General features: G+C 44.3%; 1 protein-coding gene across 1 annotated transcript; it reads right to left on the bottom strand.

Moving 5' to 3' along the window:
* Window positions 1–16,629: 16,629 nt before the first annotated feature.
* On the bottom strand, window positions 16,630–66,493 carry LOC147705852 (vomeronasal type-2 receptor 26-like). The gene is made up of 3 exons (XM_086929570.1): window positions 66,428–66,493; window positions 64,750–64,873; window positions 16,630–17,528 (listed from the first exon to the last, which is right to left on the bottom strand). Exons 1-3 carry the CDS (start codon window positions 66,491–66,493, stop codon window positions 16,630–16,632), a joined length of 1,089 nt encoding a protein of 362 aa, XP_086785696.1.
* Window positions 66,494–72,089: the final 5,596 nt, after the last annotated feature.

Genomic DNA, 72,089 nt, shown 5'->3' with positions numbered 1-72,089 from the left:
GAAATGCCAAGAACGTCCCATGTGAAAGTGAATTTTATCTGGCAATTTTTTTCTTTTCCTTCTCATGAAAAGAAAGTTAAAGCCAGGTTCGTTACCTGCCTCATCTGCAAAAAAAGAACTCTCGAGAGGGACCGAAAAAGAATATAGCTATGGTAATCATACCATGCATCGGCACATGGAGAGGTGGCACCCTCTTAAATATTCTAAAACACAACTTCAAGATTTGGTGGATAACCCCCGACCGGCAATAACATCCACCAATGACTTAGCAATAAGTGAGTCAGAGGCAAGGGAAACGGTCCCAAATCTGCAAAAGAACTTTGGGCAGATGAGATTGACTTGTGTAGCATGTGGAAAATTAATTTCATGCGGAGAGATGAGTATTACTTTAATAAATAGATCATATGAAAATCATCAATGTCCAAAACGTCCTAGAAAGTAATTTTTGTCATTTTTGAGGAAGAGCGATAACCTACAGTGGTACGGGGTCGTTTTCGTTCGTACTAGGGGGGCCAGGTGACATTCCTTCGGGGTGGCTTAGGGGCATTTAAAACAACTTTCCTGATACAGGTAGCATATAAAGTAGAGGCTAAATACCAGGATCTTTATCGATTGCTTTATGCTGTACAAAAATGAAAAATACATACAACAAATCTGGACCATTCATATTTTCAATTTTTCTGCGTACTATACTTTTTAACCCTTAACTAATTGAGCTGCTTCATTTCACCTGCTTTTTAAAAAAAAAAAAAAAAAATCGGAAACAGTGGCCATTTATTCGAAACTTACCAATCTACGCGTTACAACTACGTTTGCTTTTTCAAAAACCTTTAATAAAAATGTTGGTGCCCAAATACGGGCCTACAACCCCGTGGGCCGGCCACGGAGCAGGCTGGAACTGTAAATGGGGGGGGGGGGGGGTATTTCTTTGTGGAAAACATAACATAGAGTCAGTGGTCGTTGATTTCATAGTAAAAAGTGCGGCAAGTGCAACAAAATCATATCGATAATTCATTGTGAGCAAGTACCAAAAGTGTCGACAATTCGAACCTTCAATAATAAATACAGTAATCAATGATGCATTAGAACTTAATATCAATTAATTGTTCGAACGTGTAATCAGTACCCGTCCCATGTCAATTCATTGTTCGAACGTATAATCAATACCCATCCTGGATCAATTCATTGTCCGAACATATAATCAGTCTTATCCCATATCAATTCATGTGCTAAAAACTGCATACATATCTCATGATATCAAGGCTGAGCACTCGGGGCACAACAAGGAGTTGAGAGTTTCATTTGTACCGGCGCCATTTTGGGTGAGGTCAGGAAGGTCCAAGTATATTCAAAATGTCTCCACCAACTCGTGGTTGGACCGGGACCTCTTTCGGCAGTCCAAAAGTTTTCGTTGAAGGGTAGCAGAGGGGACTGCCGACATGAACCATCAGTCAAAGTGGGGTGGGAGGCAACAATCTCTCCTACCGGGTCATACTGGTGTCCCACCGGAACTGATCAAGTTGGTAGTCTTGCAGGATTTTGGTCATTACAAGACTGAGGCCGGCGCCGGCATGAGCGCGCCGACGTCCCGCGGCTACGTCGTGGTCGTTCCGTGGGTGATCATGGCAGTCATTCCCCATCGGGGGTGTCTGCGGGGGTCGGGGGCCCCGTGGCTCTTATAGAATCTTCAAAGTTGAGGAGAACGTTTCTGGACGCAGGACTCATTTTCTAGTTGAACTCAGAAGCGCCGTTGCACCGCAACAGTGGACGAGACCCCCGCTGGGTGAGCGGAGCATCATTGCCTCGCAATAGTGGACGAGACCTTTTGTCGGGTGAGTGCAGCGCCGCTGCATCGCAAGAGTGGAGGAACCCTTGTCGGGTGAGTGGAGCGTTGGGGGTGCAGCTGAGGGGCCCCCACCTGTGGGGGTGGGAGAGGCTTGTTCGCGCCGCCTCTCCCTCCCAGCGCACCCCACGCCAACATCTGGCTTTGATATCCGTGATGTCCGGACCAGGCGATAAGAGGGGGGGGTCGGAGGCAGAGGCAAGACATCCACCCCCCGTGGCCTGCAAGGCGGCAGAAGAAGGGAATCGGGAGACCAGTACATTTCGGGCCATCCACCCCACGGCTGATGGCGGTTAGCTGGGCCCCGCCCTGCACGTGTCGAGGCCTCATCTTCCGGATGGGCGTAACCGTGGCCGTGTTGCACTTCGGGAGTTTCCCGAATGGGGGTAGGTATCTGCTGATTTGTATCTATTTCATGTTACCGTTAATGGGCGTGGCCGGCGGTGGGACAGATATGCTTGGAGCAGTGGGGGGGGTGGCTGAGCCTAGCTACCTCGTGGCTGCCGTAACGTCAAGCTTGGCTTCTTTCACCACTTCCATGTTTCTTATTTCTAGCGAAGTCAAAAACTCATCAGTGGCCTACTGATTTTGTTCGATTTCTTTCCCTTCCTTTTCAAGTGTGTTTCATGCTAAAGTTTCTGTTTAACAGGATACAGTGATTACTTCGTATTTTACATATGTCTTCTTTATTAGGGGTACTCTCCGGTTGAGCCAGATGATGTACCTCTAATAAATGGTCCGGGTGGAACTAGTTTATCAATCAGTGGGGAGTAGATGGGCATGACAGATTACAATGGGGGACAAAGGTCCGCATTACCCACCCTTCACTACTTGCAAAGACTAGACAGAATATTTCTATTCCACGTTATTTGTAAACAGAGAATACCTCGAAAGAACTATTCCTTTAACAATAAATGTCCAGCCAATCAATCAATCAGTGGGTAGAAAAACAGGCATGACGGATTACAACGGAGGACAAAAGACCGCATTACCTATCCTTCACTATCTGCAAAGGGAGACAGAATATTCCTATTCTTCTCTGTTTGTAGACAGGGAATATCTCAAAGAGCAATAATCGATAAAAAATTTGTAGGATTATAACACTTTAATAACTTATAAATATATACATCGCAACAAAAACAGTAAACACCTTAAAACATTTTTTATTAAAACAGAAGCAACAATGACAACTAACAGTAGTGATATCCTGGGCGGGTGATGGAACTGGGATCGTTAATGGAAAAAGATCTACAGAGAAAGCTGTTGGTGAATTATACTTCTCCGGAAATTTAAAACTCACAAATGTTTTATTTGTGTAATCGTTTCAGGTCAAACGGATTGTTGAAAAATGTTCAGAATGGAAGAGTCACCAAAAGGCAAAAAGTACACTCATGTATGAAAATCTTACTATTAATGCTTGACTGAGGCCAAGGAGATCAGAGTGCATGAGTCTCATGCTCGATCGATTGAGCTAGCCGGATCGGGCAACAAAAAGTATAAAATAGTTATGTAAATAGTTATTTAATAAAATGTTTTACCCTGTTACTTTGCTGGTGTGTTGTATATATTTATAATATTTGCATAGGGTTTGTCGTTATTTTGGGTGGGATGGGTGGTGGAGCCGAGCTGTCTTGCAGCCATCATGGTGTGGAGCTCAGTTCATCTCACTAGTTTCGTATTTCTCATGAGGGGTTGTTCTTAATGTTTCTATTTTAGCGAGGTCAAAAAGAGATCCCATTAGTGGCCTACTGATTTTGCTCGATTCCTTTTGTTTTTTAAAACGATTTTTCACTATCTGCAAAGACTAAACAGAGTATTGCGACTCTGTGCTTGTTTGTAAATAGAGAATGAACCAAAGAGAACCAATTCTAAAACAGTAAATGCTTGGATAACAATCAATCAAATAGAGAGAGAAGCAGGCACGACGGATTACAACGGGGGCAAAGGCCTGCGTTAACTACCCTTCACTATCTGCAAAGAGAGAGTACTCCTAAGAGAAAAGAGGGGGGAGGGGGGGCAGCGTTCAAAGCACATCAGCGTGCATAAATACGAAAATGTTTTTACCTATCACGTACTTGACATTTGACAGCTTTTGATATTTGCTATTAAAAAACCATTGAAATTCACTGAAAAAACCATAGGTTATAGACCATATATAGTTAGAAATTAGCATTTACAAAACCTTGAAATTTCACTGAAAAAACCATAGGTTATAGACCATATATAGTTAGGGATTAGCATTTTCAAAACCTTATTTTACTCGCACAAAACCATTGAAATTCGCATATATAGTTAGATGCACTAACTATATATCGCGCACCCGCAATCCACTGCTGGTGATGTCACATATTACATCATTCATGACATGCTCAGTGACATCACTGATGACATCTCAAATGACATCACTGATGACATCACTGATGACATCACTGAAGACATCTCAAATTACATCACTGATGACATCTCATTTGACATCTCATTTGACATTACTGAGCACATCACTGATAACATCATTCATGTGATAATACGATGAACCTCTTCAGACTCTAATATAACCTTAGATACACTCAGTGTAAACAGACACTCACAGACTGTCACTCATCCATGGAGTTAATCACACACCTAGTCAGTCCAGTCATGCAAAGAATCAATCACACCTCCATTTCCTCAACTATACAGTTATACACACCTTACTTATTCAAACATATACTAACACATATTTACTCTCTTATACAATCCCTGATACAAGTTTACAATGATCCATACAGCCACTCACACATTCACTGGCTCTTATGCACAGTTATTTATATATGTCAACTCTCACATGTACTGTGTTTTACATATGTACTTACTTTGACATGTAGCACTGAGATATCCATTCACTCACCAATACACTCATGCACACAGTCAACCGCCCATACAGCTGTTTCCACATGCACTTTTGAACCCATACATCTAGTGAATCAACTGCTCACACATCTATGCACAGAGTCATACACCTCCCAGCCACCCACACACACTCAGTCTCCCATACAAATACTTGGGCAACCAATCAATAACCCATATAGTTACTCATATAGCTACTGATCAACACATGCAGCAGTTTACAGAACAACAGACATAATGATGCACAAATTAAGACAGTTTAGTCACTAACCCAGTCACTCAGTGAGCCACATTTAATCACTCACTCATACAGTCAGTCATGCACCTACTAAATCCTTCATCCAGACACTTATACATCCACTCATTCTTCAATATGTAAGACATATTTTAACTTTACAGAAACATACAGTCACTGGATGTTGTCATCAGTGATGGCATCAGTGATGTCACTGAGCATGTCATGAATGATGTAATATGTGACATCATCAGCAGTGGATTGCGGGTGCGCGATATATAGTTAGTGCATCTAACTATATATGCGAATTTCAATGGTTTTGTGCGAGTAAAATAAGGTTTTGAAAATGCTAATCCCTAACTATATATAGTCTATAACCTATAGTTTTTTCAGTGAATTTTCAAGGTTTTGTAAATGCTAATTCCTAACTATATATGGTCTATAACCTATGGTTTTTTCAGTGAATATATATTTATATATATATATATATATATATATATATATATTCTCGCTCCAAGGTTGTCCACCATTGAGTAGCACGCGAGCAGCAGCTTTATTTATGTGTAGGTGAGGACGGGGATCCGCTTGTAGACGCCGCCGTTACGGAGCGGCGTCTACAAGTGGATCCCCGTCCTCACCTACACATAAATAAAGCTGCTGCTCGCGTGCTACTCAATGGTGGACAACCTTGGAGCGAGAATATATATATATATATATATATATATATATATATATTAACTACTGGCGGTCGCCAGTAGGTAGTTATAGTTAGGACCTAGTTTCCATAGGAAATCCTCAACATTCTATTTGGAATAACTTTGGCCCTGGTGGATGAGTCTTTGCGAATTTCTCAAAGAAGATGGCTCGGTCCGCTGCGCTCCTTCCCTGAAAGTTTGGGGGGGATTGGTCAAGTGGAGGCTGAGATATAAGGGGGTCCCAAAACGTGTTTTCTCCATGTTATTTTCAATAGGACCTTTAGACTCCGCTACAGGTCGAACGGCTGAATGGATTTATAAGAAATTTGCCAAAACTGTAGAGTCTTGTTCGCAGATTACGCTTTTTTTGGAATGGTGTAAATCCGTTCAGTAGTTGTTGAGAAAATTAAAGTTAAAGTCAATTATATATCTATAGGCGCGCACACGTGCGCGCACCCAAGCGGCTGCGCGTGAGCGGAATTTTTTTTTGCTGCGTGACGTCTGTTAACGTTCGATTCGAAGGAAATCAGGAAGTTTTGTGCGCCATTTTGTCACTGCGAGTAAATATATTGTTCATTTCAAAGCGTTGAAACATGGAAAGGGGAGAAGGTACAGATTGTCTGGCTGCGTAGGTTTTCTCGGGGTGTGCAGTAAGGCCCTTGAACGCGAAAAGATATATTTTTTTTCGGGAAAAAAATAACGGGGTGCGCGCACCCGGTCGTGCACACCTATTCACAAGAGTGTGAAAATGGAGATAAATCAGAAGTTTAAGTGCTTAGATATAAGGTGGCTCTGAAAAGAGCCCTTGTGTTAATTGAGTGTTTTCTGCATTTATAAGTAAGTACCGATGCAGAGCCTGATGTTGCAGAGGAAGATTCTGTTTCCCTCATTCGTGAAATGAACACCGTCTCTCCTATAGACGTCTTGCATGTGGTATCGCAAGTTGTTGTGGTAAATAGAACCCATGCTATAATCTCTGAGGAATGCAGAAACAGATTTATTTACATGTCTCCTTGCTTTCTCAAATTGTGCACAATGTTGATTGGACCAATTCCATTTCTGTCTTTGGCATATATTGGAATATACCAAGGCAGATTGAGGAAAAAGTGTCATCAATTGTCGAAAGGTGTCTTTTAGAAGCATTTCCAGACCTACCCCAGTGATTGTGCCTAGATCGTTCCCACCACAGTGCACAATTATAAGGTCTGGTTCTGGGAGATGCATAAAAGTTTTCACCAATGGAATCAATTGGTGACATTTCAATCCTCTTTTGGAAATCCATGTTATGTGTACATTTGGTAAGCTGAGGTTGCAAATTCGTCTGCTTACTGCATATTTTTCACTCCAGTGAATATAACTGTGTCCTATTAGCCAGACCTTCATTTTCAAGGGATTTGTAGTCGTCCTCCGATCGGTTGTGGAAGTGGAATGGTAGTTAGAAGTTGAAATTCTAAATAAAGAAAAAGGAAGAGGCTGGGTGTGGTTTAAAAAATAAAAATGATTGGTTGATTGTAACAAGTGGAGATTGAACAGTACGTTCCATGTTAATGTTTATGTTAAACGAAAAGTACTATTGGGTGTGAAAAAACAAGATATGTAACAGAGCTGTGTATTGGCAGGAGTTTCTGGAGGGAAAATAGTGTTCTTAGTTTGTTGTAGAACGTTAAGACATGAACTTTTGACCTATGCCTTCAGCAAGGTGCAGAATGAGGTGTAACCATGGAAACAGCCGGAGATGGCAGTTGGTGATGGGTTCACTCTTTGATGCCTCTGCATCTGAGTCTGTTCTCTGGTGGCTGGCGGAGAACTGTTTGTTATTGTGGAGATGAAAGGGTGATAAGGAGAGAAATACGACAAAGCGTCTGGCCTGTAGAAGCGTGGGAGCAGTGATTAACTCTGAGTAAAGCGGAACTGTGTCGGTGCTTAGTAACAGTAAAAAAAAAATGTTAACAGTGGTATAACTGTCTTTACGGTGCGCGACCTACTAAGAAAGAGTTCACGGGCCGTAATTGGCTTGGAGGCTCTAGTATCAGTAAGTGAGGTCGAGAAAAGAAAACATTCAGGACTTTATTTATGAAGGCCTTGCGCCACCGGTGCATTACTTTTTCCCATTTTAAAAAATGAAGCCCCGGCGGCGGAAGGTCTTTATAAATAAGGTCTTCAGTGTCTACAGTTAAGGTTATGTGGAACCCATGAATAGTTTTTCAAAATGAAATCATTTCAGTTGAGATTATGGATTAAAAGAGAAACCGTGAATATTTGAAATGTTTATTTAGAAATGTACTGTTTTAAAGGCAAATCATTATGTAATATGAGTACAGAAATTGCAAAAAACACAGTAATTGGTATTGTCAGTAGTACATGGAATACAAACGCTATAGTTGAAGAAAAATGAATATAGTTGGAAAAAAACATTGTACACTCTTATAAGGAAGTATATTATATTTTAATAAATGGAAGAAGGTCTCTGGCCTTTCAGTTTAGGAGCGATATATGAAAATGCAAGTGGTTATACATCATTACTTTATGAATCAGCTGTCAAACAACACAAAATCATAATGTCCATTGTTAGTAAAGCAAATAGGTCTGTTCTTCAAAAGAAAATATGGAAAAGAACGTGAAGAATATAGAAAACCAAAAGGAAATGAGGACGTCAATGGCTTGTATAAGAGTTATTGAAGCATTGTTTAGGCAAAATAGGTAGCTTCTGCTTGTAACAGGAAATCAGTTTTATCATTTGAAAGTATGTCAGCTATCCAATGGAAAAGAGTAAAGCAGTACTGATGATCTGTTATAATCGGAGCCTCTTTTACCATCAGAGTGCAGGTCGGTGGGTTTTCGATGTAGCTCGCTGTTAGGAAAGAGTTAACCGTCCATTGTGTAGGCAAAGTATGCAGCAAGTGCCTCTAACATGAAATCATTGTTATCATCTGAGAACATGTCAGCCATCCAATTGAGAAGAGGAAAGGAGCATTCATGATCTGTCATTATTGGAGCGTCTTTTACCATCATAGGGCAGCTCGGTGGGTTTTCGATGTAGCTCTCTGTTAGGAAATCTTGCGCCGCTGCGAATATATTCCAATGACCCAGAACTCCTTGTATCGCTGCAAAGGCCATAAACCCTCCGTTGTAACAAAGTTGTTCATGATCAAGTAACGGATTCATGAGGTGATTGTAATTCGGTTCAGGAGGTACCAAATTGCAGAGACATAAATCCAGGGCCCACGTGAAATCACAGTTCAGGCAATGAAATACAGGCTGCACACAGGTGAAATACGAATATCGAAATGATAATCGATATGAAGTATTCAAAGTTGAGAGTGGTAAGGTGCCGTAGTACAGAAGCATTCTCTGACGAAATAGTTCTAAGTGGTCTGGCTCGTTTGCGAAGGCAGGAGGGACATCCATTTTGAATTTCCCAAGATGGTAAAGGAAACGGCGCAGCACCGCTGGTTGTATAGCAACTCCACAGAATTAGGTCGCCGGCTATGCAGTGGAGAGGAGCAGAATGACTTGATACATTTTCTAGGAGTCTAGTCACTTATATTTTGCTTAGTGGTTATCAAAAAAGTAGCTTTTTTTGAACTGGAGGATGCGTTAAAAAATAAGGGAGTGATTTGAGGGAGTTGTAAAGCAAGGTCAATTTTTTTTTACATCAATGATGTTTTCTGTGAATGTTAGCTTAGTGAAAGATATGTGTGTGAGCAGATGCAACGTTCAGTTTTAAATGTGACAATGGCGGTCTTGTTCATGTCTTCCGATTCAAGGTCGGTATTCGCTGCCAAATATAAAGATCAAGAAACGCATGTGTGGGGTACATAGTCTGCATTCTTAAAGGAAAGCAAATGAAGGGTTATTTTTACCGCGTTAGCATTGTCGTTTAAAAAGTTATAGTGATTTCTATTATATGTTAAGAAAGTGTCACTGATGAAGACTGAAAATAAATCCTTATAAATGATAGGGACTTGTGTATTTTAGAAAAGGTGTGTAACATTACATGAATTGTGGAAAAAAAAATAATGTAATTGAAAGTGTATGGTTTGAAAATGAAAAGTAGAGGTTTATAGTTCACGTTTTGAAAGCAGTTGTAGAGGGTCAGATGAAAGTGTATGGTTAGAAAATGAAAAGTAGAGGTTTATAGTTCACGTTTTTAAAGCAGTTCTAGAGGGTCAGATGCATGATAGATTTATAAAAAATAGAACATGTTTTTAAATAGTATTATGGAAAAAATATGTGCCTTTATGTACTATTTACATTATCTGCCTGTTGCGTATTCTTTGAGTTTTAGTAATCCTGTGTCTTATAAGTTTTCTAGGGGCGGTTTGAGGTTCATGGTGGGTTTGGGCAGGGAGGGTAGATTGGGGGTTTGTAATAGGGGGTCCGGGTGGGGTGGAGTGCGGAGTTTAGTGAAAAGTGAGGGGGGGCGGGGAGTTACGGTGTTTGGTAATGGAGCAGAGACAGAGGACGCCACATTTGTGTTATGGGGTGCCACGGAAATATGTATTTATTCTCAGAGGTTTATTATATTAAGGATATATATCAACATGGTGGCTCTTGTCGTTTTGTGGTTCTGTGCATGTTTATAATGCTGGCCCTATAGTTTTTGTTTATGGACCTTATTACGACACACAGGGGAGCTACGTTGCACAGTTGGAGATCAGAGACTTAGGAAATAAAACTTTATAATTGTAAGGGCTCTAAGCGATAGAAATCGCCCGTTGTCGGTGTAAAAAATATCACCGCTATTGGTGGTATTTTCTACGGTGTTAGTGCTCGGAGGAGAATAGTAACATATATGTGAAAGCAAATTGTGTAACAGGCTCAGCATTTCACATTATCGCGTGAAAACAAAAGTTGCTTTTACATAGCAATAAGTCTCTTATAATTAAGGGACGGAGTGTATATAGTGCTATTTAGTACTCTGCTATGTGATTGATGTCGAATATTTCATAAGAGGAGGCTTTAAAAGTTTTTCGATAAACTAGTTTTCTAGGAAAGTGGGTGGAGTGTTCCGTGTAAATTGCAGAATAGAAACTAGTAAGAACCAATTGGAAGTGTTGTTTTAAAGTCACATGACTGCACATGCGTGTCTCGACGCCTGTACGCGATAGGTGGGTGCACGCACCCGGTCGCGCACTGAAAGAAAGCGGCGAGAAAATATCAGCTAATATGCTCTTGAAGCTTGTTTTGGTACAAAGAGTAAGTTCTGAAAAGAACTTTTTTTTTTTTTTTTTTTTTTTTTTTGGAAACAAGTGTTATGATGCTTTTGATTTCTTAAAGTTGCTACGACATTTTTCAGTATGTTATACTATCCAAATAAAGTGAAGAAATTTAACTTTTCTTGGAGCATTTATGACTCTCAATTTTGTGTTTAATTAGAGTAAAGCTTTGCTCTCCGTATACAAGAAGTTCTCCACAGTTGTTGCATTTTATGTGCACGTTCGCCAGACATGGTTTCAAGTCCATTTCAGCACTCGATGGAGATACAGGTCGTCCACCGGAAGATGTGCTGATTACTTCTGATGGTAATAGCGTGGCCTCCGTTTTTCTTGTCAAAGGTGGTCGCTCATTTTCTTCAGATTCGGAAGATGAATGCGGAACGGTAGCCATTGTATCGAAGTCTTCGGGAAGATGTTCGACGTTGTTGTCTCTTGAGAGTAGAAAAGAAAGTGATGGAAGTGGGTGGAGTGCTGCGTGTAAATTCCAGAATAGAAACTACCAAGAACCAATTAGAAGTTTCGTTTAGAAGTCACATGACTTCACATGGAAGTGTCATGTCCTGTACGCGATAGGAGGGTGCGCGCACCCGGTCTCGCACTAAAATAAAGCGGCGAAAAAACATCTTATAATATGCTCTTGGAGCATGTTTTGGTGGAAAGAGTTAGTTCTGAAAAGAACTTTTTTTTTTTTTTTGGAAACAAGTGTTTTGATGCTTTTGATTTCTTAAAGTTGCTACGACATTTTTCAGTATGTCATACTATCCAAATAAAGTGAAGAAATTTAACTTTTCTTGGAGCATTTATGACTCTCAATTGTGTGTTTAATTAGAGTAAAGCTTTGCTCTCCGTATACAAGAAGTTCTCCACAGTTCGTGCATTTCATGTGCACGTTCGCCAGATATGGTCTCAAGTCCATCTCAGCACTCGATGGAGATACAGGTCGTCCACCAGAAGATGTGCTGATTACTTCTGATGGTAATAGCGTGGCCTCCGTTTTTCTTGTCAAAGGTGGTCGCTCATTTCCTTCAGATTCGGAAGATGAATGCGGAACGGTAGCCATTGTACCGAAGTCTTCGGGAAGATGTTCGACGTTGTTCTCTCTTGAGAGTAGAAAAGAAAGTGATGGAAGTGGGTGGAGTGCTGCGTGTAAATTCCAGAATAGAAACTACCAAGAACCAATTAGAAGTGTTGTTTAGAAGTCACATGACTTCACATGCAAGTGTCAGGTCGTGTACGTGATAGGAGGGTGCGCGCACCCAGTCGCGCACTGAAAGAAAGCGGCGAGAAAATATCAGCTAATATGCTCTTGAAGCTTGTTTTGGTACAAAGAGTTAGTTCTGAAAAGAACTTTTTTTTTTTTTTTTGGGGAAACAAGTGTTATGATGCTTTTGATTTCTTAAAGTTGCTACTACATTTTTCAGTATGTAATAGTTTGAAAATGAAGTGAAGAAATTTATCTTTTCTTGGGGCATTTGTGACTTTCAATTTTGAGTTTAATAAGAACGAGGCTCTGCTCTCCATACAAAAGAATTTCTCCACACTCGTTGCATTTCATATGCACCTTCGCAAGATATGGTCTCAAGTCCATCTCAGCACTCGATGGAGATATAGGTCGTACACCAGAAGATGTGCTGGCCACCTCTGATGGTAATAGCGTGGCCAGGGCTCTTGTCGATGCTTTTGCATAATGCTCAGGATGCCTTTGTTTAACATGCCGCTGCATGGTGTGTATAGAAAAGGAATATTTTTTATTTGGATTTCCCCTTGAGAGCTCCGAATTGCATATCGTGCAGGTTACTTTTGGCGCATTCACTTTCTTTTGATCTTCAGGATAAGTAAAAAATTGCCAAATGAAAGATTCCTTTTTTCTTCTTAACGGTGGTCGCTCATTTCCTTCAGATTCGGAAGATGAATGCGGAAGGGCAGCCATTTCAGCAAAGTCTTCCGGAAGATGCTCGACGTTGTTGTCTCTTGAGAGTAGAAAAGATTGTGAGGAAAGTGGGTGGAGTGCTTCGTGTAAATTCCAGAACAGAAACTACTAAGAACCAATTGGAAGTCTTGTTTTCAAGTCACATGACTTTACATGCGCTTCTCAGGACGTGTAGGCGGTGACACTATCTAGTTACGAACGTGATTACATACTTAGGAACTAGCATTCAAAAAAACTATGAAATTCACTGAAAAAACCATAGGTTTTACACACGTTATAGTTAGGAAGTAGCATTTGAAAAACCTATGAAATTCACTGAAAAAACCATAGGTTTGACACCAGTTATAGTTAGCTGGAAATTTTACTGACATAAAACCAATGAAATTCCACGTTATAGTTAGTTGGACTCACTATAACTTGCGCGTGTAATGCACTGCTGATGACATTACATATTACATCACTCATGACATGGTCAGTGACATCACTGATGACATCACTGATGACAGACCTCCTTTAAGTGTAATGTAACCCTTAAAACACATATTGGAAAATAGAAATTAACATTTTCAAAAAAATGGAGATACCCATACCAGTTACAACAACCAATTCAGTAATTCCACCATCTATATACACATTCTCTCATTCACCAACAGTTCTATATAGTCACTCATGCATATACTCACTCATCATATGTAGTGATACACCTATATATCCTGTTACACACCGACAATCATCCAAAAGTTACTCACACACATACTCACACATGCAAATAAACTATTGAACATCCATTAATTTGCATATAAAACTATACACACACTACCACGTTACTTCTAAAGAAACTTATACATACTTACTCTCTTAAACAATCACTTATAGAAACACATACTTATTTAAACAGGAACTCTTTCTATCTCTTAGTCTCACATATACTGACTTATATATATCAATACTCACATATACTAAATTAAAACATATCTCGTTACTGATAAAGACACTAGTGAGGCAGGCATTCACTCACTAACACACACATATACACACTCAACCACCCATACAGTCCTGCACATATGGTGTCTTCTAAACACATACAAAGAGAGAGTTAGTCATTCATGCATCTATGTGATTAGTAATACCCCCACAAAACCATACAAACACTCATACTGATACTAAAAAAATATCTAAGAACCCAAATACCTACACATGTAGGTACTCATCAACCCATGCAGCCACTTATTCACAAAGTGAAACACTGATACATATATTTAAATATTTAAACATTACTCGCTAATATATGTATTCACTAAGGTACACTTAATAAGCCAGTTATCCAATCATTTCTTTTTGAAAAAAACATTCATTAAGACAATAATTTAAACATTTATTCTTCCCTCGACCTTTACATATACATATATAAAACATATTTATTTTTTAGAAAGACACACATTCACTGGATGGTGTCATAAGTGATGTCACTGACCATGTCATGAGTGATATAATATGTAATGTCATCAGCAGTGCATTACACGCGCAAGTTATAGTGAGTCCAACTAACTATAACGTGGAATTTCATTGGTTTTATGTCAGTAAAATTTCCAGCTAACTATAACTGGTGTCAAACCTATGTTTTTTTCAGTGAATTTCATAGGTTTTTCAAATGCTACTTCCTAACTATAACTTGTGTGAAACCTATGGTTTTTTCAGTGAATATATATATATATATACATATATATATATATATAGTGTTTGAATTTTTAAAGAACATTTTTTTGTATATCTAGGGACACAAATTCTCCATGGGTCCAACAGATCTCATAGTGAGATCAGATTGGGTAGCAACACATAAACTAAGAAGCATTGGCTATCATCTTGGGACTCAGCCAAGTTCCAGTTAAAAACTGAAACAATATACATAAGGGGTCAGCGTAGGAATGCCCTGACCTCTTAGACCTGGTGGTGGGGTCCCACAAGGATCCTGCCTGGGGCCAAAAACATTTATTTTGATTTTATTACAGTAAATACTCAGAAGATCTGTAAAATTTAAAAAAAACGTTTTTTCCTGTGATTGTTTTGTATGTCCCCAAGGTTGGCTAGTTTCCGGGATGGGGACAATACTTAGATTTGGGCGCAACGGGGCATGCGTGGGCCACTACCCCATTGCCAAAACAAGGTATCCCATCCTCCAGTGTCCCGCCGATAATAAAAGGGGAGGGGAGATGCGCGGCGTCCCTCTTCCTGTAGATTCCAGTCCCCAGGCCAAGCTGTAGCTTAGAAGGGGGAGGGTAGCCATGGCCCATGCAGGTAAGAGCAGTGGGGCAGAGTGGGGGGATTTCGACAGACGATGACGAGGGAAAATTAATTCTTTATTCAATTTTCCCTCATCATCGTTCATCAAAATCCCCCCACCCGTCCACACTGCCCCACCGCTCTTACCTGCATTGGCCATGGCTAGGGAAGGAGCGACCTCACCATGCAGTGCTAATTACCCTACATGTCAGTCATGACATCTTCTATGACATAATTGATAATATCACTGCAAAATTCGCAATAAAATTATTGAAGAGAAAACTGTGCATAGTGGAGTTGTGAGTTATAGTTACCTTAGGGAACAACATATAGTTTCTTGAGATAAGTATAACTATAAGTGTTAAATTTATAAGGTTGTGTGTAAAACCGGTACCTAACTATAACGTCCCTGTAACCTTTGTTTTTTTAATGGATGTCTAAGGTTTTTTAAATTCTATTTCCCTATTTCAACGCCACTGTAACATTTGTTTGTTTCCAGCAAAAATATATGTATTGAGAGAGAGAGAGAGTATGTTAATTAAAATTTATTTACATTACACAAAATACAATTGTAAATTAACGTAAAATAATAATTATCAAGCTTAAACTAAAACAATAAAATGTTACTCACATTAACTCATTAAATTAAATTCAAGGGCAGAGACATGTTAGTTTCCATCCAGCAATAAATAAACAGTTGCAAATATTGAATGGCACAAAAGTGTAAAGTTACTGTTAGGTGCCAGCCTAAATTTGCATTTGAGTGCATTTACTGTGTCAATTTAAGTTTGTGAATAGGCCACTGAGAGGTAGTGAAGAAAGAGTAGGAAATGAAAATGAATTGAAAAGATAGAGAGGAAGAGTAGTGAGAGAAGGAAATCACAGTTAGAAGTACAGAGAGGGTAGGAGATAATAGGAAGGGTAGAACAGTAGCGAGTAATGTAGGGAGAAAGCAGGTACAGTATGAGAGAATTGAGGGGCTGAACACAGTGAGATTCCGAAGGTTGGCGAAATAAGAATTTGTCTAAACATAAATTGTTTTTACGCTATGTACCCAAGTCAGTATTGACCTCAACCTGCTTTCTGTGTATCTGATTGGCATAGCGTATTCAGTCCTGATGACACATAGTAGGAGGCAAACTTGGACACAGTCTAAAAGAGTCAAAATAGTGTAGAACTTCTCATGTGAGAATTTACCAATTAAGGATAGCACCCCTGAGAGTAACACACAATGATACATCTTAAACCCTACATCATTCTATTGTCCCTAAATTCTTCCCATCATAATTTCGTATTGCCCTTTTCATATGGGAACTTAGCATTAGAATATTAAGTATCTTGGGCATAACTACATCAGAAAACAGCAGTCCCCTCTTTGTCCTTTCTCACAAGGATTCAAAGACAGGCTAACATTCTGTGAAAGCCTGAAGAATTGGGGATTTTATAAAATAAGACTTCTTTAAATTCAGTGTCCATGTAAATATTGTTACAACCAAATGTCAATGTGCACATTTTCATACATTTTTGTAAGACCCGAGGGATTATGTTTTGCCTTGTAGATGCTTTCTCGTGTTTATTTCAGGCTTCAGTATAATAATGTAGCACTTTGGAAAAAATATGCAGAAGAGTAATCCAGAACTTGAGGCCAGTATGGCAAAAATCTCTACTGAGACCATAAACTTCCCCTTAGTGCTCAGGTACGCTGGGATGAAGGATGTCCAGACACTGAGGAAGACCATCATGCTGAAGGTGATCAATTGTGTCTCATTAAAGGTGTTGGGCAACTTTCTTGCCTGAAAGGCAACTAGGAAGCTCAGGCAGGCTAATAAACCAAGGAAGCCCAACATGCTGTAGAAGGCAGCATGTGAATTCTCATTACATGCTACAATAATTTTTCCAATGGTTGTTTTCAGGTTCATTTCCAGGAAAGGAGGGTACAAGCCCAACCATGTAACACAAATAATAACTTGAAGCACGGAGCTCACTAGGATAATAAATGTAGGAACTTGGAATCCCAACCACCTCCTGAATTTACTGTCTGGAATTGTGGCTTTAAAGGCAATCACAACAAGGAGTGTTTTAGCAAGGATGCACCCTACACAAAAGGAAAATGTCACTCCAAAGAACATTTGCCGAAAAAGGCAGCTCATCTTGACTGGTCGTCCAATAAATATCAAGGAGCACAGGAAGCAGAGCATGAGTGAGCAGAGGAGCATGTAGCTGAGAGACCGGTTATTAGCTCGGACTATTGGGGTGTCTCTGTGTTTAATGAATATTGTCAGTACCGCAGCAGTGAGAAGAGTCAACAGAATAGCAATGGCTGCTAGGCCTGCTCCAAGGGGCTCATCAAAGGAGAGAAATTCCAGAACCTTTTTGATGCATTCATTTCTCTCTGGGTTTGACCAGTGGTCTTCTGGACACTTATCACAATTGATGGCATCTATAAAAGAGATGAATTGAGGAAAAAAATGTAAGACCTTTCCAACATTTCTCATAAGATATATTTCAGTCATGAAAATATTTCACACTCCATCTCTAACATTCATATTAAACATTTTTAAAAATGTTCCATTCCAAATTCAAATAATTTGCATCAAGACTTTATTAACTAGTATCATGCTTCATCTAAAACAATCACAGAGCTTGTACCTACCTCCTCGTCTTTCTAGCTACTTATTTAGGCTCTAAAGATGAATCTTCATATCATGTATTTAGGACATCTGGTAAGGTGATAAAACTGATTTGATGTCACTTTCAAATGTAAAGTCAGGTTGTGTGTTTTATGTTAGAACTTTGGCGCATTTTATGAACCCTGCTGAGTTCCGCTGAGCCAAGATTTACTCCAGGCCAGCTGGAGCGTGGAGCGTTCTCTGTTTCCGAGGGTGTTGTTCTCTTGTCTCTCCTGGTGCGACGCTTGACCGATGGCAAGGCTCCCCCAGGCTCCCCCAGCGGGTGTGGATGGAGCCCGCAGCAGGTGAGGAGAAAGAGGCTGCTCCGAGCGGCTTTGATCTGCGAGCATAATTATCTAAAGCAGTGCTGGGCTGGGCACGAAGCCGTGAGCCCCCGCTGATCCTGACTGCTAAAGATCTGAAAATTCTGCTGAAAGGCCAAAGAGATAATGAGAGGGAAATAAGGGGGGGAAAAAATGACCTGCATAACCAGCGCAGCCGGTTGCTATCGTAAGATAAGATTGACTCTGACGCGCTTGAACAATTTTTCTGCCTACCTTGACTCCGCATTGAGGGAAACGGCTTGCTCTCCATTTGGGTGCGCCAGGAGGGGAGCGGCTTGCATCCCTTGCCCACTTGCCGGTATCATCGCCGTGAAGGGAACGGCTGGCAGGAGGAACTACACTGCCTGCAATCCTCTGCCTAGCGTGGCCCGGTGACGCCAGAACAGCGACGCCTCTCCCCTGTCATAAGCGCTCCCGCCCCACGCAACCCAGGCCCGTCCTTACCCGTCATAGACCGACAGAGGCCGGGTTGGACCACATTATTTATCGTTGGATTTTTAAAGGTACTGTGACAAGGACCATATTTATGAACAGTGTTGGGTTGGGGTACAGGTAGTCGTGGCCTACCCCGCATGGAGCTGAAAAGGGGGATTTTGTGGTTCTATCACTCACTTGACTAGCTGCAAGCAGGGTGGCTTCAGTGTTTCTCTCTCTTTTTGTTTTGTCTATGCGGTGGCCCTTTTGGGTTATACCATTCTACTGTTTGGGCTAATGCTGAACATTTAACAGTAGGGGGAAGAATCCGCACTGTTGTTGTTTACAGGCTGTATTGAAGTGCAATTATTAATATAGCTGTGCCTAATATACAATGGTGGGACTGAGGGCAAAGACAGGTACTGCGAAATCGATCCAAAGTGCAGCTGCTCCTGTGGCCACCATGGAAGCGTTTTTAATAAGAGCAGCTGCGGTTATTGATAAAGAAATAGAATTAAACCATAGGCGCCTATCCCGCTCGCCTGTATCTCGCTTGCTGAAACAGCATTGCCTCAATCAGGGGGATATTAGGGTGGGTGCTCAGGACGATTTATCTTCATACCGCTATATTGAACCAGATAGCAGCCCAGGAGCATCATTAGGGATATCACCTACTTATCCCCTGCCATCCACATTGCTAATCAAGTAGATCATGCTGGGCCTTCCTTACAGGGGGAAAAGGCAATACCACCAAAAGCAGCAGAGCAGCGCTAAGACTACTAGATACTCATCAAATGTTTGAACAAAAGAAGGTGGCCTATGTGGGAGAAGCCAGAATAGATAAGGGGGTGGTGCCCTCAGGAATCAAGAGAAAGTCCCAGGCAGCTGGGGGAAATGCAAAGAAAGCAAAACTAAGCACAGGGAGTATGACTACCCTGAATCTCCGCAGTGCTTGGACATGAAATGAATTATGGATTCTTTTCAGTCAGTTCTAACTTCCTTGTTGGACTTGAAACTGGAACCATAGTCAATCGTCTAACGCAGATCGAAATTAAGATCTTTGCTATTGCATCTAAGGCCCCCATAGATCCCTTAGCTCTGACAGCTCCCGTAATTGTACCATCAGGAGTTCCTTCAGCACCCTTAGTACTTTCCGCCTCAGCCCCAGTAGCAGTACCAGTAGCACCAGATGTATTGCTTAATTCTGAGAAGGGAAACCCCACTTTGGCCCCAGTTGGACTTGATAATGGAGATTCTGGAAGCAGGATTTATCGCCTGTTATCCAACACAAGAGAGGGAAATCGGGCCCAGAATTTAAGTAAGAGCCTCAATCCTGTAGTTCAGGAGACTAGCAAGGCTCAGAGGAGTGTCTCCCTAGGATTGACCTGTCACCAGAATCCCTACCTTATGTGACAGTCCTGGCCAATGTGCCCCAACTACCACAGGGAACAACAGAGGATTTTACTCAACTTAAGAATAAAGTGCTTCACTGGATGAGTCATAATACCATAATGGCCTCAAGGGTAGGAAAGCATATCAATATGGTGCAAACAGTGGACTGGATTGGCAGCAGCAAGAAGGTGGGTGGAAGGATTGTGTAATTGTGAATTTTAACAGTCCCCATATAGCTGAGAGGCTACTTGCATCAAACAATACTAGCCGAGGCAGGGGTCCCATTACAGTAATTTCGGCTCTATCATTAGAGTATTTTTATTCCCCTGGTCAATACAGACACCAGCCTTTTTGTTACAGCGATCCATATCCTGTACTACATCCTGCTCATCTCCCCATAGAACTAGCATATCGCACTGAGGCCAGGGGAGTTTGTGGCGAGAACAGTGTATATGCCCGCACAAATTCACTGAACTTGTTTACTCTGCCCGTTGATCTAATGAACAGGTTTTCACCTCTCTCAGATTTGGAGCTTTGTGATTGACTGCTGGAGAGTTCTTGGGGGTGGCCTAGAACTTAAAACTGGCATCATCTTCCCAAGCAGACCTGCAGACGAGGGTAGTATATTAACAGTACCTCAGAGGCAACAAACTTCTGATAATATAACCTAGAATATTGCTGGCCTGGCAAGTAAGTTCTCAAAACCCTCATGATAATCTTTTATTAGGCAATTTAAAATCATGGGGCATATTATCAAGGGGGTTTATCTCCGCTTTTTTGGCTTTAAAAGCCAAGAAAGCGGAGATAAAATGATCTCCCTATTACCTAGCTGTCGCTAACACCAGTTAGCGACAGCTAGTAGAAGATAGCGACCATCTTGGGCCCCACTTTGCATGTCAGTGATATTTATCACTAATGACATGCAAAGTGGGCGTGCCAAGATGTTAGCGACTGAAAACAGTCGCTAACATCGCTATCTCCTATTACCAACTTTTGGAGATATTCGCGCTAAGCGCGAATATCTCCAAAAGTGAACACCTGCCCTGAGCAGTTCTTAGCCATGTTATCCAATGGGAGCTGGATAACATGGCTAAGAGCATTAGCTCGGTAATGCATGAATATCGCTGACTTTTCAGCGATATTCATGCATTGCAGCGATTTTTATCGCATTTGCGATAAACCTTGGTAATACCAAGGTTTATTTGCGGTAAAAATCGCCGCAGCTCAGCGGTACATTTTTGTCTCTAACCAAGCAATAGCGATAATTATCGCTATTGCTTGGTAATATGCCCCTATGTGTCTATAAGAAACGTGGCTTGTGGATCAGAGCTTACTATTGTAAGGTTATAAGGCCATTTTTTCCCCGGCAATTCCCTCAGTAACAGGGAGATCAAAGGGAGGACTGGTTACTTATATTTCGCTGACCCTAGAATGTTGTATCCAATTATTAATTGATTGCGAAAATCTTACAGAGAGTAAGAATAACCCGGGGCACTCTTAGGCACAATGTGTGCAGTGTATAAGTAAATACGTGTAATCCAAGGTAGAGTATATAGTTTACTCAATGCATGTAGCAAGTTTTTTCATAATTGTCCAATATTCCATCATATTAACATCATATGGTGAAATTATAGAAGCTTATCCATCATTAGTTGTCCATAGTAGATATATAAATCACTATTCCACAAATTGTCAAATCCCCGATGCATTTCGCGCTGAAAAGCGCTTCTTCAGGGGCTCTAGAAAGGTAAAAGGTACATATTTGTAACAATACTAGATCACAGGAGCCAGAAATACAAAGAAATAAATGAGATGAAAGTAATAGTCGTACCTAGAGTCGGAACGTAACTAGTGCAGAAGTGCATGTTCAAGATAAGAATGAGGACAGGAATCATGAGTGCCAATTAACAACCTCAATCTACACCAAAGCAACAGACCGCAATAATTACTTGCATCACAAAAGTTTTCATCAACCCAGCCTTAAGCGTCATTTACCATACTCTCAACTACTAAGAGCCAAACGCATTGCATCGACAGAAGAGTTGTACAAATAAAACAGTTCCAAAATTATTGACAAGTTCCACCAGCGTGGTTATCCTAAAACTATCACACTCAGTGCTGAAGATAGAGCAAAACTCAAAAATCGTGAAGATCTACTAAAACCCATATGCAAAGTTCAGCATCAAGATACTCGACCTGTTTTTGTATCCAAATACTCCACTCATTCTCACCGAATCAAAGAGGTTATTTGCAAACCCTGGACACTACTACAATCCGACATGGACTTCAACCATATCTTTGAGAGGCCCCCTATTTTTGCGTACCAACGTACCAAGACCATACAAGCTCTAATCAAACAACCTACAATTGTAACCAACACCATGTTTAAGGGAAATATTCCGTGTCATAACTGCAGCCACTGCAATAGCATAATACTTGGATCCAAAATGACCCACCCAACCCAAGGAACTCCCATCAACCTTCAAGTTAATGCTACTTGCGACACAAGCAATGTAGTATACATGATCAAATGCCCATGCGGCTTACCGTATGTGGGCAAAACTGAGCGAAAAATTAAAGTAAGGTTGAATGAACATCGGAGTAATATCCGCACAAAAAATTTGAAGTCAAACATTGCTGCACACTTCATACAACAGTCACATAACCCCAGGCAAATTCGGTTTCTAATCTTGGAAACAATAGAAAAAAGCCTCATAAAGACAATAACAAACATCTTCTTCAACGCAAACTATATTGGATATATCGCTTGCAGGCTACACAGCCAAAAGGTTTAAATGAAAGACTAGAATTTAGTTGTTACTTGTGAATTTCTGACAATAATATACTTTATCCAGTTCGTGTTTTTTGATCTCTCTTACTGCTGTGACCAATATGGTTTTTGACTATCTAGTTTCGCTTTTTCTCCTTATTACCTCAGATTGTTCTCACCCTTTTTTTATCTAATGATAATTTTGTATATTGCCACTTATGTACGTAACGTTCCACCTTTTTCCTATTTTTTGTTATACTCTAGACCTTTGATTTGATCACTTTATGGTCTATGTATTATGTATCTTCTTACTTCTCACTTATTTCCTCATTTTCAACTTTTTTCATTTTTTCTACTTTCTATCTCACACCCACGCAATTACATATTCCAACTTTCTGGTTATATCTTTATCTACAATTTTTGGGGGCATCACACGCTGTTTACTTCTGCAATGCACATAACGGTTCACATACGGAAAGTCTTTTTTCTAAGCTCATTTTCCTTTGGGAATATACCTATGCACCACGCATGCGCGGCGTCTTCCGTGTTCATGAACAGCTGGGATCTGGCTTTCTCCGCTACACGGTTTTACCGATGCTTCTTCTTCCCACAGTTAACGGGTGAGAATTTGTTCAGTTCGCGTTAAATGTACTCGCTTTGCACTTTCGCCGGCTGGGCACCGAGTTTGGCTAATTCACTGGGACTTTTTGTTTGTATTTTGGCTATTGTCTATATTACGGCTATTGGTTTCTTCGTTATGACCACATTTTTTCCCTATGAGTATTATTCAACTATGCATCACCCTTCTACTATCACTACCCTTTAGGCTTGCACGCTCTTATTAATCTCGCACTTTATTCATTCTTTACATGTGTACCCGCTCTTTAATCAGCACTAGTATCTTTAGACACTGTTCCATTACTCACTCTTTTCGTGTTATTGGCACTCATGATTCCTGTCCTCATTCTTATCTTGAACATGCACTTCTGCACTAGTTAGGTTCCAACTCTAGGTACGACTATTACTTTCATCTCATTTATTTCTTTGTATTTCTGGCTCCTGTGATCTAGTATCGTTACAAATATGTACCTTTTACCTTTCTAGACCCCCTGAAGGAGCGCTTTTCAGCGCGAAATGCATCGGGGATTTGACAATTTGTGGAATAGTGATTTATATATCTACTATGGACATCTAATGATGGATAAGCTTCTATAATTTCACCATATGATGTTAATATGATGGAATATTGGACAATTATGAAAAAACTTGCCACATGCATTGAGTAAACTATATACTCTACCTTGGATTACTCGTATTTACTTATACACTGCACACATTGTGCCTAAGAGTGCCCCGGGTTATTCTTACTCTCTGTAAGTTTTTCGCAATCAATTGGTTACTAGCACCTCAGGATCCAGGAGGTGAACACCCGGTGTACCTATAAGATACAGACTTTGGTTCCACCTATTGAACACCATAACCACATCGGAGTGCTGCGGTCATCCTCATACCTTGTATCCAATTATTAGTAATATTTTAATTTTGGGAGACTTCAATACCCACCCTTGTGAAGATCCCAGGGTATCTTGCCTGAGAGAGTTGGGATGCTCATGGGTGGAAGGGATCCACTTTGAAAATAGTACCCAAGGGGACAGTTTGAATACCATCATGCAGAAATGTAATTTGTTATCTGCCTGGACCCTAGTAGATGAATGCTGCTTTATGGAAGTGCAAACATTTAAGGGGAAAGGGTGGGGAACGATTATTGATTACATTATATTTTCATCCCCCCTATATTACTTTTTTAATAATTTTGTAGTGATGGAGAATGTTCATAGTGATCACAACCCCCTCAGTATTTCATGCTCCAGTCCTGTCTTATTTCCTAAAAATGTTGTTGCACCAATGGTGTTGCTCGACTCACAAGTGGAAATAGGCGACTAAAATGGTCACGGATATCTCCATAGGGTTTCTATGATACTATCAAGGAGGTCGGTGAAGAGGACATAGCGTCTTGTAATTCTGCTTTTGGAAATATTTCCTGTACAATAGGGGATCTACTATCTGCCCCACGAAGCAAAAAGGGTAGCCCCAAACCAAGATGGTTTGATGCTGCATGCACACAGGCCTCTAATAACCTACATAGGGCCCTTAAAGGAACTCCTAGGAACCGCATCCTGATAAAGGATATGCAATCTGTCTATAAAAAACACTGGCAAACATGAAATCTAGATTGAAAAAGATGGCCTGGATAGAGTTGATCAAAGCATCTACAATTAAAGATAGTGCTAGGTTCTGGGGCATAATTAATAAGCCAATAGTAGATAATGGGGAGGTAAGCACTCTGGGATCACATATCACAGAGGAGGAATGGGTCTCTTACTTTATAGCGATGTTTGAAGACCCGAATCCCATTATTTGCTCCGACAACAGTTCTGCTGGTGATCCAATTTTAGTTTTCACACAGGGAGAGGTTGAAAGAGGTATTGTTGTCCTAACTTGCAAAAAGGCACCAGGGCCAGATGGAATACCCCCCGATTTATTCAAGTCAGACTCTGTTTTTTGGGCACCAATCTTAACCTCTGTACTCAATGCTGCGGCTATGGTGGGATGTCCTGGGCCACTTCCACCATAGTTCCCACATTTAACCGCATCGCTGAGGCGCTTATTTTTCCCCTGTGCGGCTTTTTTCTAAAAGCCGCGTTACATGACGAGCTCAGCTAGTCATCCGCACATGACCACCGTGGCTGATGACGAGCTGAGCTCGTCAGCAGCAGCGAAGGGGTTAAGAAGGGAAGCCGGGATAGCCCCCACTGCTACCGCCCAATCTCGTTACTTTATTCAGTGGTTAAGGTGGTGGGGCGGATGCTCCTGGAGAGACTTACCAACTGGGCGGAGGATCATGATATTTTAGCAGACATTCAATATGGGCTGCGCCCGGGAAGGTCTATGGTAGCCCAGTGCCTTAACCTGACAATGGTTATTAGCAAATATACAATTGCACAGTCGGGAACCATCTACCTGGTCTTCATGGACTTGTCCTCAGCATTCGATTGTGTAAATCGGGAGAAGCTGTGGCAGTCCACGAGGGCCATGGGAGCTGACTGTAGCATTGTGAATTTCCTACAGGATTTACATCGTGAAACCATTGCTCAGGTGCGGTACTCTTAAAACATGGAGGTTTCCAGGTCGTTTGCTCTACGGAGGGGGATACGACAAGGATGTATTTTAGCACCCTTCCTGTTTAACCTTTATATCAATGATCTCAACAAGGTTTTATCAGCTGCAGCTATTAACTGTCCATATATAGAGAGACGTCCACTTCCAATTCTTTTATACGTGGACGACGCGGTTCTTATTTCTAGAACTGCTAGGGGTCTGCAGTCACTTTTTGGAACTTTTCTCCACTTTTATGGGAGACTGGGATTTGACAGTCAATAATTCGAACTCATTTGTTATGCAGTTGGGGACTCGGAAAAAAAATTCCCGCTTTCAGTTTAGAGCAGGCACAGCTAGAATTCCACGCACAGATGTTTTCTCTTACTTGGGCGTGGTTCTAGATGACAAGCTTGCCTGGGGCCCGTTAAAACAGAGAAAAGAGGGAGATATGATAAGACTGAATAGTGCTACATTTGATTTCCCCTCGAAACTAGGTAATAGACCAATTGCAAGACTAATGAAAATATATCAAGCCAGAAGTGTTGCAACTGCTACTTACGGGAGCCAAATTTAGGGTTATAATAGTCTGGACCGACTGCAGGTGACGAAAAATAAACGTTTAAAGCGCGTGTTAGGAGTGCCTGGAGGTACAGCCAACTTGATAGTGCACGAAGAACTAGGCATGCCCTTTTTGTGTGATACTTTGGCCCTGTGTCCTATTATTTTTTGGTTAAAGATCTGGACAAGCGAGCACTTGTTGATGACGCAACAAATTTTAAAAGATTGCATGACACTTGACAATATGTCGAGAATCCTGTGGTTTCAGTATATAAAACAAATGCTGGGAAAACTTAATCGCTCAAATCTTTTCAGTAACCCTGAATCAATTTGTAAAAAAGACATAGGATTAATTAAGGAAGCTTTCCTTACTCTGAAATCCCAGGAAAGGGAGGAGATTGAATTGTTTAAACCTAGTGTGCGCAAATTTGTTATGTTGAAAACCACACTAGGGGCTGAGCCATATCTGCTGGGGGCCCTCAAGAATTATGATCGCTATCTGTTGACCAGGTTTTTGTTTAGATCTATTTCATCTCCTGCTTGCTGTACCAAGGGGCTGCAGGAAAGGCCAACATTTAGCAACCTGTGGTTGCAACGAGATGTCCCCACAGGATATTTTAAATTTTATGTTTTTATGTAAGTTTAATGATGTCCCCCGGATATATTTTTTTTATTTCTGTTTTCAAAAAGATGAATTTTATACAGGCTCAGCCAGCTCTCCTGTTTCTGAAACTATTGAGGGAAGATTGTATCCCTTTTATTGTCGGTTTTTTAAAGTCTGCAATCAAGTCTAGGGCCAGTTTTGATTAATTATTTTTATATGTATGTCTTGATTTTAAATTTGTAAACAAGAAATGCGAGTACAATTTTTATATCTTAGGGCTGCTAACGATTATATGTTCTCTGTTTTTTTATTTGATGTATTAATGACTAAATCTGTACTGCAGGGCTGTGTTTTAGTATACTTTTATGGTTTTTAATTGTGAAAAAGGAATAAAGTTTATATTGAATTAAATTGAATTTGAAGAGGACTACAACCCACTTCAATTAATAATCCACTTTCTCACAGTAGATTATTTAAAAAGTTACCAAAGTTTGAATCAGTAGCTAATTTAATTACTGACGCTGTACGGCTATGCTTAATACATACATACTGTAATCTGCAGCAACACTGTATTTTGAGGCTCAACATTTGTGTATGGAAATATTAGTCAATAAAATCAGCCTGCACTTACATCAACTTCAGAATATCAACTGCAAACATATTACCACAGTAAACATATATAGAGAAGTATAGATTTACTATTCTTACCACTCAAAACTCCACTTACCTTGCTGATACGATAATAGTTAATATAAGAGAGGAAGGAGATGTAACTGCAAGTTGGTATTAAAATTGCTTAAAGCAAATCTAAATTGAAAAGTAAATAAAAATGCCTGGCTAATCTAAGATGATAACTTTAAGTGACCTGGGATCCCTTAACATCCAGTTTGTCACGTTGATACTGCTTTTCCCACAAAGGCCACTCCTGGTGCCACTGTTTAGAAAGGCTCACAGAAAACTATTGCCCAATAGAGGAAGCACATGCTTCTCTTTGGTTTTATGATGTAGGGGCCAGATATGCAAAGCATGTTTACGTTTGCACACACCAATTCAGAAAGTTTGATCACAAAATGCATTTTTAATGTACTAATCCTATTTTTGGAGTCAGTAAAGTTTTACTGACTCCTTAAATGGGACTACAACCCCATACCAATTTGGTGTTGTCAAGTGATGTATCACAGACCAGTCAAACATTTATCAATGTTTTATTACCAAAATCCAGTCAGGTAGATTGAAACAACTTTTGAATCTCGAGTTGGGGTGGTGAGTCATGTGCAATAGAAAAGGGGTCCTAACGCAGTGCACTAGGCATTCACTGTTGGCCTTTCTACCACCACGCAACACTTAGGCAAAGGTGAATTGAAGATGGCTCTCTTTAAATGCTTACAAGAATATTTAGGTTTGTGCCTTACTGTCAGAGTAATTTTTCATAAACAAAAAATAATGCTTAGTTTAAATTAGTTAACTAGATATCAGCCTTCAAATAACATGACTAGGCCAATGTCAGACTATAGTGACATTTGTTGTTGGGTGCCAGAACAAAATATGTTGTTATAGACACGATAAATAATAATGGAATAATAAATGTGAAATGGCAATACATTTGTTAGGAAAGGGATAATGCAAGAGGGAAAAGTACCACTACACAATTAAACACATTCAATGTTTATATTTGCAACAAAAGAAAAGACATTGATATGTGAATATATCATTTTTTTAAAGATTTTTAACAGTTCTAATATTTTGTGCAGTGCATCCCCAAGTGAAACAAGGAACCAGTGATCAATTATGTACAGTGATTTGGTAAAGAACGGTTTCCATATGTACAAAAAAGAACCAATAGATATGAAACAGGAAAGATGTCCGATAACACCAGCTATTTGAGGTCTTTTTGTAATCGTGTCGACGGTGTTTCAACCCCTTGGTGGGTGTGGGGTTTCTTCAGGACAGTTGGTACTGGTGATATCTGAATTAAGGGAACAGCCCAGGAGAAGGTGTAATCTCCTGTGTTTGTGGAAAAATAATCAAAAAGCACTCACGTGAGTACCCAGCCGGGTGCTCACGATCATGAGGTGTGGGCTGCCTGCTTCGAATGCTCCACGATAAAATGTACCTTATAGGCTTGATAGTAATGACACAAAATGGTGTCTTTAATTTGGATATTGACGAGGTCTCCTACAGTGAGGTATTGGCGTATGGCCGAGTCAGACTCTATCCAGTTCGATGATCGAACCGGATAGAGTCTGACTGGGGAGTTTGGTATAAAATCTTAGCAATGCCAGATAGAGTTGTACTCATGATTTGTGTTAGTACATACATGGAGCCTCAGCCTATCAGAAGTGTCTGTTTCTAAAATAAGGCTCATATAAATACTTAGTAGCCTTGTGGGTCCTTCCATATTTTATTAATTCTGAATGGGAGATGTTTTGCAATTCAAATGGACACTCCCTCTTTACAGTGAAGCTTAGATGTGGGGGGATGGTTTTCTACTGGGGTGATTTTACTGGTGTAGCACTCTCTGTCTACCCATTCTCTCCTAAGATTCTTGCTCTTCAAACAAGAGAGGTACCTTTTCTGAAGTAATGCAATGTCTGGGTGGAGGGAGTGAGTATAGTCCAATATTTTCTTCCTTTTGATGTAGTGAGAGAGGCCATTTACATTTAGGGATATTATAGAAAAATGTGATGTGTCTACAATGCATATAGTCCCAATTTCAACCAAGAATTGTAGAATAAAGAGGGCTGGTGCAATGCTGGTACCCTAAGAACCAAAGGTTTTGATGCTGGCGAGTATCACTGTAAGATTGTATCAACAGTGCTATTATTTTGTGGGTGCGTAGTGAATGTGTTTCCACCCATCTATGCCAGATGGTTGGAGAGGATGGAAAAGCCTGTGTAATCACCTCAGTGTGTCTCTGTGATTGTGGAACTACTAATGATGGGGAAGCAGAAGATCTCATCTTGGTAGTAAGGAGAGGTGTAGCTAGGGGAGGAAGGGGAGGTAGTGTTCACTGTGGTAGGAAACCAACTGAATCCTTAGTCAGGTGGATAGTTGCATGCCCAGTTGCTTGGCTGCGTCCATCTTAGCCTCTTTGGACCAGAGTCCTTGTCTTCAGCCAAGTCATGTTATATGCAGAGAGAGGGAGATCATGAACTTGTAATGGAAGTTAAACATTATGGCATGTCTGACATACCATGACATGACCTATGGCCACCGGATCAATCACCAGCCTCATGGATCCCGGTCTAGGGCACCTGGGAAAATTCAGTAGTTAACTGGTCTTGTCTCGGAGTTGACAATGCTTGCACAGCATTCTGTGTTTGGGTCCCTTGGACGACGCTCTAGTGACTTTTTCCAGTTTTAAACGTTCCTCAGGTATGGTGGATGGCGTGACATTGTTATATCGTAGGGTCCGCCGTTCAGTACCTTCAGCGCTCGTTGTGACATCTATGTCTGTGTCCTTGAATGTGCCCAATAACCGCTCCAATTGTCCCTGGTCATCAATTTCCTTTGCAGTGGTGACTGGCACAGTTCTGGGGTGGTGGGATGGAAAGTGGGGGGAGAGGGGTGAGGTGGCCTAAAAAAGATTTAAAAAAACATTCACTTGTCTCTCCAATGTCGTCTCTCCTCCGCGTCGGGCTGAAGACGCCGAAGAGGAAGCACATCCAGGCTTCCCTGAGCCAATTATAACACTGCAATGCAGCGTCGTGATTGGTCGGAACTCCATGGATCAGTGCTCAGATGGGGACTGGGGGCCTTGCCATGTTCTCCACCCAGGCTGTTATGTAGCCTGGATGGAGAACATGCTAAGTGCCCATGACTGTTTGGCTGACCTTCATGGGCCAGCCAAAGAGCCATGTGAACTACAGTGTTCCCAACACTCCTCCCCTGCCCTGCTCTGTGAGAAGACCAGCCCTTCCCCGCCCCACCAAGCTGCTGTAGCAGGACAAAATATAAGGATAATTATATCAAGCTATTATCATTTTATTTTTCCTTTCTTTCACTGCTTCTAAGCAGTTGGGCGATGCTCCTTTGCCTTAGTGGAAGACCCCCTCTTTAAATCCTTTGCCCCATTGTCATAAGCATGGTAGCTGAGTCATGGAAACCGTATCTAATGCCTAGGTGTTTCAGACGAGGCCACAGCTGCAGAAATCGTTTTTGTTTGGCATGGTTTGGCAAGTTGGCATGGTGCCCAACCCCCATTATTGGCCTCCACAAGACTGAAAAGTGTAGGTGTCATCTGGCATGATAAATGTTGGAAAAGCAACCAAGAAGGATGCCACAACTTCCATATACATTGTAAATGTCCAGATTTACAGAAATACTGGGAAAATATAGGGCACAACATGACTTTAACATCGGCCTTTCAAATACTACCATTAGTGCATACGACCATACTGCAAGATTAGAGGGATAATAGGCTTAAACAACCACATATGCCCCCACAGCTGGTCGCTCCTCCTCCACTGCTCTGCCGCCTGCCTGCCTGCCGCTGCCTGGCGCCTGCCTACCGATGTGACTGCTGACTGGCGCTGCCTTCTGCCTGCTACCTGCTGCCTCGTAGGTACCGCCTGCCGCTCTTTGCCTGCCGCTGCTGCCCCTTCCTCGCCCGCTGACCGCCGCCGCTGTCCCGGTCACTTCCCCCCGTTCTCCCGTCGCCGCTGCCCCTGTCTCCTCCTTCCTGCTCCCGCCTCCGCCTGCAGTCCCACCTCCCCTCCCTGCCCATTGGCCACCCCGCTCCCGCCTCCCAGCTGACCCTACCTCCCGGCTCCTTATTTAAAGGGACCGTGGCGAACTGGTCAGTGTGACCCCCTGTGCCCCCACACCCGGTCGCTCCTCCTCCACTGCTCTGCCGCCTGCCTGCCTGCCACTGCCTGGTGCCTGCCTACCACTGTGACTGCTGACTGACGCTGCCTTCTGCCTGGTACCTGCTGCCTCGTAGGTACCGCCTGCCACTCTTTGCCTGCCGCTGCTGCCCCTTCCTCGCCCGCTGACTGCCGCCGCTGTCCCGGTCACTTCCCCCCCGTTCTCCCGCTGCCGCTGCCCCTGTCTCCTCCTTCCTGCTCCCGCCTCCGCCTGCAGTCCCGCCTTCCCTCCCTGCCCATTGGCCACCTCGCTCCCGCCTCCCAGCTGACCCTACCTCCCGGCTCCTTATTTATGACGCCCCCTCAGCGACCGCGCAGCGGACGTGCCCAGCGGGAGCGCCGTTTGAGCGCCGAAGGTGCGCCAAAGGTAAGTCCGTCTGCGCCCATCCGCGCCTGGACCGCGCCCAGCGCCAGACCCCCTGGCCCCCGTGCCCACCAGCCCTCCCGCAGGACCTACAACTTCGCCACACTCATCGCACTCAACACCGCCCGAGCCCCCGGATGCTACCGAGCATCCCCGCGACGCACCCATGGACCCTTCTTCTGCCGATCCTGCAACTTCTCCTGCCTCCGAACCTGCACCGCACCTGCCAAGACTGGAAGCAACAACCACCTCAAGTGCATCCTGCTCAACACCCGCTCCATCCACCGCCACGCCGTGGAACTCTGGAACCTCCTCGACACCGCATCTCCAGACGTCGCCTTCCTCACGGAAACCTGGATGAACGCCTCCTCAGCCCCCGACATCGCCATAGCCATCCCGGACGGCTACAAGATCATCAGGAGGGACCGCATCAACCAGACCGGAGGAGGCATCGCCATCGTACACAAGAGCACCATTCGCATCTCGACTGACTCCATCAACACATTCAGCGCCGCCGAATACCTCCACTTCCAGAACCACACAGACCCCAAGACGACCCTCAGAGGCACCCTCCTCTACAGACCCCCGGACCACGTGCACAGTTCTGCGATGACATCACGGACTTCATCAGCCCACACGCCCTCCCCTCCACCGACTACATCCTCCTCGGGGACCTCAACTTCCACCTGGAGAACAACAACGACCGCAACACCACCACCCTGCTGGACAACCTCGCCACCCTCGGACTCAAGCAGCTGGTCAACACCCCCACCCACTACGCGGGCCACACGCTCGATCCTATCTTCTCCTCCAGCAAGCACGTCTCCTTCAGTCACTCCACCGGACTCAACTGGACCGACCACAGCTGCGTCCACTTCAGCTTCACAAAGAACACGGTCCACCACCACCCGAAGCAGGTTCCCCACAGACTGGAGCAAGATCACCGCCGACCAGCTCGCCACCTCCCTCAGCCAGAACCCACCCGTCAGGACAACGGACCCTAACACAGCAGCCAGCAACCTCACGCAGTGGCTGACCACAAGTGCCGACGACCTCACCCCACTGAAGGACCCACTCACCCGGCCCAGAAGCAAGAAGGCTCCCTGGTTCACTGACGAACTCAAGGACTCCAAGAAGGCCTGCCACACCCTTGAGAAGACCTGGCTCCTCAACAAGACCGCCGACAACATGACCGCCCTCAAACTCGCCACCCGCAGACATCACCAGCTCATCCGCACCACAAAGAAGAAATCTCTGAAGGAACGACTGGACAAGAACGCCCATGACAGCAAGGAGCTCTTCAACATCGTCAAGGAATTCTCCAACCCCAGCACCGGCAACAACGACATCACCCCCTCACAGGACCTCTGCGACTCCCTCGCCTCGTACTTCCACCGCAAGATCTCCGACATCCACAACCGTTTCGGCACTCCACCCCCGCACCCATCGATCGAACCTACGCACCCATCCGCCATCCTCCAGACATGGACCGAGGTGACCCCCGAAGACACGACAAGCATAATGAACACCATCCACTCGGGATCGCCGACCGACCCGTGCCCCCACCACGTCTTCAACAAAGCGGCCCCCACCATCGCGCCCCATCTCTGAGACATCATCAACACCTCCTTCAACACAGCCACCTTCCCTGAGAGCTGGAAGCACGCCGAGCTCAGCGCACTATTGAAGAAACCAACAGTGGACCCGACCGACCTCAAGAACTTCCGCCCCATCTCGCTCCTTCCCTTCCCGGCCAAAGTCATCAAAATGGTCGTCAACAAGCAACTGGCCGCCTTCCTCGAGACGAACGAATCCCTCGACCCATCGCAGTCCGGATTCAGAGCCAATCACAGCACCGAGACCGCCCTCATCGCAGCCACTGACGACATCCGAGCCCTGCTCGACAACGGAGAAACAGCTGCTCTCATCCTACTAGACCTCTCCGCTGCATTCGATACTGTTTGCCACCGCACCCTAGTCCAACGCCTCAACAACACCGGCATCCAAGGGAAGGCCCTGGACTGGATCACCTCATACCTCTCCGGAAGAACACAGAGAGTACGCCTCCCGCCGTTCCGCTCGGAGGCCTCCGAAGTCATCTGCGGCGTCCCGCAAGGATCATCGCTCAGCCCCACTCTCTTCAACATCTACATGAAACCACTAGCTGCCATCGCTCGCAATCACAACCTGAACATCATTTCCTACGCCGATGACACCCAGCTGATCCTCTCCCTCACCAAAGATCCCGACACCGCCAAAGCAAGCCTCCACGAAGGGATGAAAGACGTCGCCGAATGGATGAACAACAGCCGCCTAAAGTTGAACACGGACAAGACAGAAGTCTTCATCCTGGGACCATCGCCCTCCGCATGGGACGACTCCTGGTTGCCCCCAGCCCTAGGCTCCGCACCCAAGCCAACAGACCACGCACACAACTTGGGCGTCATCCTGGACTCCTCCCTATCGATGACCAGACAAGTCAACGCCGTCTCCTCATCTTGCTTCCACACACTCCGCATGCTCCACAAGATCTTCCAATGGATTCCGACCGAGACGAGGAAGACGGTCACCCAGGCCCTGATCACCAGCAGACTGGACTATGGAAACACCCTCTACGCCGGAACAACAGCCAAGCTTCAGAAGAGACTCCAGCGCATCCAGAACGCCTCCGCCCGACTCATCCTGGACGTCCCCCGACGCAGCCACATCTCGAGCCACCTGAGAGACCTACACTGGCTCCCTGTCAACAAGAGGATCACGTTCAGACTCCTCACCCACGCACACAAATCCCTCCACGACCTGGGCCCTAGGTACCTCAACGACCGCCTGACCTTCTACACGCCCACCCCCCAGCTGCGATCGGCGAACCTCGCCCTCGCCGTTGTGCCTCGCATCCAGAGAGCCACCGCCGGAGGAAGATCCTTCTCCTACCTAGCGGCTAAGACATGGAACTCCCTGCCCATCCACCTGCGGCTAACCCAGGACCACCTCGCCTTCAGGAAACAGCTCAAGACCTGGCTGTTCGAGCAGTAGCAGACCCCCCTCCCCACGCACCTTGAGACCCTTCCGGGTGAGTAGCGCGCAATATAAATGCCATGATTGATTGATTGATTGACATACCTAGGTGGATAGTGACAGCATTGGCAGCAAATACGTTATGTATTCTGAGACATTTGAGGGCAGAGCCAGGGACAATTTTAGTGGAATGGACATTTAAATTATTTAAAATAGCCTCTTACTAAAGAATGACTTGCATTCATAATGAACAAGTCCAATAAATGTATACTTATGTGGAGTACAGGCTTGAACTTATCATAGGTAGAAAAGCAGGTACTCATCATCACAGTGGCTTGTATAAACCTTCTCATATTTGTCCTACATGAACATTTTGGGTTAGGGCCACTTGATTCTATAATTACGAATGAGGAAAGTGAGACAATACAGAGCAGCTTATCTGTAATTTAACTTTTGCTCATCATCACTTGAGATCAGATCTGTAGTGGCATGTGGAGGCTCTAAAGGGTAATAATATCATATCATATATAACTTTACTCGGAGCCATGACAAGCATACATAAAAGCATTTACACAGATAAAAGCAACAGCATTTTCAGATTCCTTTCTCTACATTTAAAAAAGAAGGGTAATAATATATACAAGCTATAGTATGAATTTTATGTAATGCAAATCAGTATAAATACACTAAAATGGTAATGAAGAGACAGGGTGGCTTAGGGTCATCACAGCTCAACTCATACTAATAAATTATAATTTTTAGTTCTTTTTAGGATAAGGTGTACTGAATACATTTATGATGATAATGGCTTGTTTTTTCCCCGTTAACTTGATGTTTCATGCCATCATATTATTTTTATTATTGTGCTCTCTGTCACTTTTATCATTGGTGATGACAGACATGGGTAATGAAGATGGTCCTTTCTGCTTCTATTGTCCCTTTATTTTTTCCCTGCACTTGCCTGTGTGCCTTTTAACATTTTTATTCCACTGTGTTATACGTTCCCCCCAATGGGCTTTCAGATTGTGTGATAGGTGTGTTCGCAAAGACTCTTCAGTGAAATGCTTTGGCTGCACAATTGTCTCATCAAAAGTGGTGATGACTCTGTTATCAGTTCACGCCTGCATCAACTCGCCTGTCAAGAGGTCCATTCTGGGCAAAAACGGAGACAGAGTAAATGTAAAATATCTTATTGATGAACAATACCTTTAGTGGTGTACATTACCGAATATGCCTATCTTGATTAGAACAATCGCATTGGGCAAGTTGCCAGATTCCAGTAATCTCTTATCTGTTAAAATGGTTTTCCAAGCGGACTACAAGGCCCACAACTCATTGCTGCAGGTGGAGGGGGCGGTATGAGGAGCAAAACGGCCCAAGCACTTAAAGACCTATGACTTCTCCCATGAGACGCGCACGGCCCAGGACCACAAGGCCCATATCTCACTGCTGCTGGTGGTGGGTGCAGGAGGAAGAGCAACATGACCCAGGTGCCGCTAGCACTCTTACTTCTCCTGTGGTGTGGGATGTGCCTGGACGCAACCTATGCAAATACCATTGCAAGAGTGGGAACATGTGGGCCAGTCCATGGCCAGACGAGGCAGGGTTGCCCCCCTCTCCATTGGTCCCTGGTCTCAAAATTAACCATAGTTTCAATTGTAGAAAGGAAGCTTTCCGAGGGGCGTATACATGAGGTAAGACTTACAGTGATTGAGGGATTACTAAATAGTATTGTTGGCAGTGGCGGTTTCTCTACATGGGCGTCAGGGCTCCGCCCCCGTTAAATTCAACAAAAGTGCTCATTTTTCATTTAATAAAAAAATTCCTGTTTTTTGTTGTCTTCCATATTGCTAAAACACAGGGCACTGTCTGCTCCTCTCTCCGATACAGCCGCCGTGACAGTGGCCATTGTGGAGCCGGGATGCATATTGTCACATGATGTGACTGACTCACCTTGCAATGAATTCTTACCGGGTGGCCCAAAAGAAGCTTAAGTGTTTGCCGGCTGACAATCTCACAGCCCTGAAGGCTGTCATGTCATCAGCTCTGCAAAGACCTAGCTTCAAGGCCCAGTCTCCACCCCCTGATGGTGTTGAGGTTAAGTTAGCCACGGGCGTTTTAATACCAAGCCCAATATCGCTAACCCTCCACGTCAATAAGGGAGTGGAGAGCTTGTCACCACACCCCTTTTCCAACTCATTACAGGGTATGGTGAGGCCCACCCTGTGACGAGTTTGGAAAGGGGTGTGGCAGGCGGGAAGCCGAGTAATCGAATCTGCACAGACTCTACCTCAGAGACTGTTTCCCACACGTGAGTCTGCACTCTCCACTGTGGTGGTGTCTGGTGGTACTTACTGGATGGCATTTACTGCGCAATCATTCGACTCTTGCAAGACGACTGCATTTTAGAGCTGACTTGAGTCCCAAGATAGCCCATAATTATTGCAGTGCTGGCAGCAGCCACTGCTAATGGTTGCTGCTTGCCAGTGCCACAGCACTGACAGCAGGTTGCTGTTTGGTGTAGGACTGGATTAAAGTTAACTCCGGAGTCAGCCATTTTACCAGCCCAGGTAAGGCCCAGGCGGGCATTTTTTAAAGTTATTTAAGCCCGTTACAAGGGCCTTGTCGTCACATGGATGAATAAGAGAGAGCAAGGCCCTGATAGTTAACAGCTGCTGCTAACTGCATAAATGTTTCCTAAATAATTCAAAGCCTTATCATGTTGTGTTTGCCAAAATAAAGCATTTGTATGACTAATTAAGTTCATTGACAAACTGGAGAAGGGTTAAACATACGCGCGCCGTGGGTGAAAGTGAAAACTTGGCTTGAATGGTCTGCTAACTCAATTTTGCAGTTACTTCATGCTCTGCCTTAGTGGGTATCTTTGGTATTCCTCAACAGCTAGATACAGCTAATGGAGATTACAAACAAAAAAATCTATTTGCAAGCTACATTTTCCTTTGCAGCCTTGTAAATCCTGAAAATACCCTTGCGGAAAAGGAGACTGGTAAAATGTTAATGTTAGCACTGCGTTCCTGCTTGAGTCTTTTCTGGCTCTTTGCTTTTCCTTGCAGATTTCAATTTGATGACATACGAAAGAACAGCCCTAGCATTTGTTAATAGCAACTTGACCCACAAAGGAAATTCTCCACCGTTTGCAGCATCTAATTTAACAAGCACTGGCGTTGCCAATAGGTCTCGCAGTAGGAAAGTTGGAGCTATTGGTTTTGTAAATGACATTTTATATTTATATATCGTTATTGGCATTGTCAATAACAATATATAAATATAAATTGTCATTTACAAAACCAATAGCTCCAACTTTCCAAATGCGAAACCTATTGGCAACGCCAGTGCTTGTTTTCTTTGCTTACCGACTTCAGTCTGCCCTCCCCCACGTCTTTAAGAGAAGCAGCCAACCGTCAATGGAAAACGTGTGGGGACGGAGAGAGAGAACTCTCTATATTTTGTTTAGGACCTGGGTCAAATATATATATATATTTCCCCGTTCTGAAAGTAGCCAAAAAGAAACAAGAGGGAATGGCTGTCCAGAGGTAATGCCGCTAGCTGTCTGATGCTTTATTTTCAGTTAGACCTTTCTGCAGTGGCATTCCCCTTCTTCTAACCTCACTCCCCTCCCTCTAGATAGCGGTGGGGGTTTACCTTAACACCTCCCCCATTGCACACTTGTTACTTTTTGATGCAAATGAAGGCGATCCAGGGTATATGTATTTAAACCAAATAACAGACCCACTGGCACGTTTCCACTCCATGTGTCCCAGGGAGGCATTACCCTAGCTTCAAATCCCGCCAAAAAGAGGAAAGGGGGACGGAGCGACAGCGCGTTGGTCTGGAAAGTAGCTTTTGTTGCTGCACAAAATGCATCGTCTGCGCACCCATTACCTTCTTCATCACTAACCAATCCGTTTATTTTACTCCACCCCTCGGGGAGCATTGCGTTCTCTGGAGCTCTTTCGTCGAATAGACAAGCCAGCCTTCAGATATTTAATGAAGCAGAAGTGTGGGCCGGCCCATTTGTTTTGCAACATTTACGAGGGGCTGAGGAAGTCAGGGAACATTTCCTACACATTCTTCAGGATTGTATTTTTGGCTTAATAAAAGTCAAAAGTAGGTGAAAAACTTGCAAAGCACAAGCTTTGCTTGAGAAAAGATTAGCACTGAAGAGATTTGTTGAGGGAGAACTAGATTTTGCTAGAAATGTTTCCACAAACTGTGTTTAAAATTCTGCCAGGTTTGCAAAGTTATGATCATCGCTCAGCTGTAGACAGAATTCAGATTCACAGTCCTAGTTAATACAATTAAAGCGCCCCTGAATAGCAGCAAAAAAGAATGCAAGCCGCAAAAAAATATGTAGCCGATGGCCGTATCTTGTGGCCATAAATATGCTCAATAACTTGGAAATCTGAAACATTGTTCATACTAAACAAATATGTTACTATTGCCACTTATTCATTTGAAATCTACTTGGACATGTCAGATCCAATAACTAAATGGGCAATATAGAACAATGTATTTATTAATCTTTTGTTTATTCTTGTCCCCGAAGGGGAGGTATCTATTTTCTATACCTATCCTCGTAGTCTGTAATAACCTCATTACAGACTTCAGAGGAGTTCTGAATCATAATATATGTTGGGAAACGCTTGAAAACATGTTTTTAGTTACATGTATTTATTTCTGTTTTATGTGCGCCTTCAGATCCTCTGGCACTTACATGTTCTGCCACCACGTTAAGTGCCTAAAAGATTAAAACCAGAACTGAACTATTTTCAGTGCTTGTTTTTTTGTGTTGGTTCAGGCTGGAGTAGGGGCCTGCCAATGTGCTCCGTGTTCTTTTGCAGGACTTCAAACTTTTGAGCTTCCTCTTTGGCTGGGGCGCTATGCAATGAGTCGCCACAAGGTGGCACTGCAGCACTTCTATTTACAGGTCCTGGCTCAATCCTGAGACTAGGCTGGGAAGCTCTTATTTGCAGAGAGGGGAGACTGCTCCCGCTGCTGCAGGCATTTCGAGGAGGTAGGCAGGGTCACTGCGGGCTATTTTTTTATTCACAGTGGGTAGCAGGGGGGCTTTACTGTTGCACAATTGATGGCCTGAGTCACCAACTTGGCCTGTTAGTGACACTGATGCATGAGGCATTGGCAGTCCTCCATCGAGCATCGGGCCATGCTGAGCTGGAGTCGCTGTTGTGGGGGGAGGGGCACTGCAATGCCGGTGTGGGCTTCCTTCAATGCTGGGGCGGCAGGGCAACTTGTCTTTCATCCGCAGTTCACCCAGTCAATGCCGTTTGGTGGTGTCGCTTCAAACAAAGGGCTGCAGCAGCCTTCTTTTTATTGCAGGCCATGCCTTTCCTTGTGGGCGCTTCTCCTCGTAGCTGCAGGGTAGATGCGCGATGTTAGCAGATGGTGAGTGGAAGTCGCTCTGTAATGGGGGTGTGCATAGCGGCGTCAGTCCAGTCTATGTGCTTAATTTTTTACTTTCAGGGAACTGCGCTGTTCTTCTCACCTCTCTGTCATGCCTGTCCACACTCCCCTCTCGCAGTGGGGGACCGGTGCAGCTTGTCCTTTGGTGGGTGCCATCTCTTCTCCCAAGCAGGCACCTTATATGGTGGGAGTGGGGGGCTTATTCAATATTGTTGCGGCACACCTCAAACATCGAGGGTGCCCTCTGTCGCTGCTGCACTCACCCTGTCTGGTTTCTCTTGCTGCCGGACCGGTTAGCACTACTGCTTCAGGGGCCTTATCGGTGGATGCAGTTGGGTTTGTTGGGTGGCCGTGCCCTGTCAGCCTCGGTTGCCATCAAGTTGCCAGCAGATGTTGCTGTTGGTGGTTGTTGATGTACAACGAAGTCACAGTTGTGGCTTATTAAGCTTAAGCAGCTGACAGGCACTGATAAAGATAGACAACGAGAGCTTAAGAAAGAAGGTTTAGAGGGAAGGTGGGCAGAAAGCCTGCTTTCCTACTTTTAACAAGAGCGGCCGGGAAACTGAAAGTACGGCCGGCCAGCCATGAATAATTAGGGGAGGAGAAGCCGCAGAGCACACGCTGGGAGAAGCCCTTTGATGTGGTGGCGGCCGTGAAAAAATGCAATTAGGAGGGAGGGAGGGAGGCTGATGCTCGTGCTTTTTTGGTCACGTGATTCACGTGAACTCAAAGAAAACCGCACCAAAAAACCCTTGGTTTGACAAGTATTTTGAGCACTTGAATTCTCGCCATTTTCCGATGGAAAAGGCGAGACCTAAAAACCATTAGACCGATCTGCTTGGTGGACCAGTCAGACCTAAATATTCTTAAAGGAGTGGTTTAATTTAATCATTACTTAAAAAAAAGCCCTTATAAAACTATGATCCTCCAAATTTAGGGGATTTGTTTTAGGATTTGATCCAATAACTGGTTTTGCACAAAGAAACGCATATCTGCATCTGATTTGGTCCAGAACAGGGTGATAAGCAGGAAATTACTTTGGTTGTTTCTTCACTGTGAAAACATCAGAACAAACTACTTTCTAGAGATTGTCTTGACAAGCGCTCCATGGTTTGCAGCCCGCTAACCGAGTCCTGTGATTTACAAAGAGCTATCTAGTACGTTCTCCATTTTGAAGAGTTAAAAATAAACAGCCTGGTGAGAGAGCAAATGGCAGGCACTAAATAAATGGTTTCCCAAAACGTGGTCAGAAAGCAAAATTGCACATCGGCATCCATTACCTTGCTCATCTCACTCAAGGTCATCATGGATACTTTTTCCAGTCCTGGGTTTATGACAAACGAATGCTCTCTGGGCGACACAGACGATATTTGCTATCATGTTTGCAAACAAACCTGATAACTAGAAGTGTGCAGAATGTTATGTTTTTTTGTTTTTTTTTTCAAAATACTCATAGCGTTCCCAAAATTAGCATATTACTGAAATACACTTTGTATTTCGAGCATTTTTTCTCCTTGAGTGTATAACCCACTCAGAAAGGTTAGTTGGGCATGAGAAAAGTTTGAGGAGTAAATGTCTCGCTCCAAGAGAAAATGTCTTTCAAGTGAGACGTTTTCTTTTCCACTAACATGAGCCTCAGGTGAGCAAAAATCATGGAAAACTTTGCATTTTGTGAAATGACAAAAAATGTTGCACACTTTACATAACTCGAAATTTTGAATTACAGGCAATATCCGGCATAACAAAAAATAATTGTAATGCTACAGTCAGATAACTATGATTTGTAGGTTAAAAGCCAAGACCGCAGTGAAGGACTCACAACCCCCTAGGCACTTCTGTGACTTTATATAGAATGAAGCTGACTACAAAACAACGGATCAATTGACATTAATGGAAAAAGGAGTGCATTACAGCCAGTGGCATAACACAAGTGTTGGGTCTCTCTGGCAGAATCTTACGAATTTAGGGGCAAATTACCAACAACTAGCGATAATTATCGCTATCTTGGCTTAGCGGGAATATTCCTAACGCCGCCCTTCACCTGTTTTTATCGCTGAGACACCTTGCTATTATCAAGGTTTATCTCAGAAGCGATAAAAAACTGGGAAATTGCGTGAATATCGCTGTCAATACAGCGATATTCAGGCATTACTGTGACAATGCTCTTAGTCATGTTATCTAACTCTCATTGGATAACATGGCTAAGAACTGGTCAGGGCAGGCGTTAGCTTTTGGAGATATTCACGCTTAGCGCGAATATTTCCAAAATTAAGCCATTGTTGGTAATAGGAGATAGCGATATTAGCGACTGTTTCCAGTCGCTAACATCTTGGTACGCCCACTTTGCATGTCATTAGCAATAATTTACGCTGACATGCAAGGTGGGCCCCAAGATGTTTGTTATCGCCTACTAGCTGTTGATAACTGGTGTTAGCACCAGCTTGGTAATAGGGCGATAAAATTATCGCCGCTTTAGCGGGAAAAAGTCCAGCTAAAGCGGCAATAATGGCCCTTGGTAATATGCCCCTAGATTGCTTCTCTAAGCCTGTCACCGAATCATCACAGCCTTCCAAAAAGTGCCTATTTTTATATGCCTTCAGGCGCATTTGTGCCGAGAAATTTTATCCTGCAGCACCCATTTATCATTTCTGAACTGGCTTTAATACTAGATGTTCATTTTACATTACAGTTTGTGTCATGATCATACAATACATATTTTTTGTACTTAATTTAGATCCATCTTGTAATGGATGCCTTGCTGAAAAAAATCCTGAAATGAGCTCACTGCAGTGCATGACTCATGTTTGTACCCCACAAATGCATCAGCAGTACAGGAGGCTCTTCTGTTACAGAATATGAACCCAGGCCCAGTCATGTTAGCACAGCCATACTCAGGTATCAGCTTTAGGAGCTAATTGAGTCTGCTCAAGCATGTAGATGTCACAGGTCATATAGGGAAAGCAAAAAACAAAATATTTAATCGCTGTACAAATAAGTCCCTGCAACGTGAGCTAAAGTTTACTCCAATAGGAAACCATTTTGCATTGCAATTTATTGACAGTGAGTGAGCAGTGTGTAATGCCCTTGGGCTTGAAAGTTAAACCTGGACCATGTGAAAGGAATATGGTGACGCCCAAGTTTTTGTTTTTGCACGTCACACGTTTTACAGCATTTTAGTTTTAGAAAAACGAGCACATATGCTTGGAGCAGCGGGCGGCGTGACCTTGGTTATATTGAATAAGCAGCTACCTATGTTGTTATATGACATCTCAAACTGGTAGTTTCTCATTGTGAGCGGTCGCGAGCATATACGACCACTAGCAATGAGAAACCTGACCTCCCTGCGTTGAGAATCTCGCTGGGAGGTTTATTTTCCACGCTCACGATCGACAACTTGATGTTGCTGATCGCGAACAAGGAAAAAGTCTCGCCGGGATGTCATTTTGCTTGCTCACGGTTGCCAACTTGACGTTGAGGACCGCGAGCAAGCAAAAAAGGACCTCTGCACTACGCTACACGTATTTGCACTGTGCTACGTGCAATTTGCGTAGTGCGAAGTTGCGCAAACTACATGAGCGTAACATAGTGCTTTGTACAGGCTTACATCAGAGACCCTTCCAATCAATTTGACTGTGTTTACCACCTCAGCTGCTCTTCATGTCTTAACTACTGAAGCACAGATCCATGAGGTTTACCCATTAGCCCACATTCTCCGCTTTGGTCCTCTACCTTAACTTCTGGGCCTGCTTCAAAGGTGTAGTAAAAGTCAAGGAAGTTATGCCCTTGAAAGGCCCAAACACCTTTATCCTAACAACCAGAGGATGTGTCACTGTTGTCCTCCTTCGATATACATGCTTGAACAGACTTACTATGTGGGAGATTTTAATCTATTTTGATGGAGACTCTACTGCTGTTATATGAATGCATAGATGCCATTGGTGTGGTGCCAGGAAGCCTAGGCACTAAAATTGTGGAATTTCACACTGGGCTTACCAACACAAGTCCACAAGGAGTATGTCTGTCTTTGTCAACTGAGTCCCTTCCAATCAATTTGACTGTGTTTACTACTTCAGCTGCTCTTCATGTCTTAACTAATGAAGCACAGATGCATGAGGTTTTTCCTTCTAAAGCATGCATTAGCCCACATTCTCTGCTTTGGTCCTCTACCTTCTCTTCTGGGCCTGCCTCAAAAAGGCAGAAAAAGTCAGGGAAGCTATGGCCTTAAAAGCCCCAAGAACATTTATCCCAAGAACCAGATGATGCGTCAATGGTCCTTGCAAGATATAAAGGTTTTAACAGACTTACTATGTGGGAGAAATAAATGCCTTTTGATGTAGACTCTACTGCTGTTATATGAATGCTTAGGGGCCATTGATGTGGCGCTCAGAGCCTAGGTACTAAAATGGTGGAATTTCGCACTGGGCTTACCAACACAAGTCCACAAGGAGTATCTCTGTTGGCATCTAACATACTCACTGCTCAATCTGCCAGGGAGCCCCCTCATGTTGAAAGGGATCAAGATAATACCTTGTCAGGGAGTGCCAGCCCTCATTCCCAAAACAGAGAGGATCAATGCCTTATGCAGGGTCTTGCTACTCCGAAAGCACTAACATGGAGGCAAGAATATCATCTGCAGATGCTCTGACTTTTAATCTTCCTGCCTCTGTATGCCCCTATGTAATATTTTTAACAGATTTTTAACAGATTTTCCCACCTTAGCTCCTTTGTGAGGTTCTGGGTGTGCTATATATTATATGGCTGTGGAGCTTTATCAGGGAATACATTCACAGATACCATCTTGGTTTCAGTCAGTATCATTTACTTAACCTCAGCTCAAAAAACAAGAAAAAAAAAAAAAGGACTCGAAAGACTGATGCGGCCCAACAATTTTAACACAATTACCCCTCTGAAGTGGACTGGGCAGTTCCCTACAAGACAAGGTATTTCGAAAATTTTATCTCGATTTAAGTGAGGCTTTGTGTATCGGCTCCGGCTTGCCTGACTTACCAATGGCAGCTGTTATGAGACATAGAAGACGCACCAGGGCTTACCGGCAAATTACAAAGTCCCAAGGGGTTGAGTAGGCTGCTGGGAGCTCCCTGGGTCTCACCAACCTTGATCCCTCGCCATCTGACTGAGAGGGGACCACGAAAGGAACAGTGCTCCTTTCAGCCTGCCTGACCCTAAAATGGTGGTCGGAACCCCCCACACGGGAGATATCACAGGACACACGCCCGAAGTGCCTGAGGGTAAGAGAGAGCTTTACTGAGGCACCGTGAAAGGTCTTTGAAGGATTTGAAGAAGGCCCAGGTACAGTGAGACACAATAACACACACAGCCCTCGCCTGACACTAAGATGGCCGTCATGAACCACTGCTAAGTTCTACCTCGAGAAGACCCACCATTTGAGACTCCAAGAAGGACCTAGGCACACACCAGAGTCACCTCTCTACAAGTGCAACTGATCGCCACAACATGGAGAGGGATCCCCTGGAGATCTGAGCGGCCCGGGACTCCCTGGCGGTGGGCAGTGATCGCATCTATGCCACCCAAAATAGCCGTAACCAAGGTGTCAAACTACTTCACACCGGCGGAGAAAAAAAACAGTTGGGCGACCAGGAGAGTGTTAATGCATAACCGAGTATCGGGATCAGCTAAGTGCCCACGGCGAACTTTGAATAATCAACTCACTACCCAATCACACAACAGAGAATGCAAGAAATAAGTGAGCCTGAGCCTCCCCCAAAAACTAAATTTTACACGAACTTCTAAGCGCAAAGAGACTGATCAACAAGGTCGATGTCCGGTGGAGCTGCCTAGACAGCTATAGAGGAGATCGACTCTGGGTCACCCCCTTGGCCATCACCTACCCAGCCGGACCTTTGACATAGTTCTCCTCGTCTCTACCCCTACCTCTGATCCCTTACCTCACCTCCCATGCCACATTCGTCTTGTATCATGTACCTTTGTAACATTGCTATTTGTTTGTCTTTTTTGAGTATGCATCACCATGCTCCAGTAACTGTTTGTAACCATGTAACTTTTACCGAAGTACCTACCCCCTACCCCTCCCCGCTCTACTCCTCTCCACTTTCCTGCTACTGACCTCTGCCCTCACGTGTCCTGGCCCTAGTCCCCACCCTGTTTACCTGTGAATTTTCCCTCGTCATTTGAGATCTAGCTATTTTGTCTGATGCTCGATGGAGCTACCTGGTTTAGCTATAGGGGAGACGGGTCGGGGATTCCGTCCTTGGACGTCACCTACCCAGTCGGTCTTTAGCCAGACTTCCTTTCGTCTCTCCTGTCGTCTCATCCTGCATCCTCCCTCTATTTATCTCTCTCCTTCTCTACTCTCTCAATGTTTTGAGACAGAACTATTTTGTCTGATGCCCGATGGAGCTACCTGGTTTAGCTATAGGGGAGATGGGCCGTGGACTCCCTCCTTGGTCGTCACCTACCCAGTCGGCCTTTAGACATACTTCATTTTGTCTCTCCTTGTTGTCTCTTCCCCTATCCTCCCTTTCTCACCTTCCCTGTCCCCTCCCCTCTACGTTCCATTTATTTTGCCCTCCATGTCCTTTAAATGTTTCCCATTGAGACCTAGCTATTTGGCCAAAGCCCGAAGGAGCTACCTGATAGCTATAGAGGAGATGGGTTTTGGGACTTTCCCCTCGACCGTCACCTACCCAGCCGGACTTTGGGTAGTCTTTCCTTTGTCTTTCTGCCGTATCTCCCTCCCACCCCTTTCCCCTTAGCCCCTTCCTCTCTACACATCACTTATCTCATTTTCTATGCTCTTGTAATTGTTTGTCTAGCAACTGATGTAAATTGGAACTGATGTGATCTTGTAATTTCGTGGAACCTAATGTAAAGCGCTCTGATACCTCTGGGTCTAGCCAGCGCTATATCAAACTCTTAAAATAAATAAGTAAATAAAATAAACCCTGGGTAGCTGGGTAGCTGTGGCTGTGAGCAGTAAGGTTTGGAAAAGGACCTTAGTGTGAAGCATTTAACAGCACCAAACAACAGAATAAGAAAATTACACACCAATTAAAAGACAACAACAATTTATAAGAATATAGTGTATTTTAATGAATTTTTAGGGACCATGCCATTAAAATCCACTAGAGGCTTCCGGAGTTACAGATTTTGAAAGCAATAAATACTTTTAAATGCAACCGTAATAAAGCATTGGTCAACAAAAACTTTTGGAAAGTTGGATACAGTTAGTTTGGTGACTGTGACCCGGGTTGGGTGGCCAGTTTGGACTGGGAAAAGGTCTAGGTGTGTTGTATAATAATCCACATTTGTAAAGTGCACAATGACCCGTAAGGGTCTCTAGGCGCTGGGGGCCATCGGGAGAATCAGCAAGCTATTGCCCAGGGCATCATGGTTCTGGGCTAATCTGCCGCCGGTGCCAGGGATCAAACCGTGATCCCCAGTCAGTCGCCCTAGCTGCAGCGCCACACCTTGGACAGTTACCTGGCCACCAGAGCATTTTTTAAGCAAGTTCTCAATGTTACAGGATGACCCCCATAGACTTTAATGAAGTGATCAAACCGTGATCCCCAGTCAGTCGCCCTAGCTGCAGCGCCACACCTTGGACAGTTACCTGGCCACCAGAGCATTTTTTAAGCAAGTTCTCAATGTTACAGGATGACCCCCATAGACTTTAATGAAGTGATCCTAATCTTGATCCTGAGAAATGCAGGCAAAGGATGCTCTCAATGAATTATCCTGATGCTGCGTGGTCGATGGAGGTGAAGTTCAGTCAAGTGTTTGGTCCACAGGTGGGAGGGCAACTCTGACAATGGATCTCGGGGTCCCACAATGTCCTTTGTGCAGGGTTCCAAGGGCTGCTGATGCTGACCATGAGACTTTGCAATACAGAGGTCACAATGCAACTCTTTGGTGGGGGCTGGTGTCCTTCTTAAGTGATGAGTAGAGCCACAAACAATACCCAGGATCCAGCAGACATGGGTGCAGCTTTTGAATAGCTCCAGATTGTCCTTTGGGGTGCCCGGCACCCAGTAGTGGCTAAACGTCTGCAGTGGCTACCAGAGATGCGACTTGGGCTCTTTGAGCTTTAATGTCCCCAGTGCCGCTCTGTGAGGTCAGCCAACTGACCCTTGGAGTTGCTGCTTCGGACTGGGGCCGGGAATCCCCTTTCCCCAATATCAGGCATGCAGAACAGGGTCCAAACCTTGATAGCCCAAACTGCTGCAGATGCAGTCTCTATGGCATGTCAGCCTTTCTTTGTGCACTTCCAACGGGTACAAAGGGGCTACCAGTGGGCTACACGTCCACGGGTAGACCAGTTTGGACACAGGGTTCCCTTCCTCAGCTCTCTCTACTAATTGTCTGCAGGAACAAAAGCTCAGAGATGTTGTTACAAAGGCAACTTCACTTTTTGGGCTAACATCCTGAGTGGTCATCCTGGGAGAGGGGGTGACACCTCGCTCTGGACAACTGCATTTTTTTGTGGGCCTGGAAGTCATTCACGTGTTCCCCCCCAGGCAGTCAGAAACCCGTCTGTGTGTTAGTGCCTTTGGGAAGGTACTGGACTAGCTGGAGTGAGGAGTGTCAACTTTCTAAAAGTTGCTTGACTTTAATAGTGACTTTAAATCTGGCCTGAGCACCATGTTGGAGTTAATGTCCCAATCGATTTGATTCTTTGCTTGACCCTGTGAGGTGGTTCCATTCAGGAGTTAGATGGGTAGGGGTGCCAACCTTTTAACCCTGTATTAGCCAATAAAGACCCTAATCTTTCCATAGCAAAATGACAATTTAGATGTATTGCTGCTAAGACATAATATAAATTATATGTCTTACTTACGTTTATATACGTTCTCTGCCATAGGGCCTCATAGGCATTCCTTAGACGAGGCTTACATATATACTTAAGGGGAGTGGTTGGCTTGCCCTTAGGGGTAATGCCAACGTCCAGCTAGCAGTGTTGCAGAGTGCCTAGCCAGTCTGCAGTGGCAAGCTGGGGTCTATTTTGCCTCTGTCACATGTAGGGTGGCACCAACATTGCTGCAACCCCGGGTGATCACTATGCCGTACATGCCCTTGGTACACTGGGTACCATATACTAGGGACTTATAAGTAAGTCTGTCCTTGCCAATTGGGTGTAGCCAATTAAATATACCTTTTTTAATGGGCAGAACACTAGCACTGAAGTCTGAACAGCAGGACTAAGAACACTTTCAAAGTAAAAAAACAGCAGCTAGTAGTCCAAATGAGGCAAAAAAATGGGGGAGAAAACCAGCACAAAAGCCTGTTTCCTTATAATCCTCACCTTTGGAATTGACTGAGCAATTAAGTAACAACATCTTCCATTGGTTGAAACACTCAGTTAAGTTTAATAGCTATAATTATAGTGATATTCTAATGGTCAAGATATATGTTTTGGTTGGCCAACGAAATAAGGAATATCCTGGAAACTGTGGGATAGTCAACTGTAGGTGCACTCAGGGGGTGACCTGTTTTTTTAGCTCAGCCAGTGGCCTTTTGTCTCTGTCATCTATCCAGCTTCTTCCATTTGGGTTCTTCTATCACCATTTGAATCGAAGGCCGAAGAGCTTTCATCCTCTGGTATGCTTTCCTACATTAGGAGGACCATCAGTGACAGCAGGCCCAATAGCTCAGATTCCTACGTTCAACCAATTTGATCCACTTGCTAAACCACAGATCTGGACTGACGTATAAAGAATTAATTCTGCAATCCGTATGGCATTATTAATTTGGTATTTGGTGTGTGGCAGGAATATCTACCAAAGTAACTAATCCTGACTGGCTGGCTGCTATCTCAAGATTTAATGTTATTTGCCTTCAGGAGACATAGACCTTTCATGTGAACGGGTATACTATGTATTTTACACCTGCTGAATCTTCTAGAGCTCGATAACCTAAAGGAGGACTAGTTACCTGAGTCTCTAGTCTCTTATCGGTAAAACTAAGGTGGTTTATTAATGACACAGATTTTCATTTGCTTAGTCTAGGAATCACCACAGGAACTGATTTAGTATTAATTAATTATTATGATAACTGTTTTGTTCAGAATAATATGAATGTGTTGGATGCCTTAGACTCAGCTTTTGTGACCATATTGATCCAATTAGGCATAACTCCTTCATTGTTTGGGCTAAGGATTTTAATGCTCACCTGTACAATTATAATCAAAGGCAGTATGTGGCTCTTTGGACGATATGGGAGAGGGACAGACTCATTTGTTTCATTCACCTTATGGAGATGCTTAAAATAACCTATCATGTACAATTGATCTAAAGTTTGCTAATAATTTTGTCCCTAATTCCAAAATGATGCAACCAATTTTTTCAGGAAGGAGAGCTACAAGAGTTATCAACCATATGTTATTTTCAGGAAATGTAATAACACTTTTAAGAGACTTTATGGTCACCCCAGTATGTATGAGCAACCATAATTTAGTTGAAGTTCAGTTCAATTTGGGGATCCCTGGGAAAACACGTCTTCCTATAGTATGCAATTTAACAACAGCTAGATCAAACGGGGTTCATATTACAGGGGGATTGTATCGATCTTAAGTAATATTGCTCTGATTGATCTCAGAGAATAATGGAAGCTTTAATATTTATTTAGCAGATGCCTCTTGTCCAAGTGAGGTGGTAAAGTCATTTGAACCTATTTGTTTCCGCTGCTAATGTAAAACTAACTAAAATTACAACCCTACAAGGAAATTACACTAAGGGTTGGGTTTGATGCCACATGTAGGAAGCAAAAGACACAAAGATGATGGACGGAATCCAGAGAAAATCAAACATTCACCCCCAGTCAATAGATCTGGGTTAAATCCATTGTTATTTTGCTCACCATGCCACCCCAGTTTAGACCCAGCCATAAGCAAATCAGTCTTGACCCTGTGCTCTATGGAACAGTCCAGACCGAACTGCCAAGCCAGGCCCTCCCTGGACTGGAAGCAAGCATCCTGAGACGGGTTTCGGGGCATCAACCCTCATCAGCCAGGCTGGCTTGAATCCAGTGTCACAGTAAGCCCGGGATGCATGTCTGGGCATACCTGGCACCCTTAGGGCAAAAAAGAAAGCAAAAGACACACAGAGGATACACTGAATATAAAGCAAATCAAACTTTCACCCCCAGTCAATAGATCTGGGGTAAATCCATTGTTCTTTTGCTTACCATGCCACCCCAGTTTAGCCCCAACCATATGCAAATCAGACTTGACCCTGTGACTCATCGGAACAGTCCAGACCGAACTGTCAAGTCAGGTCCTCTCTGGTCCGTAAACAAGCATCCTGGGACCGATTTTGGGCCATCACCCCTCATCAGCCAAGCTAGCTTGAATCCAGTGGCATCACATGTAGCCACGCCCACTCCAGGAAGTATATAATGCCGCACTGAGCCTGCAGCCAGTGTTGACCTGCTAGGTACCCTGAGGCGGAAGCCGGGGTGTTTTGCTCCTTAACTGCATTTTACCTTTTGTTTGCACGCACATCGTTTTTTGTTGATTTTATAACTGGAAACTGTGTAATTGTTTGTTGCACGCTCGAGCGCTTGAGGGGGAAGATCAATATCCCTCCTCAGCGTCATTCACCCACGTGACTCGGGGCCACGCCCATCACATGTAGCCACGCCCACTCCAGGAAGTATATAACGCCGCGCTGAGCCTGCAGCCGGTGTTGACCTGCTAGGTACCCTGAGGCGGAAGCCGGGGTGTTTTGCTCCTTAACTGCATTTTAACTTTTGTTTGCACGCACATCAGTTTTTGTTGATTTTATAACTGAAAACTGTGTAATTGTTTGTTGCACGATCGAGCGCTTGAGGGGGAAGATCAATATCCCTCCTCAGCGTCATTCACCCACGTGACTCGGGGCCACGCCCATCACATGTAGCCACGCCCACTCCAGGAAGTATATAACGCCGCGCAGAGCCTGCAGCCGGTGTTGACCTGCTAGGTACCCTGAGGCGGAAGCCGGGGTGTTTTGCTCCTTAACTGCATTTTAACTTTTGTTTGCACGCACATCGTTTTTTGTTGATTTTATAACTGAAAACTGTGTAATTGTTTGTTGCACGATCGAGCGCTTGAGGGGGAAGATCAATATCCCTCCTCAGCGTCATTCACCCACGTGACTCGGGGCCACGCCCATCACATGTAGCCACGCCCACTCCAGGAAGTATATAACGCCGCGCTGAGCCTGCAGCCGGTGTTGACCTGCTAGGTACCCTGAGGCGGAAGCCGGGGTGTTTTGCTCCTTAACTGCATTTTAACTTTTGTTTGCACGCACATCGTTTTTTGTTGATTTTATAACTGGAAACTGTGTAATTGTTTGTTGCACGATCGAGCGCTTGAGGGGGAAGATCAATATCCCTCCTCAGCGTCATTCACCCACGTGACTCGGGGCCATGCCCATCACATGTAGCCACGCCCACTCCAGGAAGTATATAACGCCGCGCTGAGCCTGCAGCCGGTGTTGACCTGCTAGGTACCCTGAGGCGGAAGCCGGGGTGTTTTGCTCCTTAACTGCATTTTAACTTTTGTTTGCACGCACATCGTTTTTTGTTGATTTTATAACTGAAAGCTGTGTAATTGTTTGTTGCACGATCGAGCGCTTGAGGGGGAAGATCAATATCCCTCCTCAGCGTCATTCACCCACGTGACTCGGGGCCACGCCCATCACATGTAGCCACGCCCACTCCAGGAAGTATATAACGCCGCGCTGAGCCTGCAGCCGGTGTTGACCTGCTAGGTACCCTGAGGCGGAAGCCGGGGTGTTTTGCTCCTTAACTGCATTTTAACTTTGGTTTGCACGCACATCGTTTTTTGTTGATTTTATAACTGGAAACTGTGTAATTGTTTGTTGCACGATCGAGCGCTTGAGGGGGAAGATCAATATCCCTCCTCAGCGTCATTCACCCACGTGACTCGGGGCCACGCCCATCACATGTAGCCACGCCCACTCCAGGAAGTATATAACGCCGCGCTGAGCCTGCAGCCGGTGTTGACCTGCTAGGTACCCTGAGGCGGAAGCCGGGGTGTTTTGCTCCTTAACTGCATTTTAACTTTTGTTTGCACGCACATCATTTTTTGTTGATTTTATAACTGAAAACTGTGTAATTGTTTGTTGCACGATCGAGCGCTTGAGGGGGAAGATCAATATCCCTCCTCAGCGTCATTCACCCACGTGACTCGGGGCCACGCCCATCACATGTAGCCACGCCCACTCCAGGAAGTATATAACGCCGCGCAGAGCCTGCAGCCAGTGTTGACCTGCTAGGTACCCTCAGGCGGAAGCCGGGGTGTTTTGCTCCTTAACTGCATTTTAACTTTTGTTTGCACGCACATCGTTTTTTGTTGATTTTATAACTGAAAACTGTGTAATTGTTTGTTGCACGATTGAGCGCTTGAGGGGGAAGATCAATATCCCTCCTCAGCGTCATTCACCCACGTGACTCGGGGCCACGCCCATCACATGTAGCCACGCCCACTCCAGGAAGTATATAAGGCCGCGCTGAGTCTCCAGCCGGTGTTGACCTGCTAGGTACCCTGAGGCGGAAGCCGGGGTGTTTTGCTCCTTAACTGCATTTTAACTTTTGTTTGCACGCACATCGTTTTTTGTTGATTTTATAACTGAAAACTGTGTAATTGTTTGTTGCACGATCGAGCGCTTGAGGGGGAAGATCAATATCCCTCCTCAGCGTCATTCACCCACGTGACTCGGGGCCACGCCCATCACATGTAGCCACGCCCACTCCTCCTCCACCTCATTACCATGCTCACTACTCGACAGCGCAGCGGTCGAGCGCAGCGGGCACACCATCAGCACGCCGAAGACACGCCAAAGACTAGCCCGTCTGTGCCCGTCCGTGCCAGGACGGGGCACGAGGCAGAGGCTCCAACTCCCCTTACATCCCCAAGGCTGGTAAGATCGTCATCTGAATTGAAAGCGCTGCGCCCTACCCCCAATCCGAGGTGCTCTATATTTAACCTCCACAAAGTCGGAACACGCGCTTGCTCGGACTGTAAACTGTCCACCACAATTTGTCAACCCCACCCTGACTCCTCCAGGAGACATAGGAAAAGCAAATTACTGCGTAAAACCGAACCTCTAACTTACGTATTTTACAGTACAAATTGCTGATCATTGCCCAAACATAAACATGATATCTTCAACCTCCTTGCCGAAAATGGTCCCAGTGCCCTTTTCTTAACCGAGACCCGGTTGCACGAAAGCGCCGGGCCGGATGTTGCTACCGCCCTCCCCGACAACTACGCCATTGTCAGAATAGACAGGGACAAACAGGTAGGGGGTGGGATAGCCATCATCTTTAACAGAGAACTAAAATGCACCCTGGAACCTGTAGCTATCCCAGACTGTGAAGTGGGTCTTTTCAAAATCTCCTTGAACCCAAATTTCACAATGTCAGGCCTTCTGATCTATCGACCGCCAGGCAATCCCTCTCAATGGGTATCCAAACTTGCCAATCTCATCACCCCTTACTACATGACTTTAAGCAACTTTTCCCTATTGGGTGACTTAAACCTGCACCTAGAGGACCCCACCATCCCCTCATGCGTTAACCTACTGGAAGACCTAAAGGTCTTAAATCTGTCCCTGATAAACTCTAGCCCTACTCGCATAGCGGGCCACTTGTTGGACCCTATAATATCCAACTTAAGAGAACTAAGTTGTATTGCCACCTTGCCCACTGGCTGGTCTGACCACCATCTTATTAAATTCAACATTACTTTTCCACCCTCCCCCAGCTTGCAACATGATGCTGACGGCTCATACAGAAAAAACTGGAAGCTAGTGGACGTAGAACTGCTAAACTCGGCACTACAACAAAACCCACCAAGCCACAGCTCCAACATGGATTGCCTAGCAACCGAAGCAAATAACTGGCTTAGCGATGCAGCTAACAAATGTCTGCCCTCTACTCGCACCAAAGGGAGTAGACATCGCCCGCCGGCTCCATGGTATAATGACAGCCTAAAGATTGAAAAATCCAAATGCAAAGCGCTAGAACGCAAATGGCGTAAAAACTACGCCCCTGATGCAAAAAGAAGCTACCAGGAAGCCAGGAATCTTTATCACACTGCCTGTGCAAAAGCAAGAGCTGCTTTTGTCTCAAAAACTATTGTGGAAGCAACAAATATGCCAAAAACCCTTTTCAATAAAGTTAAAGAACTGGCTGGTGCACACACTACAGCTGCTGCACCCCCATTAAACACGCAACAATGTCAGGCGTTAGCATGCTTTTTTACTGAGAAAATCGATAAAATCATCTTAGATATCAAGGCAAAAAATACAGAACCATCCTCTCCCTCTGACTCAACGCCTACCCTCCTTGGTGACAACTTACTGGAATCCTGGCCTGCTCTTTCAGTAGACAAACTGAAAGTAATTCTAAAAACCATCAAATCCGGCTCCCCCAGGGACCCCATCCCTATCAAAATCATTAAAAAACTGGATGAACACTCATTGGAGATCATTGCAAATCTTCTGAACTCATCCCTTGATCTTGCCACTGTTCCAGCCTTATGGAAACATGCCATGGTTACGCCCCTTCTGAAAAAGCCGACTGTAAACCCGGAAATACTGGCCAATTACAGACCCATATCCCTGCTCCCGGCATTTTCTAAATGTCTGGAGAGACACGTACATTCTGCTTTAGCCACTTTCGCAGAAGAAAATTCTCTACTACATCCATCGCAATCTGGTTTCAGGGCTGGCTTCTCTACAGAAAACGCCCTGCTTGGAGTCACTGAACACATCAGAAAGCTACTTGACCAAGGTCAGACGGTCGCGCTCGTACTATTGGACCTAAGCGCGGCGTTCGACACCATCTCCCACGAAACTCTCATTAAAGAGTTGCATAAAAATGGTGTACGAGGAAAGGCACTGGATTGGATCCGGTCCTTCCTGACAAGCCGAACTTTCCAGATCGCATCTTCACGAGCCGTTTCGGACACCCTGCCTGCATCGCACGGAGTGCCCCAGGGGTCCATTCTAAGCCCTCTGTTCTTCAATATATATCTCAAACCCCTGGCCGACCTTTGTTGAACAATCGGGTCTTACTCTTATGAACTACGCCGACGATTCCCAAATCATCTTTTCCCTATCCGAATCCTGTCCTCACTCCCCTTCGTTACTCAAAGAAGGACTCTTAAAAATCCTGAACTGGATGACAAAAAACCAGTTAAAACTAAATGGCGACAAGACGGAAATACTGGTTCTGGGAAAAGATCAAGATCTCTGGAATTCCGTACACTGGCCTGACCAGATGGGCGCTTTTCCTACCCCGGTGACCCACGCTCGAAACTTGGGCTTTATACTGGACAATTCCTTATCCATGAACAAACAGGCCAGTAAAGTAACCGGCCTATGCCTCACCATAGTTAAATGGTTGAGGAAGATCCTCTGGATGCTGCCTGTGTCAACGCAAAAGACCGTAGTCAATGCCCTCATTACATCAAGGCTTGACTACGGCAACATTCTGTACTTGGGCGCAAACAAATCTGTAATCGGCCGACTGCAGGTGGTGCAAAACGCAGCGGTTCAGCTACTCTGCAATATTCCAAAGAACTCCGGAGTCTGGAACCATCGTCGGAATCTTCATTGGCTCAGGATCGAAAACAGAATCCGCTTTAAAGCCCTGAACTATATGTTCAGAATTAAAGCAGGTACAGCGCCCAAATATCTTCAAACCCTCGCCTACCTCTATACTCCCAAGAGAAACCTTCGGTCGTAGACGGCAGCCTGTTTCTGCGTACCGAGATTCAAACGGGCGAGAACAGGTGGCAGGTCCTTTGCCCATCTGGGACCCTCCCTTTGGAACACGCTCCCCCCCTGCATCCGGAAGGAAGAAAATTATTTCAGGTTCAGAAAGCTTGTTAAGACCTGGCTGTTTGAACAATAACACTCAACAGCCATTTCCCCCTTTTTTCTGCCCTCAAACTAGCTGTGTCTAGGCGCCGGGAAACCCTTTTTGGGTAGCTGTTGCGCCCTACAAATTGAAAAAATAAATAAATAAATATGGCACAGTGAGCCCGGGACCCTCATCTGGGCAGACCCAGCACAATTAGGGCAAGAAAGCAAAAGAAACACAGATGATAGAAGGAATGCAGAGTAAATCAAACATTCACCCCCAGTCAATATATCTGGGATAAATCCATTGTTCTTTTGCTCACCATGCCACCCCAGTTTGGACCCAGCCATATGCAAATCAGTCTTGCCAAAGTGTCTCATGGGAGCAGTCAAGTCTGAACTGCCAAGCCAGGTCCTCCATGGACTGGGATAAAAGCATCCTGGGACCGGGTTCAGGGCATTACCCCTCATCAGCCAGTCTAGCTTCAATCTAGTGGCACTGTCAGCCCGGGATCTCTTGACTGGGGGTGAATGTGTGCTTCCTCTGCATTCTGTCCATCATCGGTGTGTATTTCGCTTTCTCGCCCTAAGTGTGCTGAAAGGCTAATCTAAAGATCACTCTGCAATTGCCCAATGTAGATTAGATTACAAGTTTGCATTAAAAATGTGCAAGCATACTATTAGGGAAGAGGCATGGGACAATTTAATGAAAGCCAGTGTTTTAAAAGACTCAAACATGTTCTGGTTAATATGCAATTTCCCAAATTTTAGGGAGAAAATGTGCCCGTCTTTTGATCACTGGGTTTCAGAAGATCAATGGCTAGACCGTTATAGAATTTTTTTTCTTCCGATAATATAGATAGGGGAAATGCTATCGTGGGTGAAATCACCCTGGCAGCTAATGAGTTTAACATTAATTTTAGTATGGATGAAATTCAATTAGCACTGAGCAGGAGTTATTTGGGCGAAGCACTAGGACCAGATGGCGTTGCAGTTGATTTGTTTAAAGTTATTTGTGCACTTTGGGTCCCATTATTAAATAATGTGTAAAATTTTGTCAAAAGGGGAGATTCCTTCCACCGGGTCTAAAACAATGATTTTACCTGCTCTCAAAATGGGGGGATAGATGTGACTCTCAGGCCTACCACCCAATCTCCCTGCTCAACAGTTTAGTAAAAAATCTGGGTAGTGTGCTGTTGGAGAAGCTACACAATTGGAGCATTCTATCAACTCCGACTTACAGCACAATTTTAGGAAGGGCATTGGCACATTAGAACAATGCCTAAACTTGGAAGTTCTCATGAGTAAGTACACAAAGTCTAAGAAAAGCTCTTTATTCCTGACTTTATAGACCTTAGCAGTGCATTCAATTGTGTCAACCATACTAAGTTATGGAAGATGATGTACTCTATGGGTGCGGATGTGCAAATCATTCACTTGGTCAGTCACTCTTATCAGAATGTCACTACCAGGGTCTAATTCGGTCTGGGTCTGGAATGCATTAGGTCTTTTCAGTTTTGACCCTACCCTGGAGAGCCCCGCCCTGGAGAGCCCCGCGCCCCCCGGACTCACCAATCTCATTCTTGCTGCCCACACTGAAACTCCGGAGGCTCCGTGATATTGGAGGGCCCCCGCGGCGAGGCGGGAGGAGAGGTGGCTGTCTCTACGAAGGCCACACAACGTCTCGACTTCTGGGCCTGCGTACTGATCGCACTGAAGACCTACATCTGCTCGGCCTGTGCTGTCGCCCACCTTTAAATGCAGTGAGTGCGCTCTGTGGCTGGCCAGTGCTGTGTCGCCCCAGCGAGGGTGCTGCCCCCATCGGTTCCCCCCTCCCCTGCTGGCCCAGAAGAACAACCTTACACGATTTGGCGCGACGGCGCCCCTGGGGACACTCGAGGATTGCAGCTCTCCCTCTATGGCCCACTGCCCCCCCCCACCTACTACGGATGACTCCCCTAGCACCCAGGGCGGCACGATCCGGATTTTGAACTTGTTCTCCCGGCCTTGGAGGTGTCGTCGGGGTGGAACTGCTTCCTGCTCTGTCCCTGGTGAATGCCTGGTGAACACCTTGACGCCCGGTGGTGGAGTGTCTGATCCTTTGTGGAGGGTAACCCTGTGTAAGTAGAAGTGCATATTGAGGACTGCACCTCAAACATCTCCAGCCGAAACAGCTGTCTAACTACTTCTCAATCGAGCGCACAGAGTCCCGGGATGTAGGTCGAAGACGGGAGCTCCTCCTCGCCCTATAATTGCCCGGGTTTTCAACTTCCCTGGGTTTTCAACTTCAGGGACCGAGATGTCATTCTCCAAACGGCGCGAGCGGTACCACCCCTAAAGCTGGAGAATGCCCAAATTACAATCTTCCCTGACTTCACAGTAAAAGTGCAAGCACGGAGGCGCAGTTTTTTTGAGGTCAAAAAAAGCTTTAAGAGCCAAGAGTATAAAATACCCTATGCTATTTCCCGACAAACTACGAGTGGAATCGGAGGGGAAGACTTGGTTCTTCATGTCCCCTGAAGAGGCCTGGGACTGGCTCGAAGGTTGGCGTCAACAGGGTGCACCTTCGAACAACTGCCGAGCCTCAACTGACCTCTCCGACCGGAACCCAATGCCTGGAAGTCAGGACTTGTTTACTGATGGAACACGAGGTGACCAGTGACGCTCTCTAGCTGCCAAGAATTCACTCTGATGCTGTTGGACACTACTTTTGTTGCTTCCCTTCCTCTGGATGGGGCACCAGGATGGCCGCTATCAGGTTCTATTGTTGTTTACTGTAATATGTAGAAGATACCTTTGATGTGAACTGGTTTGTGTTCTATAATGCATATATTCTCACAGTCCTCGTGCGAGGGCTTAGAAGGCTCTCCACACACCCAACCAATGTTTGGGAGGGCGACAGGCACTCTGCCGAGTTGGGGAGTGGATAGTTTAAAGTCCGCGGGCAGGGGGGCAGGGAGGGGGGATGATATGGGGGGAGGTGGGTAGTTGGGAAGATTGTTATGATTATGATATTGTTTTTGTTTTTGTTCACACATTGCAGAGTTTTTTGAACATGGGGCTTACCAAACAGCACTCCTTGCCCTCGCGAGGCATTCCATACTCAGCATTGAGACGTACCTGATTTCCTTTAGACTCCACCCCCGGCCGGTTCAGTTTCGCTACTAGCCCCGGGAGACAACCTGGAATTCAAAGGCCTATATTCAGTAATATCTTCCATTCTTTAAGCCGCCATGACACCCCCCTTGACTAAGACGCTCTCCCTCATGACATGGAATGTCAATGGACTAGGCAGTAAAGTCAAAAGAGGGATAGTGATGCAGTATCTTAAACGCCACGCTCCGGACCTAGTTCTCCTCCAAGAAACGCACTTGATGGGTAACACATGCCGAGCACTACACCGGGGAGGTTACAAATTGCTCGTACACGTAGGATTTACCTCCGGGTACAGAGGAACCGGTATCCTAGTTCGTAAAAATGTTGCACTAACGTGTACGAAGACATGGGCTGACCCACTCGGTCGCTTTGCTGTGGTAGAGGCTGTCTGGGAGGGAAAACAGTTAAATGGTATTTCAGTTTACATTCCTCCAACCTTGGGAGTAGACGCACTGCAGTCCTTGAAACGACTCATAGTAGATCTCCCGCAAGGGCCCCTACGTATTGGGGGTGACTTCAATATGACGATGAACGACGCACTAGATCGACACCCCTAACATACGTCACATAGGCAAGGCTCTGATCTTCTAGACTTTACACAGGCAATGGGACTCGAAGATATAATGCGTACATTTCACCCGACTACTTCTTACTTCACACACTACTCTAATGCTCATAATAGTAGCTCTCACATAGATTACCTCTTCTCCCCCACAACTGATATAGAGCTTTTTCGCCACCCTAAGGGACTCCCCAGGGGAATTTCGGATCACTCCCCGCTTATTGGCTAACTCACATACCACCGCCAGATATCCCGAGGTCCCATAATAATAACCCCCTGGCTTCTAAAAATCCCCGACATAAAAGACTGCCTGCTAGAACATACAGAATATTATTTTGCTGAAAATATCGGGTCCGTGAAGTCAGCTATAACCATCTGGGAAGCCTATAAGGCAGTACTCCAAGGGAAGGCGTTAGCTCTTAAGACTGGTTATATACACAAACAAAGTGAACACCTAATCCAGGCCGAAGTAGACCTAGTTCATCTGGAGTCGGCCCACAACTTAAACCCCTCCGAGGAAACGGCAACCTGTTTCCGAACGAAACAACTAGAGTATAAAGCACTAGCCTTGGAGAAGGCGCAGGCCAAGCGTCTAAAAACTCGCCACTGAGTATACGAACTGGGTGATAGAGCAGATAAAATGCTGGCATGGCTCGAAAAACGCGAACAAGGCTCCAGATGGATCCCAGAGCTGTCCGGCCCAGACAATTCTCCTATCACAAATCCCAAAGAGATAGCGGAGGCCTTTGCGAACCATCTAGAGGAAGTATACACAGCCAGGGCGCAATATACTGCCGAAGAGTCTAGACTACTTTTAAATGAAATGCGCTTGCCCACGCTTTTTGAGGCTGACACGAAGGAATTAGAGGCAGACCTCACAACGGAGGAGATTGGAAATGCACTGTTTGCCATAAAGTCAGGTAAAGCTATGGGCCCCAATGGTGTCCCTATTGAATTTCTGAAAGGCATGGCGCGTGAGGTAATCCCTCACCTGAAGGCAATGTTTGAAGAGAGCCGGGATGCCAGAAGCCTGTCACTTGACCAACGGTTGGCGTCAATAGTCGTAATCCACAAACCTAATAAACCAGCTGCTGATTGCAGCTCTTACAGACCGATTTCCCTCAGTAAGAAGATTCTGGCGAAACTCCTCGCCACCAGACTTATGACAGTCCTCCCGTCCTTAATTCACGAAGACCAGTCGAGTTCCTCCCAGGCCGCAACACGGCGCTTAATCTCCGTAGGGTTCACAACGTCATGAGTAGAATACCATATCTACGAGAAGACGCAGCTATTCTCTCCCTTGAAGCTACGCTCGCCTTCGACTCCATAGAATGGTCTTACCTTTACGAGGTCTTAATCCGCTATGGCTTCGGTCCGAACTTTATTCAATGGATCCGATTTCTCTATACTGATCTCTGGGGTCAAGTTTACGTCAATGGTCATACATCCAGGCAATTTCCTCTACACAGTGAAACTAGGCAGGGGTGTCCCCTATCCCCATTACTGTTCGCACTTACCCTGGAGCCCCTGGCCCATTGGGTTAGAACTGATAACTCTATCATAGGCCTTCGGTGAAATGACACTACAATTGATAAGATCTCACTATTTGAAGACAACATTCTCGTCTACGTCTCCTCCCCCAAATCCTCTATCAATAGTCTACTGCACGTCATCACCAATTTTGGCAAATACTCTGGCTTCTCCATAAATTGGTCCAAATCAGTGTTGGCCCACCCCAACTCCCCTTCCGAAGGGATACTCGATTGCTGTGGCCCAGGATGGATTCAAGTATCTCGGCGTCTTTGTCACCCCAGACCCTAAAGTCTTCTATGACCGAAACCTAAAGGGCCCACTGGAAAGACTCCATAACGACATATCACATTGGAGGTCACTGCCTCTGTCCCTCCCAGGCAGATCAGCACTTTTTAAAATGCTCGCACTTCCTCACTCTTTATACGCCTTGCAGAATTACCCATTTCCCATTGCTGAATCCTATTTTAATGCACTGGAAGGAGACCTCCGCCTCCTCCTATGGGAAGGCGGTTCTCCCCGCATAGCTCTTCCTTCGCTCACGCAGGGGTGGTACGATGGTGGTATTGCCTTGCCAAATATTCGACTTTATTATTGGGCATCCCAATTGGTTGCCGCCAACTCTTGGCTGTATGGTCCACCAACCAACCCTGCTTTTCACCTTTAACAATATCAGACAGGCCGAGAGGGCTACCTTGGTGCCTTATATAGTAAGCCTTTCCGCAATCGCTATATAGGCCCGATGTCACAAACACTAGCAATCTGGCACCGAGCAAATAAACGTCTAGGCTGGTCTGACACTCACACATTGGCCACTCCGCTCTGGGCCTCACAAACACTGGGCTCCCTATGTCATTATCAGGGATTTGATAAATGGGACTTGATCGGCATCTCTACCCTGGGAGACATGATCCGTAAGGGCAAGCTATTGATGTTCACAGAGCTCCAAAAAAAATATGCTTTAGCCCACTCTGAGGCTTTACGCTACCTCCAAATCAAACATGCCATACTCACTAATGTCCCTGATCTCACTTCTCTCCCACAGTCCTCAGCTCTCGAGGACAGACTACTATCGGAACCCATTCAGGCCAAGGCGATATCCTACACCTACCGCAAGCTAAGTAATAACATGCCTAACTCTTTCCAGCTTTTGAGAGACAAATGGCAGGGTGACATTGGGGCCTTAGAAGATGATGAATGGCAGGCGGCACTGATGTCCCCGCGTGAGTCAGCTATCAATCACAGATTCAGACTTATACAATTGAAGATACTACGTAGAACGTACATGTCTGCTCCCCTCCTAGTCAAAATTGGTAGGCGCACAACTGATCTCTGTCTCCGGAACTGTGGGCTTGTAGGAACTTTTTACCACACTATCTGGGGCTGCCCGATGATTCAAGACCTGTGGAAGCGAGCGACACATAAAATGTCTGATGCACTGGGAAAGCCTGTCCCCCTATCTCCAAAGGCGGACTCCTTAATGTGTTGGACCCCACAGATCTCACTGAACTGGAACGACAATGGGCGGCTTTGGGCTTTCTCTTATTAAAGCGTGAAATAGAAATGCAATGGGGCTCACCAAATAAACCGCTCCTGATCAGATGGGTTGCTGCAATGGATACATGTATGCTGTCGGAAAAAACTGTGTACAAGGTCAGGGGATGTCCTAAGAAATAGGATAAGAAATGGGGTCACTGGAATGTCTATAGAGGCGAGCTTTGCAGTTCCCCTACAGCTGATATGGCGATGGCCAGGATTGGTCCTCCTCGCACTCGAAACTAGTAATGTACTGCTGTAATGTATGCCTTATATGTACATTTTTTTGCACTTAATGATTGCCAACTGATCGCTTACTCTGCTTTTGTTCAATAAAATATTTTAAAAAAATGTGATATATATACTGTTTTGCACTCTACTGCCATCTCGCAAAGATTTTCTCTTCTTACCTCTCTGAGTTGAAATCTCTCCTGCAGTGCATGGAATGCAGTCAAAGCAGCAATATGCCTGCCCTTGTCGTGAAACCTTCCTGTATCCAGGCGAGCAGCTCTCACTGCACACAGACCGAGGAACCTGAGGGTACAATGTTTAAAGAAAGGTTTTCCAAAATGTCATATGACATGTTAATAGGCCAAGTTGTTTAATGAAATTACGTTGGGTTAATTTAAAATCTGTCACTTGATCCAGTGCTTTTGTGTGTAGGCATGCACGTGTGACTGAGTGGGTATATGTGTGAGTCTGCTTCACTGTGGCTGTCCGTATGCCTACTGTTTTGTCCCAACATGCAGGTATGGGTCATTTTCAGTGTCTGGGCGTTAACAGCAGTTTTCAAGTCACTTCAAAACAGCATAATACATTTATTGTATTCGATCACTGTTTTAAAATGTGTAAATTACAATTTGAACATCATTGCCAATTTATGAGTAGCCATCGCCTTTTAGTCTTGCATCTGCTTTCTTGGCACTGTGTTTTTATGAAAAGTGCTTGTGCCACAAACACTCCTTAAATTCAATAATAAAAAAACACTATTTCAGTGTAAAAATATATACCAATATCTATTGCATTGGAAACGTGTACTATGACAGATTTGCACAGTCAGCGTTTTATCATGGGCAGGTGTATACAACAGAAAAAGTTTATGGAGTATTTTAATACTGAGGTGGCATGGTGGGCAATAAAAGTTGGACTAGGATATGGCACACTGCAATTGCCACTGGTTGAGATTAATTCAAGCATTCTATCCATCACTCTGTTTTTCATGCACTGGGTCTGGATGTGTAGGTTGTAGAATGTTCTTTTTTTATATTAGAAGAGAAAGCAGTTTCCTTCTTCAGGGAGATCTTTTGATAAGACATGGTGTAATGGGGCAACTCTTTGATAGCTGTTCGTTAATTGTATCCTGACATTTTTCATTTGAAAGGCCCATCAGTATAACTGAAAGTTAATTTGGCAAGACCATGCCTCTTTCAGGCAATTCTCGCACTCTTGTTGGCCCATATAAAGCTACCCAGCTCCCCCCATAGTTTTTTAACCACGTGTAAAGGTAACACATGAAAATAAAAGTAAACTTCGGGAGGATCATCATTTTAATTAAAGCAGTTCTGCTTAGTGTTGAGAGGGTAATATAGGACCAATAATGCAAACGTTTTTTTAGTTTCTAACAAAAGTGTTATTAAAGTTTATTTGGCCCGTATTATCCAGATCTTTCATCACTCAAACTCCTAGATGCCTAATTTCTTTCTTTTGCAAGGGATTTTGAAGAGGGCCTTTGCATGTCATAAGTTCCATTTGATCAATATTTACTAAATAACCGGAGACCTTCCCAAAGTCGTTTAAAGTGTTTAAGATTATGGGAAAGGAACTCTTGAGATCGTGCATGCAAATCATTAGGTCAGCCATGTAGAGTGCTTCCTTTTAATCCACTTGTGATTTTGAAAGGGAATGATCTTCTGTTCTTTTCTTGCAAGTTGTTCAATATATAAGTTAAACAATAAAGGGGATAATGGACACCTTTGGCGAGGTACTCTTCCTATTTAAAATTCTAAGGTTAAAGTTCTATTAATTAGAATCCTAGCTGTTGGAGAAAGTTATCTCTTAAGACACTTTGCTTGATAACTGTGTGCTCACTCTGTCAAAGGCCTTAGCAGTGCGTACTGTCATAATAGTCATAGGAGAGTTTCTTTCTATTGCCATGTTTATCTCACTCACCAAGTTGTGTGTCAGTTCATGCAGTTAACAGTTTTTCATGAAACCTTTTTGATTTTTGTGGCCGAGCCTTCCCATCAATTTATCCTGCCTATTTGCCATTATCTTTGCATTGATCTTGTAAGATATTGGTCTGTATGATTCACACATTTCCTGGTTTTTATTTGACTTTAAAATTTTGGGTATTGTTGCCTCATGCCATGAAGATGGTGAGGGGTAGGCTTCCACATATGTTGCATTTAATAGTTTAGTCGAAACTGGAATACGTTTGTGTTTTAGAGCCCTGTATAGCTCATTTGGTAGGCCATCAGGGCCTCGTGCTTACCCCTTTTTTTAATCCTCTAAATGTGTTTTCTACTTCTTTTTCTACTTTTTCCATACTTATTTCTTGATTTAGGTACTACTGCAGTTCCTTTTCTAATGTGGGGAAGAGTATTCTCATTCGGAATTCATCTATCGGTTCCTCTGTGGCTGTTGAATCACTTGTATATAGATCTTGGAAGAAATTAACAAAGGCCCGCCCAATGTCAGAGTCTTCTAGACAACACTCTTTGGTCTCATTAATTTCTGTATCCTTGATAAGATGTCTAGAGCGATCCACCCTCTTATTCCAGGCCAGTACCATCCAGCACACCTCCCCATATTCTTAGTATGCCAGTTTACTAGCATTCTACTTTTTCTGCACCACTTCTTCCAAGTAGTCTACTAACTCCCCCTTGGCTTCTTTTATCTTATTGTTTAAGGATATTTGCCTTCGGGGGTCATTACAGTTAATCAACTCCTTATAGATCTCTCTGATTTTCAGTTCTAACTCCTTCACTTTCTCGTTATTTTTCCTTCCTTTTGTAAGCCACATAGCTAATCATTCTCCTGTGAATAAAAGCTTTCTAAGCATTCCATTTAAAATGTAAAGGGGCAGAGTCTCTACTTAATTAAGAAAAATCTGTATTGTTCCTTTTCAAATGCTTTAATCTCTTTATAACGATTTATAGAGGGTCCATTTGGAGGAAGTTGGGCTTCAATCAAGAGAGATTTCTAACCTCACCACGGAGAGATCTGAGAGATGCTCCAATTGGTGTGTTATTCCCTTTCGTTTATTCCCCAACTGTGCATCTGTCAAGAAGACGTCTATTCAGGAGGCATGGCCATATTTCTTGTTGTGATAAGTAATACTCTTGTTCTGTCGTGCTGTTTCCCTCCTTGCACATACTAGGCCCAAATTCTTCATCAATCGACTTGTACATTCCCTCATCTTTGGAGAGTTAACCATTGGTCTAGGGGTGGATTTAACCAATAGGGGACCCAACATTACATTAAAATCCCCACCTATCAATATAAAGTTCCCTGTCTCAAGTAATTGATTATAGAACTCCCTGAGCCGCGTTGGCTCAACCGTGTTTGGTCCATAAGAATCCACTAGTGAACATCCTATGCCGTAAATTTTAATGTTAGCTATCAACCACCTTCCCCAGTGTTAGCAATGTAGTTTTTCCAGACGTACTTGGGTTAAGTTTTTCAGATGGAATGCCACCCCTTGCACATTACACCTGTGATTTGTGCAGGTGAATTATTCGATCCATTTTTGACCATTTAGAATTGTATCCCATTCCTCGTGAAGTAAATGTGGTTCTTGCAGAATTATGATAGAAAGAACAGGGAGAACACTATGACAAAGGTACCAGGAATATAATGACGGAATTAAACAAAAAACCCAGCTTGAAGGTTCTGACATGGAACAAAAATGGTCTGAATCTAAAACATTCAGATAACAACATAATAATTCTGTGGGTTGTTGATTGTTCATTGTTCTATTTGTTAGGTTGTGGTTGGGTGCCTTAGCCAAGCTTTCTGTAGTGTGTTTGTCACCGATAGGGCTACAATCAGGTAAATACGGGTTGAACTATGTAGAAAGGTGGAGTATTATGTGGTGATGCAGGTTAGGATTCTTCATGCAATACTCTCAAGTACGCTAAAGATGGTCCTTGGATTCACAATAATAAGTCCTTAGCTCAGTCCTAGTAGAGTGGCACTTCACAAGCTATTCTATCAGGGGGGAAGTGTGACCTCCATTCCATCCAGGCCATTGTTTGCACAGCTTCTGCAGTTTGGTATTGCAGGCCCGCTGTCATTAGATTAATTGGATCATGCAGGGTGGCACAAATAGTGCTTTAGGCCCTGGTGACCCACTTTAACACCCTTGCTCTGGGTGCCACTGGTCCCATATACTAGGGACTTATAAGGGGGTTAAAGTCCATGCCAATTGGGGTTACCAATTCACACATATCAGTTTTAGGGAGAGAGCATTGGCCTGGGGCCAAGCAGCAGGCTCCAGTGCACCTCAGAGTCATACCCATCAGCATTGGAGCAAAATGTAAGGGTATGACCATACAAAAAGGCCGCTTTCCTACAGACTATGATGCAGATGTACTGTGTGATGTTTGGCTCTGTAGGTAACTCACCTCTCTGAACAGCACAAATTTCCTTTACCTTGGTCTTTGCATTCATACTGAAACTGGATTGGCATCAATTATGGATGTATTGTGCTATGAACCCACGAGGTAGTTTGATTTTATGGCAAGGCACGGAGGTCAATATTATGCATATTTCTTTAATTGCCAACTCCCAGCAGCAATAACAAACAATGCAAAGAACTTAGAACATAGGTTAAACATTCCAATGTCCATATAATCCTGTGAGAGGCAGCCATATTCCTTCTGTGTTGCTGCTCACAACTGAGAAAAGGACAGAATTACATATCAAGTTGATGCTTAGAGTGGTGTATTGTTTGTATACAAAGCAGACTGGTTAAATATTTCTGATTACCATGGCTCTCATTTAGTTTGCAGGATCATGAACCTCACTGAAAATTGGCAGGGCTCCTGCTAAAATCACAGTCCTCCCACTCTATTTAAAATCAGGGGAAGAATTAAATTTTCCGCGGGGAAGCCTCAGGGGACTCCACTGACAGAGCCTTCCACTTGACGGCCTATCCACCAAAGAGCTTTCAGGTAACAGGGATGGCCATCCTGACCTATTTTGAACAGAACAACCATAACTACATTTCCCTATGAAGATCAACATGTGAGGCATGGTGGTCCTTAGCTAGTAAATCAGTTAGTGGCTACTATGTGGAGGGAGAAAACTTCCTGCACATCAGTGCCTTTGATTTTTTGCTTTTGAAGAACAAACATTGTTTATATTAACGACCTGGTAATCTCCAATGCTCAGACTTGAGTGACTACTTTTCCTTGCATTGAGAAACAGTTTGCTCTTGTCTTCTGTTCCTAGTGTCACTAGGTGAAAGTAGAACCCACTGCTTACCCACATGCTATCAAATGTTTACTGCACTGACAAGCTGGTTTGATACCCAAGGTAGAATCCTAAGCCTTGCAGATCTACCGTCTCAGCCCTGGACAGTTTGAGCTCACAATTGAGGTAGTTCACCACAAAGGCACTTCCAAGACCCAAACTGAGACTTGGTAGAGATGCTTAGCCTGCCTAAAGGTGAATTATACTATTGCTCATTTTGCGGTCTCTAGTTGTGGTTGTCAAATCACCCCAGGGCAATATAATAGGAACAGATAAAATGGGCAAGACTGACACTAAGAAGCCCAAACTTCAAATTGAGCCTTTAACGAGGCTCAGGGTTTGGGTGGAGCAAAAGCTGATTGCAGGGCTTTCCTCTGATTGGGAGGGACAAGACTAGAGCATCTTGCCACAAGAAAATGGGTGCAATTTAATGGGAGAGTCTGTGTAGGCCAGGTAGCACATGTGGTGTGCAAAACAGAAGATATTCATTCTTCACATAGGCACAGCAGTAGTGGCGCCCAATTAACCCAAACTCATGGTAAGCCACAATAACAGGCACAGGCATCCATGGGTACTCCGTCTGTAATCACAACACACATGTAGAGCAGCCTAAAACACAGATCCTGATGCTCCCAGTAATACCCACATCCCTGAGGCAAGGCCTCTTGGGCATGTAAAACAGTGAGCAATCCTCAGACAAAAGATAAGACTTTAAGACGTATCCCTACAGCAGCCAGCTTAGTGTCATTGGATCCCTCGGAGGATGAGGCACAAACAGATGGTGGACATCCCCAGCTCTCGCTGCCCCGACAGGTGGCACCAGCACCCAGGCATCCATAGGGGAACACCTTCTATTCAGCAAACTCGTCAACCCTGCTACAGTGGCCCACAGGTAGAACATTTGGATAGGCTGCCTAAACAACGAATTTAGAGCAACTAGGTAAACAGGCAACCACGTCAATAGATCGCTATTGCTATACTTTGCAGGGGATGAGATATACAAGTTGTTTGAGCACTTCCCAGCCGCAAGTACAAAGATACACTTCAACCACCAGCTGAATCTTGACTTTCAAAGATTCAAGCTTAGGCAAGCCTGACAGTGGGAAGGAGTGACAAAGGACAACCTTTTTGCTCACCTGATACTGTTGGTTAGCACATGTAAAGACGATGATTAGCCAAAGGAAATTACCCTAGTCAAACCGGGTATCATACTCGAAGATATGCTAATTACGTCCATGCCCTATGACCTCTCAAGTGCTGGAGGGGAGGAGATAGACATAGCCATTACAAAACATCCAGGATGATAACCGGCCAGCAAGGTGCCGGTGGGCAAGATGGAAACAGCGGACACTATTCAAAGTTGCAGCTAGTCAAGTGGGGTAAATCCAATCTGGGTGAGCTATAGCTCACACAGTTCACAAGGTATTCAGAAGAGTCTTATTGTTTATTTCAGTGATATAAAGGATGGGAGAATCCCCCTGCCCCCTTAAATTGAAACTGAAGGATCACTGTAACAATACATACATGTTTCTCGAGCATACGCTAGATAATATAAAAGATTATGCAAACAATTAATGCACAATGATTATTTTTTGTGATCTTTTTTTTTCTTGTTTTCTTTTGCTCAACCAACACATGTTTCTTCGTATAGGGAGCTCACCACAACTTCTTCAGGGCAAAAAGATACAATACACATCACCAAAAATGGTTATAGTGTGCAGACAACACACAACAACAAAGCCACCTGCGTCATGGTGTCGCACAGTTGTAAAGTTTTGAAGAGTGAATTCTTGTAGAATTCACTCAGCCACTTTTAGGAGGCGTTCCTGCACAGGAACACCCTCCCCTGCGCCGGAACGCCTCCTGATGGCGCAGGGCTTTACAACGTGATGCATCTCTCAGATGCATCACGTTGTTAATACCCAGCACCATGGCGCATCTTTTGTGCTGCCGCTGCGTCACAAAAGGTCTCGGTAGAGGGTGGGAGTGGTGAACCAGAGGGTGGCAGTGATGAACCAGAGGGTGACAGTGCTAAACCAGAGGGTGGCAGTGCTGAACCTGAGGGTGGCAGGGGTGAACCAGAGGGTGGCAGTGATGAACCAGATGGTGGCAGGGGTGAACCAGAGGGTGGCAGTGGTGAACCAGAGGGTGGCATGGGTGAACCAGAGGGTGGCAGTGGTGAACCAGAGAGTCGCAGTGGTGAACCAGAGGGTGGCAGTGCTGAACCAGAGGGTGACAGTCGTTAACCAGAGGGTGGCAGTGGTGAACCAGAGGT

Source organism: Lissotriton vulgaris, chromosome 7 (genome assembly GCF_964263255.1).
Source record: "Lissotriton vulgaris chromosome 7, aLisVul1.2, whole genome shotgun sequence".
Lineage (NCBI taxonomy): Eukaryota > Metazoa > Chordata > Amphibia > Caudata > Salamandridae > Lissotriton > Lissotriton vulgaris.
Note: the sequence above shows the minus strand (reverse complement) of the source record. Positions and strands in the feature narration are given on the sequence as shown.

What these genes read in the sequence shown, in the direction of transcription:
- LOC147705852 (XM_086929570.1), bottom strand. Translation starts at nt 66,493, where the DNA reads ATGGCAATAGAAAGAAACTCTCCTATGACTATTATGACAGTACGCACT. An exon ending in CTGCTAAGGCCTTTGACAGA is followed by an intron (nt 64,874 to 66,427) that starts GTGAGCACACAG and finishes TTGTACCCTCAG; the next exon opens with GTTCCTCGGTCTGTGTGCAG. An exon ending in AGAGATTTCAACTCAGAGAG is followed by an intron (nt 17,529 to 64,749) that starts GTAAGAAGAGAA and finishes TCTCTTTTATAG; the next exon opens with ATGCCATCAATTGTGATAAG.